At 40.9% G+C, this 72089-nt stretch overlaps 2 protein-coding genes across 2 annotated transcripts; one reads left to right on the top strand and one right to left on the bottom strand.

Moving 5' to 3' along the window:
• Positions 1-28174: 28174 nt before the first annotated feature.
• On the bottom strand, positions 28175-28636 carry LOC145821492 (uncharacterized). Its single transcript, XM_082918013.1, has one exon. It carries the CDS (start codon positions 28634-28636, stop codon positions 28175-28177), a length of 462 nt encoding a protein of 153 aa, XP_082774139.1.
• Positions 28637-46329: 17693 nt separating this feature from the next.
• Positions 46330-49058, top strand: LOC145822520 (uncharacterized). The gene is made up of 3 exons (XM_082919722.1): positions 46330-46601; positions 46689-47271; positions 47381-49058. The coding sequence occupies exons 1-3, from the start codon at positions 46398-46400 to the stop codon at positions 48403-48405; spliced, it is 1812 nt and encodes a 603-aa protein (XP_082775848.1). The 5' UTR covers positions 46330-46397; the 3' UTR covers positions 48406-49058.
• The last annotated feature ends 23031 nt before the right edge of the window (positions 49059-72089 follow it).

Here is a 72089-nt window from a genome sequence, read left to right as displayed (position 1 = left end):
TGCTGCTATCGGCACTTTTGTTTGCCGGTCGGCACATTTTATTGCCGGTCGGCATAGTTTGTTGCCGGTCGGCACTGTTTTTTGCCGAAATGGCATTTTTGGGCAGCCGACCACTGTTCATCCACTTTATGGAGATATTTTGTGCCAGCTGTGATAGCTGGCACCAACTCTTCCCCCCTCCATACACATGGAGGGATCTCCCTCTAAGCAAGCTTGTTGTATAAGCTTTGCAAGAGGGAGTCTTATAAGAGGAGGGCCTTCCTCTTTGATCTAGGTTAGACTCTTGCAACCAAAAACCAGACCTTAGAGATATAGATACATATTATCTCTATACCTCCCTCTCTCTCCTCCTTTGTGTGTGTTTCTTAGCTCAAAAGGTGGTTTTTACCTTACTTTTGCACCATTACACACACCATTACACCTTACTCCGAGATTGAGGGACTTGGGGGGTTGTTTCTTGAGTTTTTGGACTGGTTTTGATCAAAAGAAGGAGGCTAGACCATTTGTTCTTCAAAGGTTCTTCAAGGGTGAGCATCTTGATTTACATTCCCCAAACTTGCAATAGTTTTTTGCCTATCTTGCTTGCTGTTTTAGCTCTTGTGTATAACATAAAAAGGGCTTGTATTTTCCTGCTTTAGCACTTTCATTAAGGTCATTTTATGGTTTGAGTGTAAGCTCACCCTTCTAGGCCTTGTTTGGTCCGTTTTGGTGCCTCTTTCATAAGGTTTTGTTCACTTCAGTGTTTTGGTCCTTTGACCATTGAAAATCAGTGTATTTTTAGTGTCAAAAAAGTTGGTTTGAAGTCTTGCATAGGGGAGGGACACCCCTCTCCCTTTATGGTTTTGTTTCCTTGAGTTGTGGCCCAAAAGGGTGACATGCATGCTTGCTTGGTTTTTGCTTCATTTCAGAACTTTTTGGGTGTTTTTAGGTCATGTGGGATCTCTATTTTTGGCTGGATTTGTACCTCCTTGTATGCTTGTAGTACTTGCTTTGTATTGCTCCATTTTGCTTAGAAGTGCATCTCATGATTAGGCCATGATTTTTGTGTGTGTTGGCTTAGTTCCATGAAGTTTTTAATGTTGTTTTTCCATACTACAAATCTGTTGGTTATCCATTTGTTCATGCTTGACATATTTGTTAGAGTTGCTATGCATTTTGGCTTAAAAGCTTTAAGTATGTTGACCTCTAGCATGCATGGTTGTGATTACCCTCATGATTTAACACCATCTAGGACCACATTTTAGTCCAAGAATCACGTTTGTATGTGTGCATGCATGACCTCTTTTATGCCTTAAGGGTGTACCCTCTTGTGCCTAGGAATGAGCCTTAGTGCATATGCCTCTTGGGGGTCATTTTGGCTACCATTTTAGGAGTTTTTTTTGGAGTCCCATTTTGCATGTAAAAATTCTGTTTTTACTTGTTTTAATCATGCCATGAGAGGTCATGTTGGTGGGAGTAATTTGTCTCCTTTCTGTGCCTTAACCTTGGGACCATGAGTTTGCTTGTTAACATGAGATGTTGTCCATCATTTTGGGCACTTTTTGGTGCTGTCTTGGGGTGGACTAAGGACTGTCCCTTTATGGTCCAAAGACTCCATTGCATGCTTGTTTCATGTAAGTTGCATGATTGCTTCATTAAGCCTCATAGCATGCTAATCCCATTACCAAATTGGTCTATGTTTGCACCACATTTGCACCTTGCATGCTTGGCATTACACATTTGTCATGTTGGTTGCATAGTGCTTGTTGTGCTTTACATTTTGGTACCATGTTGCATTTTGAGCCTTGTGAGCATAACATGCATTGCATCATTTGGCTTGGGGTGTCAAGCCAAATATGAGGGTCAAGGGACATTCATACTCCAAGTGATGCAATGTACCTTGATTCTCGGTCACCGGGGCCTTTGACTTCGACATGATAAGGCTTCGGATCTCATTTTGTTTGTTGCATGCATCCTTACATTGAGTGGCGAATTTGATCCCTTGGGTCATCATGCTCCATTGATGGCTCAAAGATCAAGGGTCGTGCTTCTTTGAGTTCAAAACATGATAAGAAGCACAACCATGCCTACATGTACCTGAGAAGCCCATGCCATGCACTGTCTATTCTCTGTTTGCTGTCAAATTGTCTTCTGCAGGGAGTTTCTGCCGACCGGCAGAATTTAGTGCCGACCGGCAATATATGGAGTGCCGAGGAATCCAAAAAGTGCCGATGGGAATTGTGAAGTGCCGGTGGGAATTCTGTCCGGCCGGTGATGCCCTGCAGGATGCAAGGAACATGCTCCAGTACTTTGGCAATTTTCAGAAAGACAAGGCAGTACAAACAGAGGCGGCAGAAGTACAGTACGGGTTTTCCAGGCGAGACGGATTCGAGCATGCATCATTCGCGCATCCCGAGGCAGAGGCTGCGGCTGCCCTCTTCTTTCCTTTGCCATCTTTTCTTTTAAATTAAATTAGAAATCTTGTAATAATTTTATTTGTTTTATTATTTTGGGACTGTAATATTTATTTGGGCCCTCCGAGTGAGGGCAAATCTGTAATAAGTGTGTGTGGGTGGTGTGTATGTCTTCCAATCCCCATTTCTTTCTTCCCTTTTATTTACCCGCTTATGATGGTAGATTAGGGCATTTTTTGAAATTAGCATACCTTATGCTATGCATGTGTGCATCCATGCATTTGTATTGCATACATTAGGCTCCGTACATCACGCTAACCGCATTTGTATTTCAAATTCTAAACCGAATATGTGATAATTGTGTATTTTCACATACCATGTTTAGGGCTAGCCGAGCCTGCCTAGATCGCATTTTGCATGTGATGCATTAGCCACTTTTAACATGAACTAGGACATGCATGTTTGCTAACCAGTTTACTGTTTTGGCACGGAGTACGATGTAAGTATTTTTGCTTTAGCATCCAGCATGCGTGTGAGTGTTGCCATGACAGTATGCTTGCCATGCGGCTAAGTGCTTACATGAGATAAACTGCTTGAATGCCTGTGGGTGGAGGTCAAATTGCTTAAATTGGGATAATGCTTTAAAACTGCGATTTTTTTTAAGCCCACTAGATAGTGGCAAAACCATCTTTTCCAAAAGCCCACTTGAAGGTGGCAAAACCTGCATTTTAGCCTACTTACGAGTAGCAAACCATTTTCAAAACGAACATAAAATGTTTTATTTCCAATTTGGGCAATTCGGTCTATACTTGTTTGCCGCGTGCATAACATAGTAATGCTAGGCTAATAACCGGAATAAGAACACATAACGTTTTCAAAACTGGATATCACGGTTAGTAGAGGCCAGTCTTCGGACCGGGCGAGAGGGGGTGCTCATAGCTGACCTTCCCCGATCGTACCCAAGCTCCCGAGCCGAGACAACTCCGGTGATGACGAACATGTGGCCTTCGGCACCGAGTCAGGGTTTCCTAAATTTCCCCATTTTAAAAATATTTAGGTGGCGACTCTGTATCTGGCAAAGCAGTCCATGTTTGGCACTACTTTTTCAAAAATCTGTTTCTCAAAACGATTTGCCAGATTTGGACTCTTTGGTTCAGATTAAGAACCGTGACACAAATCGAGTCCGAACTGTAGCATGAGGCCCCCCGCGGGCTTGTTACAGGAATATGAACTTATAATAAAACTCATATCATGGTTAGCAGAAGCCGATCTTCTGATCGAGTGAGTGGGAGTACTCAATTAATGACCTTTCTTCCTCAGACCTAAGGTTTCGAACCGAGACATCTTTAGTTATGACGAATAGTGGCCTTAGCACAAGTCATGGGTTTCCTAGTTTTTCCAAAAGATTAGGTGGCGGCTTTGAAATTTGGTGAGGTAGTTCATTTTTGGCAAACGTTTTGCAATAAAATGAATTTTCTATAAAAGTTGTCAGATTTAGACTCTCATATATGTTTCACATTGCACTCGTGAAACTAGATCACAGAAATCGAGGGTCCGAACAGTTTATCGTGCTCGGATACCCTTGAACATGTGACACATGGGTAGCAATAGGAAAGGGACTGAAGAGGTTAGAGAGGGGTTGAGGATGGCAAATGAGATGATGACAAAAGGGATTGAGGAGGTGGATGGATTAGGGATGGCAATGGAAACATTGAGGATAGTGAGAAAGGTGATGGAGGAGGGGAGGTGGGTTGAGAGAGGATCGAAGGGGAATAAGAGGAGGGGAAGGCAAGGCAAGGCTAGGAAAGGTGGATGAGGGGTGGTTGTCTGATGGGAAGGAGTGAAAAGAAAAGAGAGGAAAGGAAGAAATTAGGACAAAAAATAGGAAGGGCAACAAAGTAATTTTCACCATGTATTTATAAGTTTTTTTTAAACTTCTATATCATAAATTACTTTAGAATCCCTTTATTTTTCAACTATTCATTCTTCAAACCATTTTTCGGCAATTTTCTTAAAATTTAACATACTTCTAATGTTTTTGTTACAAAAAAAGACATTCATTGCATGGGGTTGCAACCCTTTGAATAGTGAGGAGTTATTGAGTGGTCCAAAATCAAGACTAGCGGGGATAGCATTAAGATTGGTTGATGAACTGATGAATTGTTAATATTATTTAAATACGACCCTCTAACAAGACCTAGCTAATGGGGAATGGTATAGGTGTGTTATCTCTGGACCATTTGATAATGTTTCCTGAATCGTTGTGACTGTACGGAAGGTACACAGAACATCCATTAATAAATAGGTGTTGGCAAAAATTATTCATTGCCCCATGGGCAAATCTAGATGGTGTCTCAAATTAAGTATTATTGGTTGAAACAATGGATTTCACTACTTACTTGTCAGCTTTGAAGAGACAATTGAATACTTATCCAAATATGAATGGTGTGGAGTAATACTTCTGAGATAATGAATAATTTCTCATTGGTAAAACGACATCAAGATAATGAAATCCATTATATTTATTCTTTAACTGACAACTAAATTTTTCATGCTTTATAAAAGCGAGTTTTTCTTTTGGAATATTCTTTAAAAAAAAAACCAAATTAGAGAATTGATCTACTTTTCAAATTATTTGAGAAACTAACTTATTTTTGAAATCGCATTTTAAACATGCTATTTCAATTTGAAATCGTATTTTAAATATGCAATTTCAAGTCGACATGGATAACGATGCGCTAATGTAGCAAGTAGAAATCGCATGTTGAAAATGCGATTTCAAATTGACATGGCTTTTGTTGCGATAATGTGGCAAGTTGAAATTGCATTTTCAACATGCAATTTTAACATGAACTCGCATTTTGAAAATGCGATTTTAAGTTATGCAATTACAAAACCCATTCTGAAAATAACATTTGAAATTGAAATTCAGCAATTCTTTGGCAGATTGAAATTCCTTTCACTTCAACATTTTTTAACATGTATGGCCAAACTATTCGTATTATTTTACTATATATAAATTTTTATTCATGTCAAATCATCACTACTTATATGTCTTTTTTTGCCTCACCCCCCCCCCTCCCCCTCCATATATGTTAAAGTGAATTTTGAGAAAAGATAAGGACTCCTTTAACGGAATATAGTAAATGCTATAATTTTAACCTAATTACATTTAGTTTCCTTATTTTAATTTGTATAATATTTAATTTTCATCAATAATTTTTTTAGTTATATGGATGAAAAAATAATATTGTTATCCTTTATAAACAAAATTGTATACTTTACGTTATTTATTTTGTACTTATACAATATCTTTCACTTTACTAAAAGAGAGATTAGAGTAATTATATGAAAAACGTGAAGCTTAATGTATTATTTTTTTTTTTTAAAATTTCAGAGGAGGTCTGTGTAATTTACCCTAAAAGATAATAAGTGTAAAAAATAATATTTTTATTAAAGAACAACATAGTGGTATGGAACAAATTATAATTCTAATGCATCGTTAGTTAATTCTACAAGTTCATACATGTGGGGACATATTTTTTGGGTAGTCCACGTGGCCGAGGTTGTTAGCCGAGGTGCTACGTGGGCAGATCATGTTTGCCGAGATATTTGGGGCACTGCCGAGGTATTCTGCGGCAATACCGGAATCCAAGATAAGCGGATAAGGAACAAGAGTCCTAGAATGGGAGAAGACTTCAGTTTGGGTAAAAATGAGACTCTTAGAGAGTTTATCCTAATCCTACTCGGAGTCCAAGATTAGCAGTAATTCTAAGTCCATTAGAACTAGGCTTCTATTGGGACTAGGATTGAGGTTGCTATAAGAGGGAGGCACCCCCATGGGTCTAAGGTATGCCTTTGACATTCTGTCTAGTGAGTTAAGCACTATTGGTTATCTTTGAGAGATATTGAGTACTGACTTGATCGTCGGAGTGCCCCCGGGTGGATGAGCCACTGTCGAAAACTCTTCTTTCTGTTGCAGGTCGTTCTGGCTTAATCTATTCTGCCGGTGTTCTCCAGTTGAGTACTAAGTTGGCAGTGTGGTTGGAAATTGACACACACAATTTGGCGCCGTCTGTGGGAACGAAAGGAGAATAGATGGCCAACGACGGACAGAAAGAGAAGGTTGGGGACGACACCCCTACTGAGAGTGGGAAACATATTGACCCTGACGTCGAAGAAGACAATTGCAACAAAAAGACTCGTGATAAGAATCACGGAGGAAATTACATCTGTAACGCCCTCAAAATAATAACATTAAAACCCATCAACTTAGACATGCATTGGTATAAAAGATAAATATTCTTCTATTCATCAGAGTAGTTCCTTACAAAAGTATTACATGTTAACAACAAAAGCAAATACCTTACGGGCGTACAGCTTTCCAAGTTAACATTTAGTTACAAAAAGAAGAGTGTTAACTCAATACATATTAAACCCTTGGCTTGAATTTACATCTAATACATCAAAAGAAAGCAAATAACAACGCAATCTGTCTGCCTCTAGCCTCCCACACTATGTCCTTGGAGGTGGCATGCTACCTGTACCTGAAAATGATGTCCCATAAAGGGTGAGCCACAGCCCAGTAGAAATACACTAAACCAGCCATGAACAATGACTAAAAGATTAGCAGTTGATAGATGGTCAACACAAATACATCCACTTATATCACATTTCGATTTCATGACATTAAGTTCACGTTACATTTCATTCCCTATGTCCTTTCCAACTTTGAGTTTGAAAACAAGGCTCAACACCTAGCCAAATAACTTAATGAGGTTTAGACTCATCTTTAAAACATTTTCAAAATTCATGAGGGATACACATTTTAATGCTATATCAATAACACATAAACCATTCCCACACTTTGCGAAAGATACACATTTCGGTGTTGTATCAATCATAGCATAGAATCACTTCTATACCTTATAATTGATAACGATATACATTTTAGTGCTATATCAAATCAATTCAAACACTTCCATAATCAACACTTGATAGACATTGTAGTGCTGTATCAATGTCACACAAAATCCGATTTAGAGGTCCATCCCCTATCTTCCACTAAACCGTGGAGTACATCCCCCATCTCCTACCACACAACACAGGTATATAAACATAGATCATATACAATCAATCAATACATAGAATTAATGTATTATTCCAACTGCTATATTCAATAGCATACTCAATCAATTAGTTTTAGTTTGCCTAATCATCATGCAGTGTCTACAACAATCAAGACTATCCTCCACCGATAGCCCAAAGCAGTTATTTCTATACTGCAAATAGATGCACCAAATGGATGTATAATCAACATTTCAACTAGGTGAGCGATGAATGAATCTAACTACACCCTTTAATCTCATCCACATCCAATTCTAACATTCTCAATTTAATTTCTCTTTTCTTCAAATTAATTATACCAATTAATTTATCAATGTAATTAGAGCATTTCCCATAATTAACATCACAACCCTAAGGTTCCATTTTCACCAATAAACCAATATTGATCTCATTTCTCTATGCCAAACATGCATATAAGTTTATATAAACAAAACCCCAACTTTTGTAAAATTACACAAAGGCCCAAACTTTCTCAAAATTACCCAACAACCCCCAACTCATCAAAATACTAAAATTCAAAGACAAAACTCATGAGAAGGAGTAGGATATCCCTACCTCGAAGTTAGAGCTCAAACGGGGAAGTTGAAGAAAACCAAAATGCTCCAAACTCAAAGATCCACGGATCAAAATGGAGCCCTCGACGATCCACACACTTTTTACAAAGGCCGGAGGATAGTGAGACACTCTAACTAGATCAAACCCTAGAGAGAATGGAGTTTCTAGAGAGAGGAGCTCTCAAAATATCTTTGTAGAAAGTAAGAGAGAGAGAGAGAGAGAAAATGTAAAAAGTGATTTTAAAATGCCCAGCTGCCAACTGATATACGACATTCCCGCTCGAGCGGAGAACACAACGCTCGAGCGTCAAGAACAAAAAACTCGGTACGCTCGAGCACGAGAAGGCCCGCTCGAGCGCCAAGACACAAGAATAAAGTACATCTGCTCGAGCGCGACAACCAGTCCGCTCGAGCATGGATTTCCCCCTCCCAGAACTTACACCAAAAAGTACTACCCGTTCGAGCGCCAGAGTACCCGCTCGAGCGCGACCTCTCGAGCATAAAGAAACCCGCTCGAGCGTAAAAATCACACCTGCAGAAGTTTTGCAGGGACACGAAATACTGAGAGTGTGCAGTCTCCGCTCGAGCACAACAAGGCCCGCTCGAGCGGAACGACCAAAAACCTGGCAACAAGATTTTAGGCCAAGGTTCAACCCACCTGTTCAAAACATGCCCAACACATCCTAAAACTCAAACAAATGGAATTAAAGGACGACAACAAGATAGATACAACTACCAACTCCACGGAACCGAGTCCGGAATACAACAGAACAGTAAAGGGACAACCGGGATCGCTATAACCTCCCACTCGTAAAGAATTTCGTCCCCAAAATTAAATACAAGTTGTTCAAAAACAAGATTTTCTCAATTCCCAACATTATCACAATGCGAATTTTTACAACTCGACCCATTACCGGTCATCTCATCTCTTTTCAAGAGGCAGTTTACAACATTTTCCACAACATGCATTATAATTATGCATTCCCTGAAATTCCACAAATTTCAATACTACATTCCACAATTCTATATCATATTCAGTATTCATGATATATTTCCATCTCTACAATACATCCAACATATGTAATGTTACATTAAACTTCCATTTTGAGGCAAGTTTCAAAATACTTCCATTAAATCAAAACATAAATCATGTTTTACAACCTAAGGTATATTCAATACTCTTAACGTTCAACAATACAACAAAATATACAATACATGCTCAAACATCCATAAATAGATCCGGATATCTCTCTCGGACCTCCAACTCACGTTCCCAAGTGGCTTCCTCCACTCCGTGATGTTTCCACAAGACTTTTACCAAGGGAATGGTCTTGCCTCGCAAGACTAGATCCCGCCTATCCAAGACCCGAACCAGTCTCTCCTCATACGAGGCATCCTCATCAACCTCTATGTAGCAACCCACATTTTATGTCCTAGTCGTGTTTGCATACATTTGTATGTTTTGCCATGTTAAGATGCTGTAACGACCCATATTCATGTCATGGTCATATTCATGTTCATTAACATAACTTTGTCTTGATAAGTTTACATTCATGAATCTTGTCTTGTTTTGTATTCATGTGATTTGCCTAAGTGTTGCTCGCATGCTTTGCTCCTTCCTTGATGTGAAGCCTAGGTCACGCCAAGCCTAAGTTATGTTAGTCGAAGTTATGCCAAGCCTAGGTTACTTTATGCCTAGATCATTCCAAGCCGAGGTCATCCTCAATCTAGAAGTATCTTGGAACCCCTTCGTTTGACCTCCACCTTCACCCTGACATATTGGCCGAGATGTCATTATCTAGGCCGAGGTGTGAATCACCAAGGACGAGATGTGTATCATCTAGGCCGAGATGTTACCTTTGCACCTGAGTGACCTTGTCCTGGAGTGGTATGACCTAGACCGAGGTGTGGCACATCTAGGCCAAGGTGTGGCACAGCTTAGTCAAGTGTCGTCCTTCCTAGCCGAGGTCATTGTCACCTTAGTTGCCGAAGCCTTGTCCTTAGCCGATGTCATCACTTGCCGGAGTACCATTCCGAGTAGCTTGTTAGATACGCTTTGTCATAGCCTTGTCTTGTCAATCTATCACCTTTTTGAGGAGAACCAACCAGCCGTTGCCACGTGTCCGAGCTAAGAGTTAAGTCAGCCGATAGAGAGAGAGAACCCATCATTTTGTTGTATACTTGTTTTGAAGAGGAGAGAGAAGCTCTAGGAGAGGAAGAAGAGTTCTTGAGAGAGAGTGGATTTCTAAGCTTGATTCCTAGAGATCGAACCGTTAGATCCGCGTTCTAAGGTTAGATTCTTGATGTGCTCTTGTTGTTCTTTATGTTTATGTTATTGCATTGCATGATTGAATATGATTTGTGAGCCATGCATTGCTTTGAAGTTCGGTTTTAGAAAGAGAAAATAGCATTCATGTGTTCTTCAAGAAAAGTCATGTTTTGATCCGAAGGCTCCTGCCTAGATCCATGTTTTTGTGTTTGTTTTCGTATGATTTTCAAGTATGGGTACCCAGGTCCATGTTTTCGAACTCATAGCATGAAACCCCAGTTTTTGTAAATAAAGAAGTTATGATTTTAGCATTCATGTTCTTCATGATCTTCATGTTCATGTTCTTCCTGTCCTTCACAGGTGGAAACCCTGATCTCCAAACCTCACTTTCCGAAGTGTAGTCGCCGAGATCACTCTCACCTAGACCTTACACTTAGGCCAAGCATCGTATCTCACCTTGGCCTACCTTGCATGATCACTTACACCTTTAGTTGTCTTGTGCGCACCTCGGCATGCAGCCGCATGCCGAAGCCTAGGTAGCCACACCTCGGCCAGGAGGTGTGGGACCTCGGCAAAGACCTGGTTGGTACCCAGCATGTCTTCCTGACATGTAAAACAGTGTTTTGACTTCCAGTATATTTTCCCGAGATTAATTGCATGCATGTAAGACTTGTTTTGAGAAGTATGTTCAGTATGCTTTGCCATGTGTTGTAGGACTTGGACCTTTGCCTTGATTCCGACATCCCAAGAGCTAAGTGAGTGGTATTTTTAATAAAGTTATGTTCTTAAGGTTTTGATAAAGCTTTGTCTTGTTTGATAAAAGTATTTGTTAAGCATGAATGATATCCCTATTTTATGTATCAAGTATAAGCTTTGTTTTGGATGACATTCTTGGAACCGTCCTTTCGTGTTAGGGGACGTTAAGCCAATGTAACATAGTCCTTCCGTGCTAGGGGACTTTTAGCCTAGGTAGCACCGTCCTTTCGTGCTAGGGGACGTTAAGCCTAAATAGCACCCTTGTTAAGATATCGGCCGCCGACGGACTATGAACGGGTGTGCTCGATGCCAAGGTCATGCTTTTGTTTTGCCGAGATGTCATCACCCCATGTTTTAAGATTGACGTATGTTAAGTAAGCAAGTAAGTTTTGAAAGGCCAAGATTGAATGATGTTTTGTTTTAAGCTAAGCTAAGCTATGTTATGTATGGTTTTGACAAAATATACTATGTATTGTTTTGAAAGGATCTTGGGTATCATTCATTTAACCCCTTTATTACTTATACCATTCACTGAGTATCCAAGCTCACCCTCCCTATATATATATGTAGGTAACAAGCAAGAAGTCGGCTTCGCCGAGATGTGTGTTTTGTATGCATGTTATGTCGGCTTTGAGGATGTCGGCAATTCCGAAGATTATGTTCCATGTTTTGTAACTCAAGTGCTTTTGTTTATGTCGGCTCGAGAAGCCTTTTTCCAAGATGTAATATGTATTTTGTACTCTATTTTATTGTATTCAAGTTGTACAGCTATGTAAAGATGTATGCCATTCCATTTGACTTATGCACTGCTCTTATGGACCACTTGTATTTTAGATTATTGCTTCCGCATTTGTGAGCCCCCTATATCTATACTCTGATTGTGTGTGAATTTTGAAAGTTGGCCTTCGGTAATCTCAGATTACTGGCCATCACGGCACCAAACTACTAGGGGCGGTTTGGGGTCGTGACACTCTAAGTCGGCCCAATCCAATACATGCTATGGATCTGGCTTATACTTCCGAAGCATGCTCACATGAAACACGTCATGCACTCCGGACAACTGTGGCGGCAAAGCTAAACGATGGGCAACCTCGCCAATCCTCTCAAGGATCTCAAAAGGGCCAATAAACCAAGGGGACAACTTCTCACTCTTCCCAAACCTCATCAATCCCTGCCTAGGTGATATCTTCAGAAAGACATGATCACCCACCTCAAATACCAAAGGTCGCCTCCTACGGTCAGCGTAAGATTTCTGACGACTCTGGGCTGTAACAAGCCTCCTACGGATAAGCTCAACTTTCTCTGTCGTCTCCCTAACCAACTTCGGACCCAACAAAGGTGCATCACCCACCTCGGCCCAACACACTGGACACCTACACGGTCGGCCATACAAGGCCTCAAACGGTGCCATACCGATGCTAGACTAAAAAATGTTGTTGTAGGAAACTCCACCAAGGGCAAGTGCCTCTCCCACGTCCCACTAAAGTCAAGGACACAACCTCGAAGCATATCCTCAAGGATCTGAATAGTACGCTCGGACTGCCCGTCAGTCTGAGGATGATAAGCCATACTAAAGGTCAACTTAGTGCCCAAGGCACTCTGCAAACTCTGCCACAACCTAGCAGTAAAACGAGGATCTCTATCTGAGACGATCGTCACTGGGACCCCGTACAATCTCACTGTGTCTCGAATATACAAGTTGGCGAGATGATCTACTGAATCTCTCACGCGCATAGGAATGAGGTGCGCCGACTTAGTCAACCGGTCTACAACCACCCAAATGGCATCACTACCCCGCTGAGTCCTCAGAAGACCTACAACGAAGTCCATAGTGACATGCTCCCACTTCTACTCGGCAATAGGCAAGGGTTGCAACAAACCCGCTGGCCTCTGATGCTCGGCCTTCATTTGCTGGCAAGTAAGGCACTTCGATAAGAAAACAGCCATATCTCTCTTCATACCCCACCACCAAAACTGGCGACCCAAATCCCGATACATCTTAGTGTCTCCTGAATGCACCGCAAGGCGTGAATGATGAAACTCTCGGAGTACTTTCTCTCGGCAAGACTCCGGCACAAACAAACGGTCTCGGTATCTCACACTCAGGTTGGGATACACCGTCAAACCCTTCTCAACTTTCCCACTAGAGATCTTCTCTCGGAAGGACTCTACCTCAAGGTCACCTCTCTGTGCCTCCAATACTCGGGTCACAAGTGTAGGCTGCGCAACAACAGAAAACAAGGCCGCAGCCTCAACAGATTCACCCAGAAGTAAATCAAACCCGACAAGTGCACCCAACATATCCCACTCCCAGATGGCTATACAAGCTACATCACTAATGGATTTCCTACTAAGGGCATCGGCCACAACATTGGCCATTCCCGGGTGATAGTGCAACTCAAAATCATAGTCCTCAATGAACTCCATCCACATCCTCTGCCTCAAGTTCAAGTCTTTCTCTGTAAATAGATATTTCAAACTCTTATGATCTGAGCATACCTCGAATCTCTCACCAAAAAGGTAGTGCCTCCAGATTTTCAAGGCAAAGATCACTGCTGCCAGCTCTAGATCATGTGTAGGGTAATTCTTCTCGTGTATTTTCAACTAACGTGAGCCATAAGCTATCACTTTCCCCTCTTGCATCAACACACAACACAAACCCTCTCGTGAGGCATCACAATAAACCGCGTAACCCAACCCTCTCTCCGGAATAATCAAAACCGGAGCGGTGGTCAATCTAACCTTCAACTCTTGGAATGACTTTTCGCAAGGCTCACTCCACATAAACTTGACCCCTTTTCGCGTCAATCTAGTCAACGGTGAAGCTAGCCCGGAAAAATCTTTCACAAATCGACGGTAATACCTAGCTAATCCCAGAAAACTGCGGATCTCAAAAACACTCTTATGATGTGCCCAATCTTGCACTGCCTCTACCTTGGATGTATCAACTGACACCCCTTCCCCGGATACCACATGGCCTAAGAATTTGACCTCTCCTAGCCAGAACTCACACTTCCCAAACTTGGCATACAGCCTATGGGCTCTAAGCAACTCAAGCACCACTCTCAAGTGTTCCTCGTGCTCCTCCTCAGAAGGCGAATAGATAAGAATGTCGTCCACGAAAACGACTACAAATCGATCCAAGAATTCCCGGAAGATCCGGTTCATCAAGTCCATAAAGACTGCCGGTGCATTGGTGAGCCCAAACGGCATCACCAGAAACTCATAGTGGCCATACCGCGTACGGAATGCCATCTTCGAAATATCCTCCTCCCTGACCCTCAACTGGTGGTAACCCGATCTCAAGTCTATCTTAGAGAAACAATGGGAACCCTTCAACTGGTCAAACAGATCATCTATACGGGGCATAGGGTACTTATTCTTTACCGTAGTCTGATTCAATTTTCGGTAGTCTATACACAATCTCAAGGCACCATCTTTCTTCTTAGCGAAGAGGGCCGGTGCTCCCCACGGCGAAACACTAGGGCGAACAAAATCCTTATCTAGCAATTCCTGGAGCTGAATCTTCAACTCACTCAACTCGACTGGAGCAAAACAATAAGGTGCCATAGAAATCGGCGCTGTGCTGGGCACTAAATCAATAGAGAACTCTATCTCTCGGTGAGGTGGCAAACTAACGAGATCCTCGGGAAAAACATCTGAATACTCACAAACCACCCTCGGCAATACAATCTGGGTCTTATCACACTCACCACTCATAAAGCTAGCAAGTAGACCACTAAGCTTATTCCGCCCTCGCGGATCATACATCGGTGGCAACACACTACCAACCCAATCCCCAAAGAAATGGAAACACTCCCCGCTCAAGGTACAAACTGTGACCCTCTAGCGGTAGCAATCAATAACAGCCCAGTATGATGATAGCCAGTCTATACCCGAAATAACATCAAAACCCTTCATGGGCATGACAACAAAAGGAAAAGGAAGCCTATGGTCAGCGACCTCTATATCACAACCTCTAACACCTTGTTTCAAGATCAACTTACCACCAACAGGTGATACTACACATATAGGAGATGCTAACTGTGCCAACTCCAATTCCAAAACAGATGCAAATGCAGCAGATACAAAAGAATGAGATGCACCCGTATCAATCAATACACTAGCAACCGAGTTGCAAAACAGAAAGGTACCTCTCACTACTGATGGAGCCGGTACTAGGTCCTGCGCGATAACAGCATACACGCGCCCTGTAGGCCCCTAATCCAACTGCTCACCCCTCGGAGCAAACGACTGTTGCACTGACTGGGACAACGAAGCTCCCAGATTGGCCCTCGAGGCCTACACAGACTGAGCTAGCTGAAAACCCTACGTCTACCTAGAACCAGACGCGCCCGAAGTGGCACTCAACTGTGGGCAAAACCTCTTCAGGTGCCCAGACTGACCACACTGATAACAAGACAAGGGCTGACCCCTGCCCTGACTCTGGCTCTGCGGTCTAGCTGAAGATGAAGCAGCTCTCTGACCTCCTCCCCTTTGTGGGCAAACTAAAGCCTTGTGGCCCAACTGACCACACTTGTAACAGGTGAACTCCCCCTAATTACCTCTCCCCGAGCCTGCACTCGGCACTGGAAAGGTCGACCTAGCAACACCACCCTGAGACTGTTGAGGGTTAGCACCCCTCTGTCTCCTGCCATCACCCTGACCATCTTGGCTCCTCTTGGAGCCTCTCTGTCCCTCCTCTTCCTGCATCATCATCTCCATATGGGCTGCAGCATCAACCAAGCGCCCATAATCTCGGATCATCGAACCTCCAACTCTCATCTTGAGGCCGCGCCTCAACCTCTTCTTGAACTCAATACAGCGGCGTTCCTCAGACGCCACAAGTTCAGGTGCGAACCTGGACAAGCTAGTGAAAGCAGCCTCATACTCGGCTACTGAAGAACTCAACTGCAAAAGCTGACAGAGCTGGTCTCTCAGCTTCTCCCTGACTGCTGGAGATAAATACTTCTCCTGAAAAGCCTCCACAAAAGCCTCCCACGTGCCAGCAATACGGCCCCTCATGTATTTCCACCACTGACCCGCATCCCCTTTAAGCTGGAAGGATGCTAAGGTCACTTTCAATGCTCCGTCCTCGATGCCAAGCATCTCGAACGTCTTACCCATTTGCTCTAACCACTCGTCAGCCTTCAGTGGCTCCTTCGGATCCCCAATAAACTCGTCTGGGTTGGACCAGAAGAACTCCCTTTTCAAGAAGGACGGCCCTGCCTCAACAACCTGGGCCTAAACTGGAGCCTGAACCGGATTCTCAGCTCGGAAAATACCCACAGACTCCCTCAAAGCATCGGCTATCCCTCGGGCTAAAGCGCCCATAGCCTCCTGACCTGTTGGCTCGGCCACATTGGCCTGGCCAACCCCCTCCTGCTATGCCGGAATATCATCCAGTAAAGGCATCTCCTACCTACCACGTCTGCCACGTCTACCACGTCCTCATCCTGACATCCTAATAAAGGTAACGAAGAACGTTAGCACATTCATAAATGTGCCAAAATTGAACACTCGCGTCCTAATACATGGACAACTGTAATTCACTCCACGCAAGCACATAAACACATAAGCACTTACGAATTTCATTTCTGGATAATGATAGTCCCGAGGCGTTACTAGAGTTCCGGTTAGAAACGGCATTGATCAAGTGCTTTTCCAACAAGACTCACAGAAACCCAAGGATCCAATCAACATCCTAGAAACTAAATCCCATACCCAAGTAGTCACATAAACATGTTATCAAATAAACACATAATGTCACACATAAGTCTCTAACAAGCGAGACAAATCCACTGCGATACTAATCACTTCCCACGTACCCAAAGTATTCGAACCCGGTACGCTCTGATACCAAGTTGTAACGCCCTCAAAATAATAACATTAAAGCCCATCAACTTAGACATGCATTGGTATAAAAGATAAATATTCTTATATTCATCAGAGTAGTTCCTTACAAAAGTATTACATGTTAACAACAAAAGCAAATGCCCTACGGGCTTACAGCTTTCCAAGTTAACACTTGGTTACAAAAAGAAGAGTGTTAACTCAATACATATTAAGCCCTTGGCTTAAATTTACATGTAATACATCAAAAGAAAGCAAATAACAAAGCAGTCTGTCTGCCTCTAGCCTCCCAAGCTATGTCCTTGGAGGTGGCATGCTACATGTACCTGAAAATGATGTCCCATAAAGGGTGAGCCATAGCCCAGTAGAAATACACTAAACCAGCCATGAACAATGACTAAAAGATTAGCAGTTGATAGATGGTCAACACAAATACATCCACTTATATCACATTTCGATTTCATGACATTAAGTCCACGTTACATTTCATTTCCCATGTCCTTTCCAACTTTGAGTTTGAAAACAAGGCTCAATACCTAGCCAAATAACTTAATGAGGTTTAGACTCATCTTTAAAACATTTTCAAAATTCATGAGGGATACACATTTTAATGCTGTATCAATAACACATAAACCATTCCCACACTTTGCGAAAGATACACATTTCGGTGCTGTATCAATCATAGCATAGAATCACTTCTATACCTTACAATTGATAACGATATACATTTTAATGCTATATCAAATCAATTCAAATACTTCCATAATCAACACTTGATACACATTGTAGTGCTGTATCAATGTCACACAAAATCTGGTTTAGAGGTCCATCCCCTATCTTCCCCTAAACCGTGGAGTACATCCCCCATCTCCTCCCACACAACACATGTATATAAACATAGATCATATACAATCAATCAATACATAGAATTAATGTATTATTCCAACTGCTATATTCAATAGCATACTCAATTGATTAGTTTTAGTTTGCCTAATCATCATGCAGTGTCTACAACAATCAAGACTATCCTCTACCGATAGCCCAAAGCAGTTATTTCTATACTGCAAATAAATGCACCAAATGGATGTATAATCAACATTTCAACTAGGTGAGCGATGAACGAATCTAACTACACCCTTTTATCTCATCCACATCCAATTCTAACATTCTCAATTTAATTTCTCTTTTCTTCAAATTAATTATACCAATTAATTTATCAATGTAATTAGAGCATTTCCCGTAATTAACATCACAATCCTAAGGTTCCATTTTCACCAATAAACCAATATTGATCTCATTTCTCTATGCCAAACATGCATATAAGTTTATATAAACAAAACCCCAACTTTTGTAAAATTACACAAAGGCCCAAACTTTCTCAAAATTACCCAACAACCCCCAACTCATCAAAATACTAAAATTCAAAGACAAAACTCATGAGAAGGAGTAAGATATCCCTACCTCGAAGTTAGAGCTCAAACGGAGAAGTTGAAGAAAACCAAAATGCTCCAAACTCAAAGATCCACGGATCAAAATGGAGCCCTCGACAATACACACACTTTTTACAAAGGCCGGAGGATAGTGAGACACTCTAACTAGATCAAACCCTAGAGAGAAGGGAGTTTCTAGAGAGAGGAGCTTTCAAAATATCTTTTTAGAAAGTAAGAGTGAGAGAGAGAGAAAATGTAAAAAGTGATTTTAAAATGCCCAGCTGCCAACTGATATACGACATTCCCGCTCGAGCGGAGAACACAATGCTCGAGCGTCAAGAACAAAAAACTCGGTACGCTCGAGCACGAGAAGGCCCGCTCGAGCGCCAAGACACAAGAATAAAGTACATCCGCTCGAGCACGAAAACCAGTCCGCTCGAGCGTGGATTTCTCCCTCCCAGAACTTACACCAAAAAGTACTACCCGTTCGAGCGCCTGAGTACCCGCTCGAGCGGGACCGCTCGAGCGTAAAGAAACCCGCTCGAGCGTAAAAATCACACCTACAGAAGTTTTACAGGGACACGAAATACTGGGAGTGTGCAATCTCCGCTCGAGCGCAACAAGGCCCGCTCGAGCGGAACGGCCAAAAACCTGGCAACAAGATTTTAGACCAAGGTTCAACCCACCTGTCCAAAACATGCCCAACACATCCTAAAACTCAAACAAATGGAATTAAAGGACGACAACAAGATAGATACAACTACCAACTCCACGGAACCGAGTCCGGAATACAACAGAACAGTAAAGGGACAACCGGGATCGTTATAACGTCGGCCAGGAGGGCGGCGTATGGGCGGCGTACCAAAGAAATCAGACTGGAGTGGGTATTATAACAAGGACGACCTCCAGGTATGGAAATATAGATGCCTACGGAAGGACGACAAGATGAAGGGAATGGCGGACAAATTGGCGGAACTATAAACGGTCGTCAATCTCCTGATGCAGAACAACGTTGGGCAGCCACTGTTCTCGCTACAAGATGTACCGATTCTAGCGGCCAAGAAAGACGCCCAAAAAAGGGGGTAGAAAACGGTTCCTGCAATCCCTCAACATGGCGAGACCAAGGGACAATCTCACCGGCCTTCACGGGAGGTCGGCTATGGAGAATCCCAGAAGACACGATCTTGACCTAGATGATTAGGTCCAAGAAAAGAAGAGCTCAGTCTAAAGTGAGCAGATCCCAGATTTCAGAAGGCAAGATCTTGGCCTAGATGATTAAATCCGAGAAGAAAAAAGCACAGCCTGAGTTAAAGACTTCTTTCCCAAAAGGAGTAGGTGGAAGCCATGTAGAGGGCTGGAGAATGATGCTTAGTTTCAAGCCCAGATCGATTTAACACTTGTTGAAATTTTGAGAAAAGTTTACAAGTTGAAGTTGAAGTTAAAGCAAGATGATGTTTAACACTTGTTGAAACTTGAGAAAAGTTTACAAGTTGAAGTTAAACCGAGATGATGTTTAACACTTGTTGAAATTCTGAGAGAGAATTTACAAGTTGAAGTTAAACCGAGATTATGTTTAAACACTTGTTAAAATTCTGAGAGAATTTACAAGTTGAAATTAAACCGAGAAAGAATATTGATTTAACACTTGTTGAAATTTTGAGAAAATTTACAAGTTGAAGTTAAATCCAAGGTTATAGAAGTATCTATACACGTGCCGAGGTGACTATGTTACCAAGACTTGGAAAATAATGGAAGACAGAAGGCTTAAGAAGTAAAAGCAACACTTGTGAAAATATTTGTTACATATGTTTTCAAGTGTTAAACCGAGACCGAGATAAGCAAGGTTAGAAGTTTTGTCTGAGGTATGTTAACCTGGGGAGATTGCACAGTTAAGGTGTATGTTGAAGACATGCAAATTGTATTCTAAGTATGGAATATGCAAATTGTATTCTAAGTATGGAATCATACAAGGCATTAAGAAGAGGGCAAACATTCAAAACACTCGAAAAAAGAAGTTAAAAAATGCATTCAGATAAGGAAAGAAGGCACCTCGGCCTGACATTGAAGAATAAATTGTTTAAGTAACAAAAAAGTACAAAGGTACAAAGAAAAACACCAAAAGCAGTCTACTCGGCGTTAGTGGCGGATTGTGTCTCAGAAGACAATTGGGAAGATTTCTCGGCAGCTCAGCCTCGAGCTTAGCATTGATTTTCCAAAGAATTTGATCGAGGCTCTTATTGGCGATTGGCACCTCGAAGTTTGAAGACAAGCATTGAAGTGGCAGAAAATCAGCGAATTTGTGAGCAAGTTTGAAGCTGAAGTAAACTTCGCCGGGATCAGACGGTGGCCGTAAGCAAAGAAGCTCAACAGAAGCCTCGCCAGAGGGGAGAGTGAAACTGGTTGCAGAAAGTTTCGCAAAAGCAGTAATGGAGGATTTGAAAGAGAAAGTTTATACAAGAACGAAGATGTAGAAGACGGAGAGAGTGAAGAGATTTTGATCAAATACGCAGATACAAGGTGACTTAATGACGCATATCAAACACGGCTCAGTAGAGGAAAGATGCGTGGCAGAAACGGTTGAAAAATTGTACGTACCAGCTCATACGCATGAAGAAAACTCTTGAAGTTCTTGATTTAATGAAACAAATACCTTGGCTAGAAGGACAGTTTTGGCTGAGAAACTTGAACGAATTTGGTTCCAAAGCCTAGGTGAAAGTAGACTATAGGTCTGGGTCATATTGAGCCGACGAGTTCGGACTTCAGCAATAAATGATGAAGCAAGCTTAGCCGATGTGCTAGATGAAAGAGATAATATAGGTTCCATCACCTCAGTTTGCCGAGGTAATAGAACCTAGGGGCAGTTGTGGGGACATATTTTTTGGATAGTCCACGTGGCCGAGGTTGTTAGCCGAGGTGCTACGTGGGCAGATCATGTTTGTCGAGATATTTGGGGCACTGCCGAGGTATTCTGCGGTAATACCGGAATCCGAGATAAGCGGATAAGGGACAAGAGTCTAGAATGGGAGAAGACTTCAGTTTTGGTAAAGATGAGACTCTTAGAGAGTTTATCCTAATCCTATTGGGAGTCCAAGATTAGCAGTAATTCTAAGTCCATTAGAACTAGGCTTCTATTGAGACTAGGATTGAGGTTGCTATAAAAGGGAGGCACCCCCATGTGTCTAAGGTATGCCTTTGATATTCTGTCTAGTGAGTTAAGCACTATTGGTTATCTTTGAGAGATATTGAGTACTGACTTGATCGTCGGAGTGCCCCCGGGTGGACGAGCCACCGTCAGAAACTCTTCTTTCTATTGCAGGTCGTTCGGGCTTAATCTATTCTGCCGGTGTTCTCCAGTTGAGTACTAAGTTGGCAGTGTGGTCGGAAATTGACACACACAATACATATCTTAATAAGTAATCACTAATGCCACATGCATTATTATCCTTACAACAGATATAGTCAATTTGAAAATGTGATAAATTTATGAATTAACTATTTATATAAAATTACAACTATATCAATTATAATGTTTATCATTTATCTTATTTTACTCATAAAAATATAAATATTATAATACATTTTTATATTACATTTGGAAATGTAGGTAGTTGATTCATTTTTATATTTGTTCTTTCCGTCTTTCTTCTTCGCTGACTTGTGTCAGCAACTCAAACCCATCCCTTCTCTCTCTCTCTCTCTCTCTCTCTCTCTCTCTCTCTCTCCATGCTAGCTAGCTAGAATGTTTTTGGTATTTAAGAGCATCTCCAATGATATTTATTAAAACAATAATGACCCGGACCCCCTTTTCCCCCCACCCCCTTGACTCTCTCTTAACATGATTGGCTAGTTTTATTTTTATTTTTTTTTCATTCTCCTCCAATCACCACCCACCACATGTGTGTGGGGTGGTGGGGGTAGTGATTGGAGGGAGTCTCAATCATGACTCAATAGTCACTTGCAAAATTGGCAAATCTCAACAAACTTTTCCTCTGAATTTGTAAGTGTTGTTTGGATATAAGTTTTTTAGTGATTTTTTTTTTTGTTTGTTTATTTTTGTCTTTTGTGACCTTTTGTTTAACTTTTTTTAAAAAAAAAATTATATATTTATATTATTCCTGACTAGACAAATATAAAGAATGAAAAAAAATCAAAAAATTGAAAAAAAAATTTAAATATAATTCACCCCACCAAAAAACATATCACTATAAAAAAAAATATAATTTTTTTTTAATTACATATACAAAATAGCTTGTGTTTGTACTTTTTTTTTTTTTTTTTTTGAGCCAAACAGAGCACAACGGATCTTTCTAATTCCAAGTCAAATCAGAACCATCCACATACCCATTCACCAACAGTTGAGATGATTTATCTAGAATCATCCAACCCATTCCAAGACATACAACGACTCTGTCTTCACCCTTCCTTTCACTCTGACTCTCACTCTCATCTTCCCTTATTTTTCCCCCATCATCGAAACTTCTCTCTCCCTCTCTCTCTATGTCTTTGTCTTTTCCTTTCGCACTCTCCCTCTCCTCTTCCCCTTTCCCTCCTCTCTATCATGGAAACGTCTCTCTCTCTCTCTCTCTCTTTCTCTCTCTCTCTCTTCCTCTCTCTCTTTGTATCTTTGTCTTTGAACTTAAGAGCAATCAACACTACCGATCTGTCTCTGATCTGTCTGCGGTCGCCGATTTGTCTACGGTCGCTGATCTGTCTCTCTCTCTCTCCCTCTCTCTCTCTCTCTCTTTATCTATCCTCAAACCTCTCCGATCTGTCTCTATCTCTCTCTGCCTCAAACCTGTCCGATCTGTGTCTCTCTCTCTCTGCCATCAAATTCTCCATCTATCTCTTTGTCTTTGAGTTGAAGAGCAGTCTACTATCTGATCTGTCTACTGTCCGATCTGTCTCTCTTTCTCAGTCGATCCAGGTATTTGTCATCTAAATTCGTTTATGAAATTTATATAAATTTGTGAAATTGTTTCTAAAATTTATTGTGTGATTTGTTTGTGTGATTCTGAAATTTAGAAATTTATTTTAAAATTTGTGAAATTTATTCTGAAATTGTGAGATTTATTCTGAATTTGTGAAATTTGTGAATTTGGCAACTCGTTTGAAATTTGGGTTTGATTATGAAATTTGGATTTGATTATGAAATTTGAGAGGTTTTGTACTGTTTCAAATATGTTTTTTCAATTGAATTTGGAGCAAAAAAATCTGTTGATATTTGCTGATATAACATATTTGACAGTTGCTATTCAACTTGCCAAATTTGATAACAGAAATGGAATCTTCTATCTTTGACAAGTAGAATAACAGGCCATTGCAGACCCTCTTTTTATCACTCTTACCAAATTATAGCTTTGGCTGGTAGTTTGACAAGTCCATTGGAGATACTCGAACAAACAACCAAGTTACTGACAAGTTAACTGTCACGCCCCAAGCTCCATGACAACGCCGCACACTCATATAAGTGAGCATGCAAGGCTAAGAATCCAATCACATAACCCACAATGTAAAATACTCAAATTAAATCCTTAATAGTCATAATGCCAAAATCCATAAAAATAAATAGTTCTTATATGAAAATGTCCACCAAGTCCACTAATTTAATCTACTAACAAAACAATAATCCAAGTACTTAAATCATAGTCGTCCTCTCGGCACTCCCACATGTAAAAAAATCTCGCGCAACTCTACTCCTCAGAATCTAAAACAAAATAAGGGTAAGCTAGATAGCCCAGTAAATAACCAACCATCACTGCTAGCTGGATCAAGTATACAAAAATAAATAAATAAATCAATAACCAATAAATATAATTTTTTTACAGTTCAATAAACGAGCAATTATTTGTAAGGTGGTTTCATAGCTAAAAATAAACAATGTACAATACATTTTAAATGAAAAGCCAATGTGATAATTCAAAGTAATTCGTTGTTCAAATCGATGGTTTGATATTCAGATAATTCAATGATTTGATTCACAAAACCCAAGTCTTAATGACTACGGCCACTTAGCTCGTGACAAGGCCCAGAACCACACATAGGCCGGTGGTAAAGCCCCAAAAGAAACTAGTTTCTGTGCCAATAAATAACCCCCATTGGCTAGGGTCCAAATCATAGTCAGACTAGAGTGATGTTCAAAATTCAAACAAGACACAACTTTTAAATAAAATATTCGATATTTTTGAAATAAACATTTGGTACAATTTTCAGAATAGTTTCACAAAATATTCAAATAACTTTCATAATAATATTCGATGTTGTTTTATACTTGACCCATATTTTATTTTAAGAGAACATGAAGGCTATAAATAAATATTTATGATTTTAAACGATTCGATAGGAATAAAAATGAACCAACAGTGATAGAGGGTTACTTACCTCAAACAGCTAAAATAATATTTCCCAAGCTAATCTCAAATTACCAAGATCCACCTCAATCTCACAGACCTAATAAAATATTACACCGCATAAACAATTATTATGTGCACCCATCTTTCTCTTCTTGTAACAACAATAGAATAAATTAACCCAATTGCCTATTAGGAACTCCCACAATTTGGCATCAAAACAAAGCCATCATGGCTTCGGAAATTCTCAACACATATTATTCTATTGTTGTTTATATACATGTAAAAATTTGTAATTGCTTGAAGTCAATCTTGTATCCCACAAACACACCACCATTAAACCTAACCTATCACATATCAATCTCAAAATATGAGCCACCTAAACGGAAAGCAAAATATACTCTAAAATTGAGTGAAACTGAGACCCCCAACATAGACTACATCAATATATCTATTTAATCATATATGCCCATAAAATCATCTATTGATATATTAACACCAAAATCATAGATAAGATTACAATAAAATAAATCTTACCTAAGTGATGAATAAAACAAAACCACCACTCTTATGAATCCTCCCTCTTCCTTTTGGTTTAGGTCTCTCTCTTTTTTTCTTTTTCTTTTTTTTTTCTTTTTTTTTTTTTTCTACTCTTCAAACCGTTGAGCAGCAGCAGCCTCCAAATACCTAGCAGCACTTTCACAAGGCTCTATTTTCTTTCCTTTTTTCTTTCTTTTTTTAAAAGGGTTGAAAACCTAATTCTTAAGATTACTAAATTACCCATACAATTTATTTTAATTATTAATCTATCCAAAATGATTCTATAAATAACTTGGGTTTTACATTCTTCCCCCCTTAAAAGAAATTCCGTCCTCGAAATTTGACATACCTGGAGTCTCAAAAAGTTGTGGATACTTTCGTTTCATTTCATCCTCGAGTTCCCAAGTTGCTTCTCTTTCTGAGTGATTATGTCATGACCCGAACCCGTCCCTATGGGTTAAGGACATGACCGGCCAGTAATCCTGAGATTACCTATGGCCTTAAACCAAAACAGACGTAACTCAACCGAGTAAAGGGGCCAAACAGAAGCAATAATTAAAAACTTTGTCCATAGAGCCGTGCTTATATGCACTTCAAAACAAACCATACACATACGTTAATAACCCACAACAAAGTACAGTACCATGAAATCCTTTACAGACAGGATCAGTTAAACTAAGTCAACCCATAACAAAACTATATACAGATATACACAAAGTCCTCGCCAACAAGACAAAATATAAATACATAACAAAAGTGGCGAAGACTGGTCTCGTGCGTGAGACGCAAGGCTGATTATCCAAAACTCATGTTGTTCCTAGCAGACTTCACTGTGGCTGGGTTTGGACTTCTCTTGGCTCACCTAGAAACACATGAATGAGCGTGAGCAATAGCCCAGTGAATAATATCAAATACAGAAATAACATAACAATGTAGAACAACATGTTCCAAACGGCCTTGGGCCCAATTCATATTTCTATTTAATAGGTATATAACTACACGAAAAGAAAATTAAGTGGCTGTAGTTCCAAACATTCTGTCCCTTGGCCACTTCAGATTTCCATTCATGTCAAAACGGCCTTCGGCCTAATCATTTATGTCAAAACGGCCTTCGGCTCATACATTCGTGTCAAACGGCCTTCAGCCCACTCATTCATGTCGAAACGACCTTAGGTCCATTCATATATATCAAAACGACCTTCGGTCCACTCATTTCTATCAGAATGACCTTCGGTCCATTCATTTCTGTCAAAACGACCTTTGGTCCATTCATTTGTATCAAAACGACCTTAGGTCCATTAATTTCTGTCAAAACGACCTTAGGTCCATTTATTTATATCAAAATGACCTTAGGTCCATTTATTCGTTCATGTCAGACTTTTGTCCATAATCCCAATTAGCAACTCATAAAGCTTATAAGGGAATAACCAATTAGACATTGACAAGCCATCAATTATCGATATTACTCACAGTGATCGGCTTGTGGATTTGCCATGGAGCTTAACCCTACACATTTCATGAACACAAAAGGGTCACTAATAGTTCAATCCGTTCTTCAATTCACATATTCCTCTTTAGGCTTTATTCTTATCTCATTAATTCATTTACAATGTTTAACACATGCCTAAGAGTGATTACAAGTGAAAGAGAACGGAAAACGAAACACAGAACGCATGAACAAAATTTCAGAAAATAGGGTCCCCGCTCGAGCGTGGACTTACCCGTTCGAGTGGACCCAAGAGGCCTGCAAAAGTACTGGTTACTTCAAAATTACGCTCGAGCGAAAGGCCTATCTACAAAAGCTCCCCGCTCGAGCGTGAAATGTCCTGCTCAAGCGGACATCCAACTCTGCAAAAAGTGCTAGGAGCACGATTTTCCCGCTCGAGCGGCAGTCACCCCGCTCGAGCGGACATCGAAAATCTGGGTTTTCCAGATTAAGTTCTTGAGCTCCAATTCGATTTTTAACCAACAAATCATGCATGTTATGGCCCAATTCTCAAATATAATCATACTAACATGATGTAAACCCCAAATCACAACCTAATGGAGCTCAATTCACAAATAATTCACATGCATGCCCCAATCTCCCATCAAACTCATCACTAATACATCTCATTCAAGCATACAAAGCTCACCCTTTCATGATCTATTTTTGCATGTAAGAAATACACATTATTCACAACTTATTTGGTGAAGAAATGGTCATGCACATGGATTTCATTCAAACTTCTACATAGATTACACAATCAAGCTCAAACATGGAAATCTATAGCAATTCTTTACATGCATGCTTCTATTAACTTGAAATCCAACATATACAACTCAATTCCATTACTTTCAAACTAATTCATGCTCTTGACCATCTATTAAACTTGAATTCACAAGATGATGACTATAAATGCATGAATCACTCACCAAGGAGCTTTAATCTCCAAAAGGTCCAAGTCTTGAACCACAAATGCACAATTATCTCCTCCCTCTCTCCAACAGCCGGCTCTCTCTCCCTTTCTCAAGGTTTGATCAGCCAAAATGAGGTCATATGAGGGAATGGAAAGTGTAGTGCTCAAATACAACAAACCCCACTAGCCACAATTAAAAATATCAAATAGTTTGAGCACAATGCCATTAAATAAATCAATTTAATCTGACCCGAATCAATTTTCAATTAAATTTCACCGTAGGCTCTAAAAATTACGCTAATTACAATGGCGTAATCAATTTCGTGTTCTGTGGCCGATAAGGCCCTCAATTTAATTTCCAAAGCAGATTATTCAAACAGATATTCCTACGGTGAACAGATAGAACTTCAAAATCACATATATTCACATAATGGCACATAAAATCATGCTAAACAAATAATCATACTCAATTTAAGGACCAATTAACATACTACAGAACAGGGCTATCACAGATTGCCCCATTGAACCTTAACATAGTGGATGACTCGACGCCTCAAAACTTGTTCTTTTCTATCAACAATTCGTATAGGGTGTTCCTCATAAGTCAAATCCTCCTTAAACTGCAACGGTGTATGATCAATCACATGACTAGGGTCCGGTATATACTTCCTTAACATTGAGACATGAAAAACATTATGAACTCCAGCTAGTGAAGATGGTAGGGCAAGTCTGTAAGCTACCTCACTAATTCGATCTAAAATCTCAAATGGCCTAACAAATCTAAGACTCAATTTACCACGAACACCGAATCTCATTACTCCTTTCATAGGAGACACCTTAAGGAACACATGGTCTCCAACCCCAAACACCAAATTGTGTCTCCTGTTATCTGCATAACTTTTATGTCTACTCTGTGCCGTGCAAAGTCGCTCTCTAATAAGATTGATCTTGTCCACTGTTTGTTGCATAATCTCAGGCCCTAACAACTTCCTTTCACCCACATCATCCCAACAAATAGGTGATCTACACTTTCATCCATATTATAGCGACCCCGGTCTTTTCCCTCTAGATTATTGTATCCGGACTTAGGTTATGTGGATCCTGTCATTATATATTGGTTGTTGCCGTCCTTTAATCTCTTTGTATTTGAGTTATAGGATGTGTTGGGCAGGTTTGTTACAGGTCGGTTGAGTTTAGATGCCAAAACTAGTTGCCCAGATTTTGACCTGTCCGCTCGAGCGGGAGTTTGACGCTCGAGCGGGGATTCTTTTGTTGCTTGTTCGCTCGAGCGGGGGTTTTGGTGCTCGAGCGGGATTATCACCCATCTAGTATTTCCTGTGCAGTGTTGGACGCTCGAGCGTGGGATTGGACGCTCGAGCGGAAATGTGTGAGTTCCGCTCGAGCGGGGAGTTGGTCGCTCGAGTGGGGACCTGGTTCTGCAAAAGTACTGGGAGTGCGTATTCGACGCTCGAGCGGGAGTTTGGACGCTCGAGCGGGGAGTCGACTACATCAGTCCGAGATTTCACTTTTTGGATCACTTTTTGACCTACTTTTCTTTCTTAACTTTTAGAAACGGCCCCTTGAGAGTCTCTCTCTCTCTCTCTCTCTCTCTCTCTCTCTAAACCTGTCTTCTCTCTAAGAATTGATCTACCTAGGGTGAGTATCTAACTTTAGTCCTTTATTAAAAAGATAGAGTAAGTCAAGGGCTTCCATTTAATCTGAACGTTTGGTGGTTTGGAGCACTTTGGAATTTGGGTCTTCATCTCCGTCTTCTCCATTTGGGTTATTTTCTTCAAGGTAGGGATTTCCTACTCCATCTTATAAGTTTTGTTCTAAGTTTTGGTATTTTGATATGTTGGGAGTACTTTGGTAATTTTGGGAAAAACCCTAGTTGTATTAATAAATTAATTTGTATAATTAATTTAAGGAAATTGGGGAATTTGGTTAAATTCATGAAAATTGAGGAATTCATTGATTAAATGGTGTAGTTGGAGAATTTAAATCACTCGCCTATTGAATTGTTGATATATTTATTTCCAGTCTAGAAATAACTGTTTTGGGCTATCGGTGGAGGATGGTCGTGTTTGTTGTAGACATTGCATGTGGATTAAGGGAAATTGAAACTAATCAATTTGTTTAAGTCATAAATTTAGACTATTGAATTAATATAGAAAATACATGTATTGATTGAGCATTGCATATGCATATTGTTTGGGAGGAGATAGGGGATGTACTCCACGGTTTAGGGGAAGATAGGGGATGGACCTCTAAACCGGATTTTGTTTGGGAGGAGATAGGGGATGGACTCCATTAGCATCACTATTATGTGTGCTTATTATATTGAAGTGTTTTTTTTTACATGTTATTGATACAGCACTACAATGTGTATCAAACGGGAAGTATGAAGTGTTTTGATATGAGCCTGAGTCTCATCTGTGTTGTTGACATTGGAAGTAATGTGATATTGGAAGTAATGTGAATATGATATATAGTTCACTGTTGTAAGTTTGGCCGGGTTCTGAGCCATATTGATAATAATGGGAATTGAAACATGTCATAGACATTAGTGTCATGAGACTGTATTAAGTTATAGTTGATTATCTTGGTTAACCATCTATTGAATGATATAGCTTTATTCAATGCTTATATTTGGTTTAGTATTTTTCTACTGGGCTGTGGCTCACCCTATATGGGAACATCATTTTCAGGTCCAGGTGATAAGCTACCTCCAAGGACTTAGCTTGGAAGGATTTGACTCTTGGATTTTGAAGACTATCTTCAGCTAGTTGTTTTTATTTGATAGTACATGTAAACATTCAAGCCTAGGGCTTTACTTGTATTTGAGTTAGAACTCATCTTTTAGTGTCCAAGTGTTGGCTTGGAAAGATGTAAGCCCGTAGGGCATTTAATTTGATGTTACATGTAATGTTTTTATTTAGTAATACTCTGATGAATGAGAAAATGAAGTGTTTTCTTTAAATATTGCATGTCAATGATAAATATATAATGGGTTTATTTTGAGGGCGTTACAACTTGGTATCAGAGCGTACCGGGTTTGAATACTTTGGGTACGTGGGAAGTGATTAGTATCACAATGGGTTCGTCTCGTTTGATAGAGACTTAGTGAAACGTTATATGCTTATATGATAACATGCTTATGTGATTATGTGGGTATGGAACGTAGTTTCTAGGATGTTAATTGGACCCTTGAGTTTCTAGTAGTCTTGTTGGAAAGGCACTTGATCAATGCTACTTCCAACCGGAACTATAGTAACGCTTTGGGACTATTATCATCCAGGAATGAAATTCGTAGGTGCTTATGTGATTATGTGCTTACGTGGAATGAATTATAGTTGTCCAATGCATTAGGACGCAAGTGTTTAGCTTCGGCACATTTATTAATGTGCTAACGTCTTTGCTTCTTTTATTAGGATGTCAGGACGAGGACGAGGACGCGGTAGGCGTGGTAGGCCGGGTAGGCAGGAGGTGCCTGTGCCAGAGGGGATTCCGGCAGTTCAGGAGGGAATTGGCCAGGCCAATATGGCCGAGCCAGTAGGCCAGCAGGCTATGGGCGCTCTAGCCTGAGAGATAGCAGGGGCATTCAGGGAGTCAGTAGGCATTCTCAGAGCTGAGAATCAAGCGCGGGTTGTTGTTGCGGATGCAGGACCTTCCTTTCTGAAGAGGGAGTTCTTCCGGTCTAACCCGGATGAATTTGTGGGTGATCCTAAAGAGCCACTTAAGGCAGATGAATGGCTCGAACAGACAACGAAGACGTTTGAGATGCTTGGCATCGAAGACGAGGGGTTGAAAGTGACCTTCGCATCTTTCCAGCTAAAGGGGGATGCGGGTCAGTGGTGGAAGTTCACTAAGGGTCGTATAGGAGGTACGTGGGAGGCTTTTGTGAATGCTTTCCAGGAGAGGTTCTTATCTCCAGCAGTTAGGGAGAAGCTGAGAGACCAGTTCTGCCAGCTTAAGCAGTCGAGTTCTTCAGTGGCCGAGTTTGAGGCTGCATTTACTAGCTTGTCCAGGTTTGCACCTGAGTTGGTGGCGTCAGAGGAACGACGTTGTATCGAGTTTGAGAAGAAGTTGAGGCGTGGCCTCAAGCTATGAGTTGGGGGAACTATGATTCGGGATTATGGGCGTATGGTTGATGCTGCAGCCCACATGGAAATCATGATGCAGGAGGAGGAGGAAGGACAGAAGGGCTCCAAGAGGAGTCAGGATGGTCAGAGTGATGGTAGGAGACAGAAGGGTTTTAATCCTCAGCAGTCTCAGGGTAGCTTTTCTAGATCGACTTTTCCTGTGCCGAGTGCAAGTTCGGGGAAAGGCAGTTAGGGAGACATTACCTGTTTCAAGTGTGGCCAGGTGGGCCACAAGTCTCCAGTTTGTCCTCAGAGGGGAGGAGTGCAGAGAGCAGCATCATCTTCGGCTCGATCTCAGAGCCAAAGTCAGGGTAGAGGCCAGCCACTCTCGTGTTATCAGTGTGGTCAGCCAGGGCATATGAAAAGGTATTGCCCGCAGTTGGGTGGCACACCTGGTGCATCTGGTTTGAGGCAGATTCAGGGTCAGTAGCCAGCTCAGTCGGGTCAGGCCTCGAGGGCCAATCAGGGGGCTTCATCGTCCCAGTCGGTACAGCAATCTTATGCTCCTAGGGGTGAGCAAGTTGATCAGAGGTCTTCTGGGCGCGTGTACGCTGTTACCGCGCAGGATCTTGTGCCGGCACCATCAGTTGTGAGAGGTACCTTCTTGTTTTGTAACTCGGTTGCTAGTGTTTTGATTGATACGGGTGCATCTCATTCCTTTGTGTCTGCTGCACTTGCATCTGTTTTGGAGTTGGAGTTAGCGCAGTTAGCATCCCCTATTTGTGTAGTGTCACCTCTTGGGGGTGAATTAATCTTGAAGCTAGGTGTCAGGGGTTGTGATATAGAGGTCGCCGATCATAGACTTCCGTTTCCTTTTGTAGTTATGCCCATGAAGGGCTTTGATGTTATCTTGGGTATGGACTGGTTATCGTCATACCGGGCAGTAATTGATTGCTACCGCCAGAGGGTCACTTGTTGTACCGTGAGCGAGGAGTGTTTTCATTTTCTGGGGGACCGGGTTGGTAGTGTTTTGCCACCGGGGTATGATTCGCGAGGGCGAAGTGAGCTTAGTGGTCTACTTGCTAGCTTTGAAAGTGGTGAGTGTAATGACACTCAGACTGTGTTGCCAAGTGTGGTTTGTGAGTACTCGGACGTCTTTCCTGAGGACCTTGTTGGTTTGCCACCTCACAGAGAGATTGAGTTCTCTATTGACTTAGTACCCGGCACGACGCCGGTTTCTATGGCACCTTATCGTTTTGCCCCAGCTGAGTTAGTTGAGTTGAAGATCCAACTCCAGGAGTTGCTAGATAAGGGCTTTATACGTCCTAGTGTTTCACCATGGGGAGCACCGGCCCTCTTTGTTAAAAAGAAAGGTGATGCTTTGAGACTTTGTATAGATTACCGGAAATTGAATCAGGCTACGGTTAAGAATAAGTACCCTATGCCTCGTATAGATGATCTGTTCGATCAGTTGAAGGGTTCCCGTTGTTTCTCGAAGATAGACTTGAGATCGGGTTATCATCAGTTGAGAGTCAGGGAGGAGGATATTCCGAAGACGGCATTCCGTACGCGGTATGGCCACTATGAGTTTTTGGTGATGCCATTTGGGCTCACCAATGCACCGGCAGTATTTATGGATTTGATGAACCGGATATTTCGGGAATTTTTAGATCGTTTTGTAGTCGTCTTCGTGGACGACATTCTAATCTATTCACCTTCTGAGGAGAAGCACAAGGAACACTTGAGAGTGGTGCTTGAGTTACTTAGAGCCCATAAGCTTTATGCTAAGTTTGGGAAGTGTGAGTTCTGGCTAGAAGAGGTCAAGTTCTTAGGCCATGTAGTTTCTGGGGAAGGAGTGTCTGTTGATACATCCAAGACTAAGGCAGTGCAAGATTGGGCACAGCCTAAGAGTGTGTTTGAGATCCGCAGTTTTCTGGGGTTAGCTTGGTATTATCGCCGGTTTGTGAAGGATTTCTCCAGGTTAGCTTCACCTTTGACTAGTTTGACTCGGAAGGGAGTCAAGTTTATTTGGAGTGAGACTTATGAAAAGTCGTTCCAGGAGTTGAAAGTTAGACTGACCACCGCACCAGTCTTGATTATTCCGGAGAGGGGGTTGGATTATGCAGTCTATTGTGACGCCTCACGAGAGGGTCTGGGTTGTGTGTTGATGCAAGAAGGGAAAGTAGTTGCCTATGGCTCACGTCAGTTGAAAATTCACGAGAAGAATTACCCTACGCATGATTTAGAGTTAGCAGCTGTGATATTTGCCTTGAAGATTTGGAGGCATTATCATTATGGTGAGAGGTTCGAGGTATTCTCGGATCATAAGAGTCTGAAATATCTGTTTACACAGAAAGACTTGAACTTGAGGCAGAGGAGGTGGATGGAGTTTATTGAGGATTATGACTTCGAGTTGCATTATCATCCGGGGAAGGCCAATGTGGTGGTCGATGCCCTTAGCAGGAAATCTGTTGGTGACATAGCTAGTATAGCCATCTGGGAATGGGAGATGTTGGGTGCACTTGGGGAGTTCGATTTACTTCTGGGCGAATCCGTTGAGGCTGCGGCCTTGTTTTCTGTTGTTGCACAGCCTACACTTGTGACTCGAGTGTTAGAGGCTCAGGGGGGTGACCTTGAGGTAGAATCCCTCCGTGAGAAGATTTCCGGTGGGAAGGTTGAGAAGGGTTTGACGGTGTATCCCGACCTGAGTGTGAGATACCGAGACCGTCTGTTTGTGCCGGAGTCTTGTCGAGAGGAGGTACTCCGAGAGTTTCATCATTCACGCCTTGCGGTGCATCCGGGAGGCACTAAGATGTATCGGGATTTGGGTCGCCAGTTTTGGTGGCGGGGTATGAAGAGAGATGTGGCAGCTTTCGTGTCTAAGTGCCTTACTTGTCAGCAAGTGAAGGCCGAGCATCAGTGGCCAGCGAGTTTGTTACAACCCTTGCCTATTGCCGAGTGGAAGTGGGAGCATGTCACTATGGACTTCGTTGTAGGCCTTCCGAGGACTCAGCGGGGTAGTGACGCCATTTGGGTGGTTGTGGACCGGTTGACTAAGTCGGCGCACTTCATTCCTATGCGCGTGAGAGATTCGGTAGACCATCTTGCCGACTTGTATATTCGAGACATAGTGAGATTGCATGGGGTCCCAGTGACGATCGTCTCGGATAGAGATCCTCATTTTACTGTTAGGTTGTGGCAGAGTTTGCAGAGTGCCTTGGGCACCAAGTTGACCTTTAGTACGGCTTATCACCCGCAGACTGACGGGCAGTCCGAGCGTACTATTCAGATCCTTGAGGATATGCTTCGGGGTGTGTTCTTGACTTTAGTGGGTCGTGGGAGAGGCACTTGCCTTTGGTGGAGTTTGCCTACAACAATAGTTTCCAGTCTAGTATCAGTATGGCACCGTTTGAGGCCTTGTACGGCCGACCGTGTAGGTCTCCAGTTTGTTGGGCCGAGGTGGGTGATGCACCTTTGTTGGGTCCAGAGTTGGTGAGGGAAACGACGGAGAAAGTTGAACTTATCCGTAGGAGGCTTGTTACAGCCCAGAGTCGTCAGAGATCTTATGCTGACCGTAGAAGGAGACCTTTGGTGTTTGAAGTGGGTGATCATGTCTTTCTGAAAATATCACCTAGGCGGGGGTTAATGAGGTTTGGGAAGAGTGGGAAGTTATCCCCTCGGTTTATTGGTCCTTTTGAGATCCTTGAGAGGATTGGCGAGGTTGCTTATCGGTTAGCTTTACTGCCGCAGTTGTCCGGAGTTCATGACGTGTTTCATGTGAGTATGCTTCGGAAGTATGAGCCAGATCCATCACATGTATTGGATTGGACCGATTTAGAGGTAGATGAGGATGCCTCGTATGAGGAGAGACCGGTCCGGGTCTTGGATAGGCGGGATCAAGTCTTGCGAGGCAAGACCATTCCTTTGGTAAAAGTTTTGTGGAAATATCACGGGGTGGAGGAAGCCACTTGGGAACGTAAGTTGGAAGTCCGCGAGAAATATCCGGACATGTTTATCGATTTGTAATTTTGTATTTAGATTTTGTCATATTGTTAAACTTTAGAGCTTTATATATGTCTTAAGCTGTAAAACATTGAGAATGTTTTGGTTAATGGAAATATGTTGGAACTTGTCTCGAAATGGAAGTTTAATGGAACATTGCATATGTTGAATATATTGAAAATTGTTGAAATTGAAAGAAAATTGCATAGTGTTAATGCAGGTGAAAATATATGTTATTTTACATATTGTGAAATGCCTCTTGATAAGAGATGAAATGGCCGGTGTTGGGTCAAGTTGCTTATTTTGAGTTATCATATTGTTGGAATTTGAGAAAAACTTGTTTTCAACACCTTATGCTTAATTTCGGGGACGAAATTCTTTTAAGGAGGGGAGGTTATAGCGACCCCGGTCTTTTCCCTCTAGATTATTGTATCCGGACTTAGGTTCTGTGGATCCTGTCATTATATATTGGTTGTTGTCGTCCTTTAATCTCTTTGTATTTGAGTTATAGGATGTTTTGGGCAGGTTTGTTACAGGTCGGTTGAGTTTAGATGCCAAAACTAGTTGCCCAGATTTTGACCTGTCCGCTCGAGCGGGAGTTTGACGCTCGAGCGGGGATTCTTTTGTTGCTTGTCCGCTCGAGCGGGGGTTTTGGTGCTCGAGCGGGATTATCACCCATCCAGTATTTCCTGTGCAGTGTTGGACGCTCGAGCGTGGGATTGGACGCTCGAGCGGAAATGTGTGAGTTCCGCTCGAGCGGGGACCTGGTTCTGCAAAAGTACTGGGAGTGCGTATTCGACGCTCGAGCGGGAGTTTGGACGCTCGAGCGGGGAGTCGACTACATCAGTCCGAGATTTCACTTTTTGGATCACTTTTTGACCTACTTTTCTTTCTTAACTTTTAGAAACGGCCCCTTGAGAGTCTCTCTCTCTCTCTCTCTCTCTCTCTCTAAACCTGTCTTCTCTCTAAGAATTGATCTACCTAGGGTGAGTATCTAACCTTAGTCCTTTATTAAAAAGATAGAGTGAGTCAAGGGCTTCCATTTAATCTGAACGTTTGGTGGTTTGGAGCACTTTGGAATTTGGGTCTTCATCTCCATCTTCTCCATTTGGGTTATTTTCTTCGACGTAGGGATTTCCTACTCCATCTTATAAGTTTTGTTCTAAGTTTTGGTATTTTGATATGTTGGGAGTACTTTGGTAATTTTGGGAAAAACCCTAGTTGTATTAATAAATTAATTTGTATAATTAATTTAAGGAAATTGGAGAATTTGGTTAAATTCATGAAAATTGAGGAATTCATTGATTAAATGGTGTAGTTGGAGAATTTAAATCACTCGCCTATTGAATTGTTGATATATTTATTTCCAGTCTAGAAATAACTGTTTTGGGCTATCGGTGGAGGATGGTCGTGTTTGTTGTAGACATTGCATGTGGATTAAGGGAAATTGAAACTAATCAATTTGTTTAAGTCATAAATTTAGACTATTGAATTAATATAGAAAATACATGTATTGATTGAGCATTGCATATGCATATTGTTTGGGAGGAGATAGGGGATGTACTCCACGGTTTAGGGGAAGATAGGGGATGGACCTCTAAACCGGATTTTGTTTGAGAGGAGATAGGGGACGGACTCCATTGGCATCACTATTATGTGTGCTTATTATATTGAAGTGTTTTTTTTTACATGTTATTGATACGGCACTACAATGTGTATCAAACGGGAAGTATGAAGTGTTTTGATATGAGCCTGAGTCTCATCTGTGTTGTTGACATTGGAAGTAATGTGATATTGGAAGTAATGTGAATATGATATATAGTTCACTGTTGTAAGTTTGGCCGGGTTCTGAGCCATATTGATAATAATGGGAATTGAAACATGTCATAGACATTAGTGTCATGAGACTGTATTAAGTTATAGTTGATTATCTTGGTTAACCATCCATTGAATGCTATAGCTTTATTCAATGCTTATATTTGGTTTAGTATTTTTCTACTAGGCTGTGGCTCACCCTATATGGGAACATCATTTTCAGGTCCAGGTGATAAGCTACCTCCAAGGACTTAGCTTGGAAGGATTTGACTCTTGGATTTTGAAGACTATCTTCAGCTAGTTGTTTTTATTTGATAGTACATGTAAACATTCAAGCCTAGGGCTTTACTTGTATTTGAGTTAGAACTCATCTTTTAGTGTCCAAGTGTTGGCTTGGAAAGATGTAAGCCCGTAGGGCATTTAATTTGATGTTACATGTAATGCTTTTATTTAGTAATACTTTGATGAATGAGATAATGAATTGTTTTCTTTAAATATTGCATGTCAATGATAAATATATAATGGGTTTATTTGAGGGCGTTACACATATAAAGCCTCATATGGTGCCATCTGAATGCTCGCATGATAACTGTTATTGTAAGAGAATTCCACTAAGACCAAATGCTCATCCCAAGAACCTCCAAGACCAATAACACAAGCCCTCAACATGTCTTCCAAGATTTGAATAGTTCTCTCTGACTGTCCATCAGTTTAAGGATGAAAGGCAATGCTAAAATTTAAACTAGTGCCCAAAGCTGTATGCAAACTCCTCCAAAACATAGATACAAATCTGCTATCTCCATCAAACACTATGGTCACCGGAATACCATGCAACTTCACAATCTCCTTGATATACAATTTTGCAAACTTCTCTAAGGAGAACCCTACCTTAAAAGCTAGAAAGTGAGCGAATTTGGTCAATCGATCAACGATAACCCAAATAGCATTGTTACCACCTTGGGTCCTAGGCAACCCTGTCACAAAAATCCATGGTAATATGTTCACACTTCCACTCGGGAATAGGAAGAGGTTGTAACTTACCTGCAGGTCTCTGATGTTCAACTTTCACTTGTTGACATACCAAACATTGAGCAACATATTGAGCAATTTCCCTCTTCATATTATTCCACCAAAAGTTCCTTTTCAAGTCTTTATACATTTTAGTGCTCCCTGGATGTACAGTACATCCTGAACTATGAGCTTCTCTCAGGATTTCTCTCTTGAGCTCTAAATCATTAGGCACACACAACCTCTCTCCAGATCTCAAGGTTCCATCTTTATGCGTACAAAATTCCATCTATAGCCCTATTTCCATTTCAGCTTTAAGTTTTTCCAACTGAGGATCTCTTCCCTAAGCATCTTTAATTCTATCAATCAATGTAGGTTGAACTCTAAGGTTTGCCAACTGCACTCCATGGCTATGCCATCTAATCTCAATATTCAACCTCTGCAAGTCCTCCGAGATATTCTTTTGGTTAGTGATCAAGGTAGCCAAATTACTCGGGGTCTTTCTACTCAAGGCATCCGCCACTGCATTGGCTTTTCCCGGATGATAATTGATAGTCAAATCGTAGTCCTTTAATAGCTCCAACCATCGCCTTTGCCTCGTATTCAATTCTTTTAGAGTGAAAATATACTTCAGACTTTTATGATTAGTGAATATCTCACATTTCACCCCATACAGGTAGTGCCTCCAGATTTTCAATGCAAGCACCACTGCAGCCAACTCCAAATCATGCGTAGGATAATTCCGCTCATATGGCTTCAATTGCCTAGACGCATATGCCACTGCCTTATCATTCTGCATCAGGACACAACCCAAACCCATCTTCGATGCATCACTATAGATGGTAAAACCTTCATCTCCCGACGGAACTATAAGTATTGGAGCACACACTAATCGACTCTTTAGATCCTGGAAACTCTTCTTACAATCATCAGACCACTCAAATTTACCTAGTTTTATGTTAAACGAGTCAAAGGCATAGAAATTCGGAAAAATCCCTCAACAAACCTTCTATAATATCCTGCTAAACCCAAGAAGCTACGAATTTCAGTGACACTAGTAGGCCTATTCCACTCTACCACTGCCTCCACTTTCTTGGGGTCAACAGACACCCCATCTCTAGATATCACATGACCCAAAAATGATACACTCTCCAGCCAAAATTCACACTTCTTTAATTTAGCAAATAATTTCTTCTTCCTTAATATCTGCAACACTATTCTCAGATGTTCTTCGTGCTGCTCTTTACTCTTTGAGTACACAAGAATGTCATCAATAAAAACTACCACAGACTGATCTAAGAAGGGTTTAAATACTCTGTTCATTAAATCCATAAAAGCTGCAGGCGCATTGGTCAACCCAAACGGCATCACTAAAAATTCATAATGCCCATACCTAGTTCGGAAGGCTGTCCTAGGTATATCTTCTGCCTTAACCTTAAACTAATGATATCCAGAACGAAGGTCAATTTTAGAAAAGACTTGTACTCCTTGCAATTGATTAAATAGGTCATTTATCCTAGGCAAAGGATATTTATTTCGAATTGTCACCTTGTTTAACTCTCGATAATCAATGCAAAGGTGAAAACTACCATCCTTCTTTGTCACAAATAAAACGGGCGCAACCCAAGGAGAAACACTATGCCTAATAAAGCCCTTATCTAGTAACTCTTGTAATTGTTCCTTTAACTCTTTCAACTCTGCTGGGGCCATCCGATATGGAGCCTTGGAGATAGGACCCGTGCCGAGTATCAATTCGATGGCAAACTCAGTCTCTCTATCTGGTGGCAACCCTGGTAAGTCGTCAGGAAAAACATCGGGAAATTCCTTTACAACTAGAATATCCTCTAACTTCAATTCAGTCTCACGAATATCTCTTACAGAAGCTAAATAACCCACGCAACCATTCCTCAACAATTGTCTAGCTTGCAAAGCTGAGATTACCAAAGGAGGAGTGTTAGCTCTATTACCCACAAAACAAAATTCTGGTTGATCAGGAATCTAAAATGCTACCCTTTTGCCTTAACAATCAACAGAAGCATAATTGGTTGTCAATTAATCCATTCTAAGAATTATGTCAAAGTCCCGCATATCTAAAACAGTCAAGTCTACAAGCAATCTCCTGCCATCTATACTAACCACACGAGATTTGCCAATGTCTCCTCATGTTCCATTGCAACCTATATGCATCAATAATAAAACCTCATCTTATTCTATTCTCAAGTCCCTATAACATAAAAAATAAAATTGGCATTGTACCAATTTATAAGCATTCCCAGTCCTACATCTACCCAATCTCACCACTATTCTATACTAGCCTTTAAAATTACAACCTGGCTCTGATACCACAAAATTGTCACGCCCCAAGCTCCGTGACAACGCCGCACACTCATATAAGTGAGCATGCAAGGCTAAGAATCCAATCACATAACCCACAATGTAAAATACTCAAATTAAATCCTTAATTGTCATAATGCCAAAATCCATAAAAATAAATAGTTCTTATATGAAAATGTCCACCAAGTCCACTAATTTAATACACTAACAAAACAATAATCCAAGTACTTGAATCATGGTCCTACTCTCGGCACTCCCACATGTAAAAAAATCCCGCGCAGCTCTACTCTTCAGAATCTGAAAAAAAAAAATAAGGGTAAGCTAGATAGCCCAGTAAATAACCAACCATCACTGCTAGCTGGATCAAGTATACAAAAATAAATAAATAAATCAATAACCAATAAATATAATTTTTTTACAGTTCAATAAACGAACAATTATTTGTAAGGTGGTTTCATAGCTAAAAATAAACAATGTACAATACATTTTAAATGAAAAGCCAATGTGATAATTCAAAGTAATTCGTTGTTCAAATCGATGGTTCGATATTCAGATAATTCAATGATTTGATTCACAAAACCCAAGTCTTAATGACTACGGCCACTTAGCTCGTGACAAGGCCCAGAACCACACATAGGCCGGTGGTAAAGCCCCAAAAGAAACTAGTTTCTGTGCCAATAAATAACCCCCATTGGCTAGGGTCCAAATCATAGTCAGACTAGAGTGATGTTCAAAATTCAAACAAGACACAACTTTTAAATAAAATATTCGATATTTTTGAAATAAACATTTGGTACAATTTTCAGAATAGTTTCACAAAATATTCAAATAACTTTCATAATAATATTCGATGTTGTTTTATACTTGACCCATATTTTATTTTAAGAGAACATGAAGGCTATAAATAAATATTTATGATTTTAAACGATTCGATAGGAATAAAAATGAACCAACAGTGATAGAGGGTTACTTACCTCAAACAGCTAAAATAATATTTCCCAAACTAATCTCAAATTACCAAGATCCACCTCAATCTCACAGACCTAATAAAATATTACACCGCATAAACAATTATTATGTGCACCCATCTTTCTCTTCTTGTAACAACAATAGAATAAATTAACCCAATTGCCTATTAGGAACTCCCACAATTTGGCATCAAAACAAAGCCATCATGGCTTCGGAAATTCTCAACACATATTATTCTATTGTTGTTTATATACATGTAAAAATTTGTAATTGCTTGAAGTCAATCTTGTATCCCACAAACACACCACCATTAAACCTAACCTATCACATATCAATCTCAAAATATGAGCCACCTAAACGGAAAGCAAAATATACTCTAAAATTGAGTGAAACCGAGACCCCCAACATAGACTACATCAATATATCTATTTAATCATATATGCCCATAAAATCATCTATTGATATATTAACACCAAAATCATAGATAAGATTACAATAAAATAAATCTTACCTAAGTGATGAATAAAACAAAACCACCACTCTTATGAATCCTCCCTCTTCCTTTTGGTTTAGGTCTCTCTCTCTTCTTTTTTTTTTTTTTTTTTTTTTTCTACTCTTCAAACCGTTGGGCAGCAGCAGCCTCCAAATACCTAGCAGCACTTTCGCACTTTCACAAGGCTCTATTTTCTTTCCTTTTTTCTTTCTTTTTTTAAAAGGGTTTAAAACCTAATTCTTAAGATTACTAAATTACCCATACAATTTATTTTAATTATTAATCTATCCAAATAATTCTATAAATAACTTGGGTTTTACATTAACAACACTTCAAATTAAAAGACACTTACTAACTGTAGGAGAGGGTTCAAGAAAGGAGTTGGAAAATTCGAAGATCTTCGAAGATCCTTGAAGAATAACTTCGAATTCTCTAGAATATAATGAGAGGCTTAGATTCTTCAATAATCTCAACTTAGGAACACAACAACAAAGGAGATGATGGAGATAAGAGATTGGGTGAAAAAGAAGGCAAAATGGCTAGAGAATAGAATAATGGCAAGGCTCTCCCAGGGATCTCCCACTTTCACTCTCAAGGTTGATAATGGAGAAGGGAAATTAGTTCTTTCCCAAGAGTTAAAAATCTCCAAAATCCATCCCTTGTAAAGCTATGGGTGGGTGCTATTTATAGGCACCTCATGATGTAGGATGGAGCCCATGTGCAAGGCACATGGGGGATATTCTCTCTAACCACCTTGTCCGAGGAGGTGACCTCTCCGAGGAGGTGACTTCTCCGAGGAGGTGACTTCTCCGAGGATGAGAAAACCCCGAAGAGGAGATCACTCCCTCGGCGAACCCTTCTTCTTAGCCACACCTAACCAATGATCCCCAATCATCCCAAAGGGTCAGGGGTAGTCCCAGAGGACGTCCTGCCGCAAAATATTGCCGAGTCTCATGGACCCCCCGGGGTCGTGCCACCTCGACCCGGGTATAGGCTAGTTTAACCGAAGAGTGAATTTATCTCCACTCACCGTCCTCGGGATCGGGTCCTTTGTTCGGACTCCATTACGCCCATGGTTCTGGTACGTAGACCCCGGCAAGCTCCGAGCCCGCAAGTGTTCTGGGACTCATTAACGGAGCGACTTCTAGATTGCGTCTGAATCCGTTCGAAGCCAAGTACTTCGGATCTCTAGATTCGTGGATCCGAATCCTTTCGAGTCCGAGTGCCTCGGATCTCTAGGCTTGTTTAATACCCTTTCGAGTCCGGGCCCGAGTAAGTCTCTAGGTTCGTGGATCCGAACCCTTTCGAGGCTTAGAGCGATTCAATCCGTTTGATGGCGATAAATCTGGGCCCACCGATTCTTGGACTTGCGATAAATTCGGGCCCACTAATCTTGGGCTATTGGGCTTAGATAATTTAGTGGGCTCAAATTAGCCCCTCTTACATTTGCCCCTTGCATGTATGAGAAATTTTAAAATTTCTCAGACATGCATACTGTCACTTCTTCGACCCTGTTTCGCATCACGTTCCCCAAAAAAAAAAAACATTTTGTCACGACAGAGCCTATGGATAAAGTTGATGACGCACTTCAATTTACAAAAAAAATTGACAAGCAAAAATTTAATTTTTTTTAGCTCAAACACCGTGATTTTGGCCATATGGAAACATGCACTAGCACTTGAAACCTTATTGAGGTGCTTGGCTTGAACATAATTTGTTGAACTTTATCACCGAGGAAAGGCCGAATATAACTTGTTGACTAGTATTTGAGCTCCATTTTTGACATGGAGAGGGAAAACCCTGGACTTATGAATATGGACTTTGGAAAGGACATTCTTGTAATTTGCATAATGATCCATTGAATCTTGCTACTGATAAGCAATGTAATATACTTCGGATCTCGGGCCTGAAATTTACTATTGAACTTCACTCTGTCCAAATTTTGAACCCCGTATAAATTGGACCTTTAATATAGAACATAGTGACTTTAAGAAATTGACCCAATTGAACTTCATCATGAAGCGACCTATGACATTGCACCTCTTATTGATGATAGAAGACGAAAATCTATATGTTGATGATGCACCCATTGGTATTAAAATTTGTTGAGCTTGAAGAATATCCAAGAAAATGAATTGTTGATGACGTCCGAAGTTGAATTTGTTGATAAACCCATCATGTTGCATGTAACAATATTCTGAATTTTAATACGGTCAACTCTTTAATATTTATACAGGTTATTTCAGCCATATGTCTTCTCGAAAGAAACCCGTTGTCCCGGGGTCATCGGAACCGGCTCTCATGAAAGAGAGGGATGTACCTCCGGTATCTGAGTGGAGGAAATCTCCTTATTTTGGTCGGAAGGACCCCTTCTGGCGGGCGGCTACCTCTACCACTTCTCTTCTATCTCCGAAGGGGGCTCCATTATGTCTCACTGAGGACACTAACTCTGGCCAGGAGGCCCTCATTTCTCCTTCCTCGGTGCTACGCTTTCGGATTGAGCGGGGGGACTTTCCATACTGTTATCCTCAGTTCAAGGCCTTCTCAAACCCTCCTTTCGGTTGGCAAGAGTGGGTCGATGATGTCCTCTCGGACAAGAGCCTCTGTCAACGGCTTCAGGAGGCTCGGCTATTGATCCCGGTGAAAATATCTAGATCTCTATCCATCCGTCGCAACAATGCTAGCCTGGAAGCCATGGCTCTACGGTGGAGCACCGAGACACACACCTTTATACTTGGCCAGCACGAGATGGGGCCCACCCTTGAGGATGTGTTCATGTTGCTGCGTCTGGAAGTGACCGGCCCTGATGCCTTCGACCCTGAGCAGACACCCCCCGAAGATGATTCTTTGATCCAATCTCTGAAGCTAAATCTTCAAACTTGTGGTCGGTGGAGTTCTGTTTTTGATGGTTCAGCGAGGAGGACTAGTCGAGTAAGGACGGACCGTGCCTCCTATACTGCATGGATCCGTCACTTCTTCAAGGATCTTCAGCCCTTGGCCAGAGATGCTGACCCTGACTCTCGGGAGTATGAAGCCGGTCCGATGTATGGCTCCAGGCTCTATTTCTTGGGATTTCTGGCTTGCTTCCTTTCATTCTTCATTCTTCCGAGCACACCTCCGGATTCCCTCAATCCTTTCGTCTTCCCCTTGGCAGTCCGGCTCTTTAGAGGAGATCGGATCCCTTTGGCTCCCCTATTTCTTGGGAATCTCTACTATCGGCTGGATCTACTACATCGAGATATGGTTCGCTCCGTGGGTCGATATGAGCCTGTCTCCTTTATTCACAGCCAGTTCCTGCTATGTTTCTTCTTCGAGAGGTTCCCAAAATTTGCCCCTGCTCCGACTGTATTTGAGGCGGAAGTTCTTCGGGAGATAGTGGATAAAGATGGCATCCCCGTGCTCAATACTGATGGGTCTCGGACATTTGAGAAAGCGAAGTCTTGCCAGCCGTTGATTACACGGTGGTCACGTACCATTTCCACCTTATCCTTGAATACTCTGGTGGATGATCCCCGACGCTTTGTGGCACAGCCGTATGTATGCCCACCTGTGGGTGTGGCCACACCGCTTATCTATCATGGTTCCTCCCGCTCGGTGTCCTTTCCTTTGCCGAAGAACATCCCTGCACCCTTTGTTGATATGCTGATTATGATCCGTCCGAGTTCATTACCGGTGTGGCATGAGGAAGGCGTTGATAGTGCCGTTTATAGGCCTGACCATGTAGCATGTCAATTCGGGTTTGATCAATGTGCCCCGGGGCCAGCACCTCATTTATTATCATTTTCAGAGAGCTACGGGCGCTTCAGTCGCCGGCTTATACACACCGTGCTTCCCATATCCGGCTCTTTGACGATGCCAGGCTTGAGCCGAGTAGGGGGTTTCACCCCCTCTTTCAGGCGGTATTGGCAGAAGAATATCGATGCGTTTATTGCATTTGTCCAGAGCAGACTGACCGTATGTTTGCCTCCGCCGATTTATAAGAAGGATTCTTCTCTTCGGCTACCCGAGAGCCGAAAATCTGACCACATGTACGAGGGTTTCTTCACTTCATCTGCTCCAACTGACCCTTCTGCTCGGGCATCTGCTTCTAGCTTGGCAATTACTTCTCCAGAGCCAGTCCCTTTGAATAAGGCCTCTGGTCCTCGGACGACCCGCCTTAAGAAGATGGCTCACAAGAGGACTTCTGATGCCAGTCCTTCCGCTCCTCGCCTTTCCAAAAGGCTTCGTGAGGTACCCGAAATTCTTGATTTGAAGCTACTTTCCTTCTTGCGACTATACCTTCTAAAATGAAAACTTTTATTTGCCCATGTTATGTAGGATCCTGCGGTTGTTGACGTTCTCGGTACCGTGGCTCCTGGCCATGCTGCCTCCCCCAGGCCGGACTCAGACTTGGACGACACCCTCCCTTTGTCTGCAAGACTTGTGAAGATGTGCACCCCTCGTATAGCAGTTATAGATGACGATGATGATGAGGCTGAGTCCTCCGATCATTTTTGTGACCTTATTCCACGCACGCGTCGTCATCGCCCTACCGTAGCTGAGGAGGAGCACTACCTTGGTGACGAGTTTGTTGGGGCTCACCGTTCTGATGTTGAGATTGCTGGAGGGACTGATGCCACAGAAATTGATGTCGCGGGCCATGCTTCTAGAGGCGATGTAGAGATGAGGTGCGCCTCTGGGAATGGTGTGGAGGTGGATGTGCTAGAGATCTCTGAGACTCGCTCTGGCACTTATGGTGATTCTCATCCTCCGGCCCTCCTTCCTTCTTCAGGGATGACTACTACTGTTCAGGCTTCATCAGACATTGAGATCGATCAGGTGGTCTCTACACGACCAAGTGACTTTGTTGATGCTAGGAGTCCTTCAGTTGCCCCTGCTTTGCATATTGATTCTCCCTCTGGTAATCTTTCTTTCTGAAGTTTGTCATTTACTTATATCTGTGAGAAATCTTTACTTAAATGACTTTCCTGTTCCCTACCTCTAATAAGGCCTTCTTATCTTTTCTTCAGTGTTAGCTGCTAACGGGGTCTTGCCTTCACCTACCTCAGACTCTGCTCCAGTGTTAGCTGCTACCGGGGTCCTGCCTTCACCTGCCTCGGACTCTGCTCCAGTGTTAGCTGCTACCGGGGTCCTGCCTTCACCTGCCTCGGACTCTGCTCCAGTGTTAGCTGCTACCGGGGTCCTGCCTTCACCTGCCTCGGACTCTGCTCCAGTGTTAGCTGCTACCGGGGTCCCGTCTTCACCTGCCCCGGACTCTACTCCGACTCTCTTTGTAACTCCTCACGGTTCTCCTTCTCAAGGGGGAACACCTGCCTTTGAGACGACTGCTAGAGGTTCTTCATCGCCAGTGCCTTCAAATATTTTGGATTTGAATCTCAGTGATTTCCACATTGATAGTGATGCTTTTGGTCTTTCCCCTTATCGTTCGGCATTCTCAGGCTCGGGACCTCTGCCGGGAGTTACCCCTCCGGGTGGTTCATCTAACCCGATAGACATTGGGGAGATTCCTGAGACTAGCAGCTTTCCGACCCCAATTCCTCCTTCAGCTTCTGGCAAAGTATCATTTCTCCATTATTGGGTAGCTCCTGAGTTTGCTTCAGTTCTACAGCTTGTGCATTCAAGTTACCCGGAGACCTTTGCTTCATTTGCTTGCCAGTGTCCACTCATTCAGACTGCTCTTCTCGAGTCTTTTGCCACTATCTTATATAGCTTGGACACGCAACGGTTGTGTGACCTTAATGGAAAAGTAGTCGAGACGGCGTATCAGGGGATCTCTGACATGGACCGTCACCAAGTGGACTTATCATGGCTTCGGAAGCGCCTGGATATAGCTTCGAACGCCAGTCATCGGCTGGAACTTATGTCTGTGCTTGCCTCTTATCGCACCTCTATAGATGAGACAAAGGTAACTCTTCGTGAACTTGAGTCGGGTTATGCTCGGGCCTTGGAGACTTTAGAGGCACACTCTACTGTTTGTCCTCCAGATGTAGATGTGACGGGCAGCTTCTTCGAAGGTGTCTTTAGGAAAGATTGAGTTTTTTTTTATCATTACTTTCTTGCCCCTTTCGATAAAAATGTTTTATCTAGGACAATGCAATGAAATGACAAAATTTTTGTTGTTTGGATATTTTCGCATTGTTTTCTCATTCTACTTGATAAAATATTTATTTCGAATGATAGAACAATCATATGCACATGTTTATAAAAGCTGAAATATTCTCATTAGTTCTTCAACTTTCTTGACAAAAGCATAATAGATTCACTGTAAGTGATGGGATAAAACATACACCATAGAGAAAACCAGCTTCTTCATAACGCAAGGGAAATACAACCTTTAGACAAAGTAAGAAAGTGAAAATGAATTTCAACATAGATGAGTCCAACTATGGGTAGTAATGCTTGATAAACTTTGCATTGAGCGGGCCAGTTCGGAAGCCGTCTTCAACCCTTACAAGTTTGTAGTACCCGCTTGAGCTTGCCTGAACCACCTTGTAGGGCCCTTCCCATTTTGGAGAAAACTTGGGTAAAGGCTGTCCTCGCATGATTGGGTCTACAATCTTCCATACTAGATCACCTTCTTCAAACTTCCTTGGTACCACAGTCTGGTTATAGGCTCGGGCGATGGACTCATGATACCTTTCCATGACTTTTGCAGCTCTGTCATGCTTTTCCTCTAATGCTTCCAATCTGGTGGTTCGAGGCTCCAATACCATTCCCGAGGCGAGAGCCATTCGAGCAGATGGCGTTTCCAACTCTATAGGTAACACTGCCTCGGACCCATACACAAGGGAGTAAGGAGTTGCTTGAGTTGGCTTTCTCTTCGAAGTGCGATACGCCCATAGGGCTACTATCAACTGTTCGGACCAAGTCCCCCCAAACTCATCCATCATCTTGCTCAGAATCCTTATCAGTGTCTTGTTTGTGGCTTCCGCCTGCCCGTTCCCTTTTGGATAGTAGGGTGTGGATTTGTGATGCTTCACTTGGTAAGTCTCTAGGAGGCTCTTCACATCTTTGTTTATGAAGGGAGTGCCGTTATCCGAGAGGATGGTGTTTGGTACTCCAAATCGGCAAATGATATTCTCCTTGATGAAGTTCGCAACTGCAGGCCCTGTAGCGTTCTTCAGAGGAATTGCTTCGACCCACTTTGTACTCAATTCTGTGGCTGCGAGAATCCACTTGTACCCCTTAGAAGATGTGGAGATGGGCCCTATCAGATCAAAAGCCCAGGTATGGAACGGCCATGGCGTTCGGATACTATGCAGGTCTACAGCTGGAGCATGGATCAAATTTCCGTGTTTCTGACAAGTCTGGCACCTCTTCACGTGATGGGATGCATCTGACTCCATGGTCGGCCAGTAATACCCAAGGTGTATAAGTTGCTCGAACAGCCGAGCCCCTCCTTGATGTTCAATCTCGTGGGCTCTTCTGAGGACTAGATCTGACTCCTCCTTGGAGAGACATCTCAGGGGAGTGCCCTCAATACTTCTTCTATACAGCTTGTCCTGGTCAAGAAAGTACCGCCTCGCTCTCCTCTTGAGGTGTGCAATGTCCCTCGGGCTCTCAGGTAGTGTTCCCTCTTTGAGATAGTCAATGTAGACTTGCCTCCAGTCAGGGGTATCAATTTCAAAGCAACTCTCATCCTCCCGGATGTATGACTGACACTTGGGGCATTCCCTCTGTAATTGATTTGAGTCCTTTTCCATCTCGGGCCAATAATAACCTTGTCTTTGGATTCTTCTATACAGACTGATATCCCCATCCCCGCAAGACTTTTCATGGATCTGTTGTAGCCGGAAGCTTGCTTCTTGTTGGCCAATACACCGGGCTAGGAATCCGGTACCTCCTCGGAAGTAAAGTTCACCTTGAATAATTGTGAATTGGGCGAGCTTGGCCATAGTCAGTTTTCCAACTTTGCTTCTGAGTTGCTCGAGGACTTCTCCTCTCCAGTCCTCCGGAAGGCCTTTGTCTTCGGGTATTATTGAAGGTTCTGTTCTCTTCTTGATAACAATTGTTGCCTCTTCCTCTGGAATGTCAACTCTTGCCCCTAATGTTGCGAGGGCATCTGAAAACTTGTTGTCGGAGCGAGGCACATGCTCTATTTCGACCTTCTGAAATTTGTCAAGAAGCCTTTGGACTGTTGTTCGATATGTGGCCAAGGCAGGCTCCTTTAAGACGAACTGTCCTGAAACTTGCTTCACTATCAGCTTTGAGTCCCCCCGGATCCGAATCTTCTTGATACTGTGCTTCTCAGCTGCTATCAAGCCTAAAATAAGAGCCTCATACTCGGCTTCGTTATTCGAACAATGGAAATCCAGTTTATAAGACAAATATAACTTTTCCCCACTTTTGCTTGTAAGGACTATCCCGGTTCCTCCCTTCCCTCCGGCTGCTGCTCCGTCAAAGCTCAATGTCCAGAAGCTTTCCTCGGAAGCCATAGCTGCGTGCACCTCTCCTCTTAATTCTTCATTCACTGGTTCATAGTCACCACTTGGAAATTGGGCAAGGAGATCAGCTAAGGCTTGGCTTTTGATCGCCTTGGGGGCTACACATGTGATCTCGAATTCACCCAATGCTAACAACCATCTTGCCACCTTCCCGGTTAGAGCAGGCTTGCTGAGGAGGTATCGGATTGGATCACTTCTAGTAACAATCTGAATCTGATGTGCTAGGAAGTAATGTCTGAGCTTTTGGGCAGTGAATACCAAAGCTAAACAATGTCTCTCTACTGGAGTATATCGGACTTCTGCTCCTCGAATCTTCCGACTGATGTAATACACCGGGCGTTCTACTCCATCTACATCTTGGACCAATAATGCCCCTATGGACTTGGGGGTTGAAGTTAGGTACAACATTAGAGGCACCCCGGGCTGCGGGGCTATCATGGTCTGAGGCGAGGTCAAGGCCGCCTTGATTCTCTCAAAGGCCTTTTGGTGCTCTTGGTTCCACTCGAACTTGGCATCTCCTTTTAACAAAGAGCCGAAAGGCGCAGAGATCTCTGCCAGTGCTGGGATAAACCTCCGAATATAAGACACCTTCCCGAGGAACTTCTTTAACTCCTTCTGAGAATGCGGGGGAGGCATTGCTCTGATAGATTTGACCTTGTCTTCATCTGCCTCGATACCATGCCTATGTACAAGAAACCCGAGGAACTTCCCGGCCGTCACCCCGAAAGCACATTTGAGAGGATTCATTCTCATTTTGAATTTCTGGCACCTCTTGAATACCTTCTCAAGGTCTCGGAGATGGTCTTCTTCTTTCTTGGATTTCACCACTAGATCATCAACATAATCTTCCACCTCATGATGGATCATGTCATGAAAGATTGCAGTCATAGCCCTTTGGTAAGTTGCACCGGCATTTTTGAGTCCGAAAGGCATGACTGTATAGAAGAAGTTTCCGAGAGGTGTTCTAAAAGCGGTCTTTTCTGCATCCTCTTCAGCCATCTTAATCTGATTGTATCCACTGAATCCATCCATGAATGAGAACATCTGGTGTCCCGAGGTAGTATCCACGAGGGTGTCGATGTGAGGAAGAGGGAATTCATCCTTCGGGCAAGATTTGTTCAAATCTCGAAAGTCTACACATACTCTGATTTGGCCATTCTTCTTCTTTACTGGCACGATGTTTGCTAACCACGTGGGGTACTGTATTGGCCGGATGAAACCAGCCTGTTGAAGTTTTTCAATCTCCTTCTTAATCTTCTCTTCGAGATCTGGATGATATTTTCGAGCAGCTTGCTTAATTGGCTTGGAGTTTGGGAACACATCAAGATAGTGGGAGACTAGGTCAGGATCTAGTCCGGGCATTTCCTTATATGACCAAGCAAACACATCTGAGTATCGGCTTATCAACTTTAACAACTGTTCCCGCTTCTCTGGGCTAAGGCTCGAACTTACGAATACCGGCCTCGGTGCATCTTGTCCATCACTCAGATCTATTTCGATAAGTTGTTCAGGCTGAGGCTTCGGCCCATCTTGCATACATTCTGGAGCCACTTCAGGCTTTATTACTATATCATTGTCAGGAGGCTCTTCTTTTGACTCGGAGTCGGTGACTGAAGAAACCGACTCCCCGCGCCTTCATAAATAATACACCATCTTGCCTCCTTCTCGAACTTTCATCACCTTCCGAGGAATAGGCGGACTTTCTGGTCTAGACATCGCCCGCTTACTTGATTCTGTCATCGGCTCCTTGTCATCTTTGATATCCTCCCAACGAGGAATTTTGACCCCTCGAGGCTTAGAGGTGGTGGGAACTTCTTCGACAGCCAGTTCGGTGAAGTAGATGGCATCAGAATAATGAGCTTCATGGATCTCGAAAGGCCTTTCTGTAGCCTGAATTGTCACCGTCTTCTTTCCCCATTTAGCCTTAACACACTGATGATAACTCGATGGTACAGCCCCATATCTATGCATCCAGGTCCTCCCTAGAATGATGTGATAATTTGCCTCAGAATCGATAATATGGAACTTGGTGGCCGAGCGAATCTCTCCAACGGCTAAATCAACAGTTACGCATCCGATAGTAACTCTCCTTTCTCCACCGAAGCCAGTGATGACTATCGGCTGCTTCACAATGCGTTCTTCAGAGATTCCGGCTTTTTCTAGAGTAGCGCGAGTCATAATGTTGATAGAGGCTCCACTATCTAGAAAGGCCCTTTTGAACTCAACCCCGTTAATAAAAACAGTCACATAAAGCGGGCGATTGTGAGAAAAAGGATACTTCCGATCAGCCTCGGAGAAAGTAATGGCACTAGATTGCTCTTTTGCCTTCCTCGGGATAGACCCTTCAGTCGACATGCATTCCTCATGGTGTGCCTCGGCTATATTAATGATAGACTTGGTGATTTCCGTTCTTGCCTCCCTGGAAAGTCCAAGCTGGTCAAAGAACTGCTTGAACTTTACACAGTCTTGCAGGGTTTTGGCATAGTGATCCGGATCTTTTTCCACTCTTGGAGGCTCGTAGTTAACCATCTCCTCGGTCTCCTCAAAATAAGATGCCACATAAACATGGTGTCCTCCTCTTCCATAGCATTCTTCTCCTCCTTCTGGATCAAAGGGATCTTCGCCATGAGTCATAAATGTTCTGCCCTCTGGATCGAGAGCACTTCCATAGTAAACTTGTTCACCCTCTGGCTCGAGGATGTCGTCCAGATAACAGTCATCGTCATCGAGATTAGCGATAGCCTCGATCATTGGGCCTTCATAAGCTATCATAGAAACATTCTTGCCCTTGTCTCGGTGTTGAGGATATGGTTGTTCTCGGATGTCTTGAGTCCCTCGCTTTTTGAACCTCAATTCGTCTGCCTCGACTTTATCTCTGAAGATTTTCCTGAGAGTCCAACACTTCTCTGTCGGATGTTTCAATGTACGATGGTAGACACAAAATTCAGGGCTCTCACGGTCCTTTTTTGATGGCATTTCTTCAACATAAGGCAATTTTAGCTCTCCGTCAGCCACCCATTCCTTAACTAGAGCTTTCACTTCTTCGATTCCACATGGATAAGAAACATTCCCCTTTTCACCATTATATTGCTTTCTTTTCTGGCCCCTATGACCTCCTCCTTGTGAATTTCGGGTATCCGGGGCAGAGGCAGCAGCAACGATAGGTCCACGAGATGACTTGAAACTAGTCTTGTAACTGGCTTTAAATCCGGACTCCTGAGCCTGAGGGATGCTAATGTTCCGAGCTGCTTCTATTAATGCCGAGAAGGTGGGTAGCTTGTGGTTAACTAGAAACATTTTGTACCTGCTCAATGCCCCTTCTAGACAAATTTGAACCAGATAACTCTCCTCAACTGCTTCATGACAATCCACGGCCTTGTCCTGAAACCTTTTGACGTAGTCAAGGATGTCTTCACTTTCTTGTTGCTTCTCTTTACACAATGTAAGTGTGGTCACCTTCTCCGCCACTTGAAAGAACTTGGAGTGGAATTTGTTAACCATTTCCTCCCAACTTCGGACAGAGTTTGGGGCCAAATTAACATACCAACTATATGCTCGGTCGGTGAGGGACTTAGAGAATTCTCTCAGTCGGAGGACGTGGTTTGAACCATGAATACCTAGAGTCTCGATGAACCGCACAACATGTTCTCGGGCATTTCCTTGTTTGCCGTCGAACTTGATGAACTTCGGCACTGTATACCCCTCAGGGTATGGATAGCTCAGCATCTCAATGGGGTAAGGCGGCTTGACGTCTGGATCAGGCAAAGAGGGTAAGGTCCTCTTGCCCCGTTCGAGATCGAACATGGCCTGCACATCGGCGAGAGTGAGAAACTGTTGAGGGAGAGAGTTTGATGGTGGTATTCTCGGGACTTGGCTTATGTACCCGAAGACTGAGCTAGGGGCGTCTTGGCCATTCTGGTGCTGCGAATTCATCATTGGTGAGGACATTTGACGATACTGGCCATCAGCGCCTATAGACAAGCCAGTCGGTGATGGGATATTGAATTGAGGCCCATAGAGTCCACCGCACGGCGCCGCTATACCGGGTTGTGCTTGCAGATTTGTTGTTGGCACCAAAGGAGGCCCGCTTGGTGCTTGGGTAACATTCACTGGTGGCGTAACAAGATTAGGTACGGGCATAGCTCCCTTTTGCGCCATCATGCTCCTTATGTTTTCCTGGACACCAGCAGTCGTTGGAGTGCCGTTCATTACACCAGAAACTCCCCTAGTCACCATTGGATCTTGGCTTGGCACGCCATGGAGACCGGGTGTGGGCAAACTGCTGCCGCCTACTGTGGTTTGAGCATGTGTTACTGTGGCCGTGTTGCCATGAGCCACAGGCTGATTGGGGCCTACTTCTCCTTGGATTTGATTTTGCGTTCCGGCGGGAATAACTCCACCAACAGTTTGATTTCCGTTTGGTGCCGGTGCAAAGTTAGAACTCATCACCATCATGGTGTGAGTGAGATTCTGAAGAGTGGTAAGAATCTCTTGTTGAGCATTTTGAAGTCCTTGAATGGCTTCAAGCAAAAGTGGTTGATCTGGAGCCGTGGTCCTGTCATCACCACCATTAGAGGATCCTTGTTGGTGAACTTCATCTTCTCCCGCCATCCTTGTTGGAGTTGTGTGGATTCCAGATCTCGTTGAGACCATTAACCAATCCGCCTCCCCAGCAGAGTCGCCAAAATGTAGGAGAGGGTTCAAGAAAGGAGTTGGAAAATTCGAAGATCTTCGAAGATCCTTGAAGAATAACTTCGAATTCTCTAGAATATAATGAGAGGCTTAGATTCTTCAATAATCTCAACTTAGGAACACAACAACAAAGGAGATGATGGAGATAAGAGATTGGGTGAAAAAGAAGGCAAAATGGCTAGAGAATAGAATAATGGCAAGGCTCTCCCAGGGATCTCCCACTTTCACTCTCAAGGTTGATAATGGAGAAGGGAAATTAGTTCTTTCCCAAGAGTTAAAAATCTCCAAAATCCATCCCTTGTAAAGCTATGGGTGGGTGCTATTTATAGGCACCTCATGATGTAGGATGGAGCCCATGTGCAAGGCACATGGGGGATATTCTCTCTAACCACCTTGTCCGAGGAGGTGACCTCTCCGAGGAGGTGACTTCTCCGAGGAGGTGACTTCTCCGAGGATGAGAAAACCCCGAAGAGGAGATCACTCCCTCGGCGAACCCTTCTTCTTAGCCACACCTAACCAATGATCCCCAATCATCCCAAAGGGTCAGGGGTAGTCCCAGAGGACGTCCTGCCGCAAAATATTGCCGAGTCTCATGGACCCCCCGGGGTCGTGCCACCTCGACCCGGGTATAGGCTAGTTTAACCGAAGAGTGAATTTATCTCCACTCACCGTCCTCGGGATCGGGTCCTTTGTTCGGACTCCATTACGCCCATGGTTCTGGTACGTAGACCCCGGCAAGCTCCGAGCCCGCAAGTGTTCTGGGACTCATTAACGGAGCGACTTCTAGATTGCGTCTGAATCCGTTCGAAGCCAAGTACTTCGGATCTCTAGATTCGTGGATCCGAATCCTTTCGAGTCCGAGTGCCTCGGATCTCTAGGCTTGTTTAATACCCTTTCGAGTCCGGGCCCGAGTAAGTCTCTAGGTTCGTGGATCCGAACCCTTTCGAGGCTTAGAGCGATTCAATCCGTTTGATGGCGATAAATCTGGGCCCACCGATTCTTGGACTTGCGATAAATTCGGGCCCACTAATCTTGGGCTATTGGGCTTAGATAATTTAGTGGGCTCAAATTAGCCCCTCTTACACTAACTATTGTTGTAAATTAATGTATGACACTAGCCACCATGTCCGTTGTTAATCGAAGAAAAATACCACACAGGTGACATTTGAGGATGTTAATTTATTTATTCTCTTCGTCTTAAAATTGAAAAGTTAATTGGCGGTTTTAAAATATTGCTATACACTTTTTGAATAAGATACTTGTCATGTTGTCTTTTTAGAAGAAACACAAAAGTAGTGGAGTCTATTATTTTAGCCAATCAAATTAAAATTTGAATACTACATGGATTTGCTCATGGAGCAAAATATAATTTTTCCTTAAAATTGTTTTTCATCATTGATATTTGGGTCATGTAATTGAATTTATAAGTAGAGTAACGTTACAAAAACTATTTCTTTTGGTCACATTTCAAATATCTTTTCTGATACAATCATAAGCATAAATGCAATAGATCCCACGGGAATTTATTAATATTCAATGGTCGTGATTGTTCCACTTGTAAGACGGTATTTGTCTTCTTCTTCTCTTTTTTTTTTTTTCTTCTTTTTTTATAAATAAAATATATGTAACTTCCTATATCATCACTATCGTATATCAATTGCTTTGCTCTAACAATTCCTTTTCCTAATCAATTAATCTATGTGGGTGTTTGGGAAACAGATTTTTTTGTAAGTTTTTTTAGTTGTAGGATATTATTGGAGAAATTTTTTTGTGTTTGGAAAGATAGTTGAATTTTTTTGTGGTTAGATGTATGTTTGTGAGAGAAAAAGTGAAATGATTATAGGGTTTTATGTGATATTTTGTTTGGATTTATTTTTTAATTTTGTAACTAATTTGTCTTTTAGTGAAAATAAAAAAATAAAAAAAAATCCTTCCCAAACACCGTGTATATCTACCAATTGTTATGCATGGTCAACTGCCTCTGGCAATGAGCCTACTCTCAGTCGGGAGATCTCCACAGCTAAACATCCAATCACAAAAGAGGTTGCATTTCTCAGGTATTCTGGAAGCAAACCAAAGATGTTGCAAGCAGGTACTAAAATATAACAAATTTTGTTAATCACCCTTTCCGGAGTACCAAAAAAACAAAAAACAAAAAATTTGGTAATCACCATGCTGTTAGATTCATATTGCAGAATCATTATCCCCTTCATAGGCCATCAATTTTTTCACATTTCATCTACACTACGTATTTTCTTTACTTTTTCTTTCTGCATTTAATAACTAATGCATATGAGTTTTTGATCAGTTGTTGGCAGTATGATTATAATGAACAAGAGGAGGACGATGGAGTCGATTCCTCCAAGTTTGAGGAAACTGTGGAAGGAATGGGAATTGCGAGGAATGATTCTACTTAGCCTCACTACCCAAATAGTTCTTGTCATTCTGGGCAATCGTAGAAAGTGTATTGCCACCGTGCGAGCAGCACATTCAGAATAATTGAGATTGAACTAGGGCTTATATATGATTTGCGCTACACAAAGGCGAAGGTAGTCTACTCTTCTTGGGGCATTGCTGGACGATTCATCGGAATATTTCTGACCCTCATTGTATTGCTGATGGTATCTTTGCATGAGATAATACTAGTCACAGAGAAACATCGCCACCACTCCAAGATTGACCGTACCATAATTTTGGTATTGTTGGCGGCCGCTCTTCTCGTGGAGTTATGGGCATTTCTGCTCTCCGACCAAACTGCTTATTGGTTAATTAAGCGTAAGAAAATCACCATCTTACGAGTAATCAAGTGCATTTCACATTCACCACTAACTAATTGGGCGATTCCAAAACGGAGGTGGTCGAATTCCATTGCTCAGTTTAGTCTGCTAAAATTTGCCTTGAGAGAAAACCCCCTCCCCTGCCTTAGCGTCCAAAAAATGTTAGGCATTGAAGAATTTCTAGATACTATCCAATACAAGAGTGCACCTATATCACTCAGCAAAGTTGATTTAAGAGGCAGAGTCTTCAAAGAGATCCATGACAGTGTTAGGCAATGGACGGAAAGGTATGGCTACGACACAGATCTTAAAACTTTATACGGGCAGAGGGGAGGCCGCACAATGGAAAGGTACAATGATCAAGATCTTGCGTGGAGTGTCGAATTGGAGTTCGACCAGAGTATTCTTACTTGGCACCTTGCTACAGAAATCATGTACTACCGAGGCGGCGAACCTAATGAAATAGGCAATTATTTGTCACGATGCTTTACCTTCTAGTCGAGCATCCTTATATGTTGCCACTTGGGATGGCACACATCAAGTTCCGGGACATTTCTGCCGGGCTAGGGGACTTCCTTGACAAGGAGGGGGACATCTGGGGCATCAGTGATATCTGGGACAATTTTCTCAGGCCAAGAGAGTAAATTGAGGAGGGAGATTCGGAGGACGAGGATGAAGACGAAGATGAAGATGAAGACAAGGATGATGATGATGATGAGGAGGAGGACGAGGAGGAAGAGGATGGGGATGAGAACGAGGACGAGGACGAGGAGGATCCATCCAATAGCGATGCCAGTGGCGGCGGCCGCAGCCAGCAGCCAGCATCAGAAGCCGGAAGAAGCAGCCGCTGGTGGTGGTGGTTGAAACTGCCACCACCAGCCGCCAGCAGAAGTATCCAGAAGCAACAGAAGAACAAAGACCTTGGAAGAGTAGTTGATATGCTGCTTCAAAAGTATGCACAGAAGAAACTGGAGAGGAGCAATTCTGTGATACTGCATGGGTGTAAGCTAGCATCACAACTTAGTAACAGAGGAAATAGATGGGAAATAAATGGTGAAGTATGGGTGGAAATGTTGTGTCATGCAGCTAGCCAATGCAGTGGAAGATTTCATGCTCAACAATTGAGACGAGGAGGGGAGTTTCTTACTCATGTCTGGCTTCTCATGGCACATTTTGGCTTGAATGATCACTTTCAGGTCATACCGCGTAGCCGCGCAATAGCTGATGCAGTTCGGAAGTCATAGCATTATTATATTTTCTTTAAAAATCAAGATAACTGAGTGTAATTTAGCCAAATATTTAATTTAAAAATTTGGCCAACGACTGAAAGGCCATTTGTATAGACGTGTTGCTAGACCAAATTTATAAACTGATTTACTTGGCTGCCCTGCACTTGTTGTGTCCATTGGTTTGTTGGTATTGGCATATGCATAGTTTGAGCTTAGGCTTTTCTTGGCTGAATTTGAAGTTTTTGCATGTCAGCTATTTGTGGGAACATGATTTGAATTAATGGTTTTGTTCTGTGTATTGTGGAAATGAATTTGTCAGGATGTGTGAAAATAATACCTACTTTTTCATTGGTTTATTGGACTAAAACCGTACACTCATCTAAAGAGTATGTTCATCCATTTAAATTTGGAGAAAGTTATTTGGTAATTTTAGAATAATACTCTGCACTATTTATTTTATGATATATGTTATGTTGTCTCTCAAAAATGACTACAAAAGTATTTACTATTCATTCATGTCCTAATACAAAATTATCAGTTGTATCTCTTTAATCAATCACAACATTCTTAGGATATAGCTAATAGCCATGTTCATGACCACTTCAAAACTTTTCGTGAAAATGTGTGTATTTTGTGCAACAACTCCAGTCAATTGTCACAAGAGAAATTATTTAATGCTGTTGAAACATTACTCTATTTCATTTACTTATACCAACTTAACTTTTTATTTCTTAAAAATTTAAAACAAATGTAATAAATTCCATAATTTAAAACCAATAATAACACCCCATTGGATGAAGTATACGAGAAATTATATTTTGCTTTAGGAACGACTCTATGTGATGCTCCAATTTAAATTTGAATAGTAAAAACAATTACCCACTACTTTTACGTCTCATTTGTGAAGGCATCAGAACATGTATCTATTGAGTGGCGTGAAGCAATGCGACAGTGTATTGGCAATGGTTCTAATGTATCCATATGGTTTGATTGGTGGTGCAGGGAGTGCAGTCTGGTCTCTTTATTTCCTAATTCTCCCCTCATTAGCTCGGAGAAGGTGGATACTCTCTTGGATGATGAGGGTAGATGGGATGTGGGTGTTATATCTGTCAAGTTGCCTAGGGAAGCTTGGGATCTTGTTGTGAAGGTTCAGCTTCCTAGGTTTGTAACTTTCCTAGATATGCCACATTACAAGGGCTCGAGATGTGGTGCTTTCACTACTGCTTCAGCCTTTGAGTTGGTGACTGACCAGGGAGTTGATTCTGGGAATTGGCTCTGGTTATGGAAATTGAAAATCCCACAAAAACTCAAAGGCTTTGTTTGGCTGGCACTGCATCAGAAGTTGCTAACCAACAGCCTAAGAGTTACTAGAGGATTGTCAAATTCGGCTTTATGTAATAATTGTGGTGAACAAATTGAAAACTTAAATCATATCTTCAGGAATTTGTCATTTAAAATCTGGGTGGAGTCCACTTTAAAGTCTAGATCTTATCCTTTTATTGAGCCTACTCTTTTTGTTACTTCATTGTGGCAGATTTGAAAAAATAGGAACCTTAAGATTTTTGATAATGTTGATTTGCCTTGGCAGCATAATATCTTCTTTATACATAGATATTCAACTGATATTAAAGATGCTTTTAATTTGTCTATTGTGAACAACTTGGTTGATGAGCTGATTAGCTGGACTCTTCCTTTTCCAGGTAAATTGAAGATGAACACGGATGGAAGCTCAAAGGGAGATCCAGGTGATGGTGGCTTTGGGGGGCTAATCCGAGATGAGAAAGGCATCTGGCTTTGTGGGTATTTCGGAAAGCTCACAAATTGCACCTGCATTGAGGCGGAGGTCAGGGCACTTTATAGGGGTTTGACAATAGTTTTCGAAAAAGGCTATAAGGATCTCCTCATCGAAACAGACTGCCAATATGCTATTGATATGCTACAGGAGAATATTGAGGTTACTTCCCCACTAAGAAGTCTAGTGGAGGATTCCAAGTTTCTCATCCAAAGATGTGGGTTTTCGATTCAACATGTCAAAAGGGAGGGCAACAAGAGTGCTGATGGTCTTGCAAAAATGAGGGCTAATCAAAATGAGATGCTGGTTGTTATGGATGATCCTCCGGAAGAAATTCGTGGTCAACTAGTGGCGGATACGGTTGGTCAGAGTTATCTCAGACATCGTTCTGGGGGTTCTTTTTTTTTTCTTTCTCTTTGTTTTCTAGTTTTTTGTTTGTATTTCCTTTTCCGTCGTACTTAAAAAAAAAAAAAAACAAAACAAAACAAAAAAGTGAAGCAATGCGACGGTTGATTGGCTAAAACAATTGATCCCAAGACTTTTATGTCTCATTTGTGAAGGCAACAGAACAAGTATTTACTCTAACATTTTGTTTGGGTGGAAAACGTTTTTATTTATTTATTTTTTTTAATTTGGTATAATAAAAAATAAAAATTAATTGAAAATATTTTTATAATTAACAGAAAATAAGTTTATATTGTCAGAAAATATCTTCTATTTTTAAAAAGTAAAAAATATTTTATGAACTAAAATTTTACTAATATCACTACACTATCATCGTCACTTTCACCTCCATCAACACACCATTATCACTGTCACCATCACTATCGCTATTACTTCACACCACTCTCGCTCGTTATTTTAAAAATGTTATCCACTCAAACAAACGAGCGAGAGTGGTGTGAAGTAATGCACCAAAAACTACCAAATAATGAGAAGTTATTGGTAGGTTCAGGGGCAGCGTCACATGATGTTCTACATATATTGTGATTGATAAAAGAGATGAGACTCATGATTTTGTATTGAATAATTAAGAAAGATGACAAAACATAGTAATTTTTGATTAACTAAGTGTACAGTCACATAATATTCTTGAACTAACTAATAATATTTTTTCAAAAAACACCTCATTCGTTTTTTTATCAGAAAATAACACCTCATTAGATATAGCTTTTTTTCAAATAACACCTTATGGGATCCAGCTAGTTGGGCTGGTTGGGTTACATCTACATTTAGTAATTTATGATTAGAGCATAGTGGATAGTTAAAAAAGTGGGTTAAGATGTGTTATATGATAAAAAATAATAAAAGTAAGGCCTACAAATATGTGTTAAGATGTGTTAAGAGTTTGTTAATTTTAGAGAGTAAGTAGTAGTGCAATAGATGTGTTAAGGCGTGTGTTAAATATATATATATATATATAATAAATAAAGTAATTAAATAATATAATTTAATCAAAAATTTCAAGCTCAAAAAAAATTTCCGAACAAGTAAAAAAAAAAATTGTAGTTGATTGGCCGATCAACCGGTCAAACCTTTTTTTTTTTTGAAGTGTCTGGACGTCGGGGTGGACTTTTGGAGGGACGTCCAGGGGGACTTCCGGCCGAACGTCCGGAAGGACTTCCACACAATACTTTCCCCTCTCTCTCCTTCGCTAGCTAAAATGCTTGTTGCAATTAACACACAATCTAACGTCTGACATTAACAAAGTGTACTAATGTTGCCCTTAGCAGCTCCACTGCAGCATCAAATAATAAACTTTGCTAGCTAAAAATTAACAGTTGATACTAACAAATGCATTAAGGGTTTGTTTGGGAAGTGAGTTGGCTTTTTAAATTTTTGGTTATTTTTTACTATTTTAGCATGGGGTTAAAAAGCCTAATTTGGGAAGGACTTTTAACTTTTTAAATTTTTTTATAAAAGAAAAAATATAATAATTATGAATTAGATGTGATATTTTACCTTATTGAACTAAAAAGTTTATTTTATTTTTTATGACTATTTTAACTAAAAAAATCCTCAAATCCAACTTTCCAAACATAGGCTAACACATTCACGATGGATGCTGTAAGCTAGGCGTATAGTGCCGTGGAGTTATTCAACCAGCCAATCAGTGTTCTTGATTTGAGTTTTTTGGATTAAGTCTTTTAAAAATTGAATTTTTTGATTTTCGTATTTTTTTGTTTTTAATGAATATTTTTAAAATTTTAAACATTTTTTTTACTTTTTTAAATGCATCTTACTTAGATGAATCTAAAAAGTAAAAAATTTTTGAAAAAATATTTTTAAAAATTAATAAATATATAAAAATATAAAAAATGTACTGAATTCTTGTATTTTTTTTTTTATATTTTTGGTATTTAGTGAATTTTTAAAAGATTTTTTTTATAACTTTTTTTTTTTTTACTTTTTATGTATATTTATATTAAGTGTGTTTAAAAAGTAAAAAAAAATTACTTAAAATATTAAAAAAAATTCAATAAAAATAAAAAAAATATATGAAAAATAAAAAAATAAAATTTTTTAAAAAGTGCTTTTGAAAAAATGAAACCAAGCAATAAATTTTTTTTTCAAATAACACCTCATTGGATACAGCTTACATGTGCGTTTAGCTAAGATCTGTCGCATCATGCATCAGAAGGATCACATGGTTTCGCCTATCCATTTCAGTAAAGTGAGGCTTGGTTTGGGGTACATTAAATAATATAAAAAGTTAAAAAATCATTATTCTATTTAAGTTATATCATCTTATTTAAATCACATTATCTCTTTAATATATCACATCAAACCTAACTCAAACTCAATCTATATAAGTCAATAATTCAAAAATACACTTTTTTAGAACATCTCAAACCAACCTTAAAAAGGACACAAATGGGGCATTCTCCTAGTCCTAAAGCACTTGATTGGTTTCTCAAGCCTTGCGTGGCAATGAATTTTCTATCTTTTTGCCCTTTTTTTGTTGCACCGAAAAACAGATAGCTCTGTATGTCGTCAATGCATCGGTAGGCTCTGGCCTTAAGCAAATTAGGCAGTGGCTTAGAATGATTTGAATAAGTGTATTTTTTAATTTTTTTTATAAAAGATATATAAAAAAATAAAGTAGTGTGATTTTAAAAAATAAAAAGATAAAAAATATATACTTATTAGTATACCCCATTTAACTTAATTTATACAAAGAGACTCACCACCAAGATATCAATGAAATTCAATCACATGTCACATGAAAATATAAGATCAATTAGAATATAATGTTAGATCTTTTTCTTTCTTTTTTTTTTGATGAATATAATGTGAGATTTCAAAGAGAACTAACTGAAAATCAGTTATTTTTTACACACCTAAGATTCAAACCTACGTCTCACCCATTTGGATTAAATTGTTTTCTCCATTGGGCTACTACCCCCCCGATGATTTTTTGGTAGTTTGTGTGGGTCATTTTGGTGACCCAGTTATTTTTTTTAGAAAAATTAGTCTAAGGTCTCTCTCTCATTTTTAGTAATGGAAAACATCCATAATATTATTTTTTTGAAAGTCCCTAAACCCACACTGTAGACCGCCACGAACTTCGCTCCGCGCGCCCCCTTTCGGAGAGGGCACGAAGTTGTGTTCTAGCTACTACAGTTCGGACTCCTGTCACGGTTCTGAATCTAATTTCACAAAGTGCAATGTAAGATTGATAAATCACCAAAGAGTCCAAATCCGATAATTGGTTTTCAAAAATTAATTTTGAATCAAAAAGCGCAAAACATGGACTGCTTTGCCAGATTTCAGAGTTGCCACATAAATATTTTGTTTTAGGGAATTTAGGAAACCCTGACTCGTGCCTAAGGTCACGTGTCCGTCATCACCAAAGTTGCCTCGGTTTGGGAACTTGGCTACGAGAGGGGAAGGTCCTAAAATGAGTACCCTCGCTCACCCGATCAAAGATCGGCCTCTACTGACATGATATGTTATTTTTGAAAACACATGTGTTCTTATTCCGGTTATTAATCTAGAATTACTATGTGATGCGCACAGCATACAAGTATAGACCAAATCGCTTAAGTTGGAATAAAACATCTCATGTTTGTTTTTTGAAAATGGTTTGAAAGTGTTACTCGCAAGTAGGCTAAGACGCGGATTTGCCACCCTCAAGTGGGCTTAAAACATGATTTTGCCACTTTAAGTGGGCTTAAAACTCACATTTTGATGAATTGTTCCAATTCAAACAATGAAGCCTTCATCCACAGGCATTCATGCAGTTTATCAACTAAGCAAATAGCCTCATGGCAAGCATGCTAACATGGCAATATACACATCTCATGCAGTATGCTAAAGCGTAAACACTCACAGTGTACTCCAAGCCAAAACAGGAAACTAGTTAGAAATCATGCATGATCCTAGCTATGTTCAAGATGCCTAATGCAACGCATGCAAAATGCAACCAAATAGGCTCAGCTATCTAAGATGGCATATGAATGCTACAATTTGATACATGTACTCAAATAGGAATTAAAATACAATGCAGTTTAAATGATGCGCCGAGCCCGGTGCATGCAATACGAATGAATGATGCACGCATGCAAAGCATAAGTATGCTAATTGAAACATGCCCTAAAACTAACCATCAAAAGCTGATAAGTAAAAGGGAAAAAGACGTGGGGTTGAAAGACATTCACACACACACGCACACTTATTACAATATTTGCCCTCTCGACGGAAGGTCTGAATAAATCAACTAACTAGCTACGCTAAGCTAATTAATTACAAACCGAATTGAAATTAGATATACTAAGCTAATTAGAATATTACAAAGATGAAATAAATTAGCTAAATACATTAACTAGTTAATTACAAAATCAGCAAATTAACTAGCTAAACAAAGCAGTTAAAATGGCCTCGAGGGGAGGGAGATACATGCTTGGTCGGCGTCACTACAAGAATTAACACTTTTGCCGACCAAAAAATTGGTCGCTAAAAGCCCATTTTTGGCCGGCAAAAGTTATCCGCGACCAATTTTTTTGGACGCTACTTTGGTCGCCAATTGAGGGTCGGCAAAAGTAATTCGCAACCAAAATTTTGGTTGGTCGGGAAAAGTTAGATTTGCCGACTAAATTTTTGGTCGCTAAATATATCATTACTGCGACTAATTCATTTAGTCGCTAAAATACTTTGGTCGCGAAAAGTGATATTTTTCCGACCAAATATCTTAGTCGCCAATTATCACATTCAACGACCAAAAAGTTTGGTCGCCAATTGTGACATTCCACGACAAAAAATTTTTGTTGTCAATTGTGACATTCCGCGACCAAAAAATTTTGGTCGCCAATTGTCACATTCCGCGACCAAATTGTTTAGTCGCTAATTGTCACATTCCGTGACCAAAAATGTTTTGCGCAACTAAAACTTTAGTTGGCAATAGACCTATTCGCGACCAAATCCTTTGGTTGCCAAAATTAATAATTTTAATGACTAATTATTTAGTCGCCAAATGTGCTTGGTGATACATCGGCTACTTTATTTAGTCGGCAAAAATATAACTTACTGGGCCACGAGTGCCCTTACTAGTTTTGGGGCTTTGATTAGCAAAAGCTATTGGGAATTTGGGACAAAAGTACAACATTTCACACTCAGTTGCCATGGAATGCAAAAGATCGGAACATTTCCCCATCAATCATAAACATTACAACACAACTTAATTTCTTTACAATCGTGTCAAGTACAAAGAGAGACAGATACAGAGAGAGAACATAATCAACTTAACCTTCCCCACCAAAAAAATAGCAAGACTGTCTGCAAGATAACAAAGTAAAAGCTACATACTAAACTTTACATTATATCTCAACTAATATCTCAACTCATCAGTCAAACCCAAGTAATATCTCAACTCATCTTACTATGCCCAGTCCTCCCAACAGTATCAGTGCTAATAGGACTTCTGACACTATTTTCAGCCACCACTGCCAGATTTTCATTATACCTCGTTTTGGTAACTTCACCAGACAAGCTGGAAACGTTTGGTTGTGAATTCGATTTCTCTTCTGCCAATTTAGCTGATGTGGTGACAGAAAAAACACCTTTTTCCTGTGAGCGCGTCAATTGTCTATCAGAAAAAGATGCTGTACTGGAATTTATGACAGAACTCTGTAACATTTTTCTGTTAGAACCTCTAATCAGAGGCTCCAATTTAGAATCAATACGTGAAATGCATTTTGTACAGTTTCCTCCACTAATAGGAAGTGATGGTGCAGTACATTCTGTGGTTCACTTGATAAAATCAAAGGCATCCATAGCTGTGCAAATAGGCTTTACAAGCTCATTATTGCGCCGCTTTTTACTGAAGCGTTCCCTCCTCAAGTTTAAGCTTGGAGTATTAAAGACGTTGCCAGTCTGCAAAAATTAGACAAGTAGTTAAGTAAATACCATGTGAAGAAACTTGTGTATGCTCTGGTTCAAGGAAGGAGAAAAAATAAAAAAGCATAAGATATCGAAATCTAATCACTTGCAAAGAATACAAAAAATAGGATGAATAAGTACTCAACACATAACTAAAGTATTTAAAGTTGAAACTATATATTCTCAGGTTGCAAAACTTGACTGACAATAGCTACATATGAATAGCATTATTTAGATTCTTCAACCAAATAACTATCTCCAAATATTTATTAAAATACATATACAAGCAAGTCCATGATGAATTATAAGAGCATAAGCCCTGATTGGATTACTCACCCATCAGATTAAAAGCTAAACAGCCATCAGTCAAATACCTATGTACTCAATTAACTTGCTTCTGAGTAAACTCAACCAAAATATTGTCCAATAACAAACACTAGAAACCTGTATGCTATAGACTATTATTGATAAATGACATCACTGTACCTATCAAATAATCAACAAAAATTTAATTCAAGTATGTTCAGATAGTTTAAATGAATAATAAGCAAAAGAGAAACCGACCTTTACCAGGTTATCACTACCTTCACCCCAATGTGAGAAGTAGTTATTTAGTACATCCAGGCGATGCGAAAATTGAACAAAACCCTGCCTTAAGCAACATAGTTCTTGTTGTAGTATATTATTACGATATATTTCGAACTCATAAACTTTTTTTGCATGCTTTACTTGCTTCTTTTTAAACTTCAGTTTTTTTCTCTGCAACTTCATTATAGCAATTTCACAATTCATATTTTTATCAGGCAGAACAGCAGGAGCCTCAACCAATGTTCTAGAGGACACAAGTTCCAATATCTCTTTCTATAGTTCCTCTATTCTTCGCTTATTATCCTCTAATTGCTGAGCTAACTGATTCGCACGATGTCTTTCTTCTATGGCCGCCTTCTTATTTGTTTCTGCAACCTTTCTCCGCTCTTCCATGAGCTAACTGAATCTTTTTGTTTGCCTCTTCAGACTTGAATGCCTCCAAAACCAAGTTTGATCTTGCTTCATCGGCTTCACTCTTTAACTTCTCCAACTGAATTCGATTTTCCTCAACCTTTTTTCGTTCAGTATCAGCAAGTCTCCTTTCTTTAGCAGCCTTACTTTTTTCTGCCTTCATAATTTTCCGTGCTTCATTAGCTTCCTTCCTCTCAACATCAGCTTTTCTCCTCTCTGAAGCTGTTTCCATTCTCTCTTTCTTGACAAGCTCCTCGAACCATTTTATTTCCATTTCCATTTCAGAAAGGCGTGTTCGAAGAAGAATCACTTCCCCATCCACATCTTGAGCTAGTGAGCCCCCTCTCTGATGCAATGAAAGTATCTCAGACTTCAGAAAGGATATCTCATTCTCCAATGAAACTCGAATAGCTGACTCGTTTGCTTTCTCCTGCCTTTCAGCATCAGCCTGCACCCTTTCCTCCTCATATGCTGGAAAAGAAATGACACAATAAAGAAAAGGAAAATGTTATTAATCTACTAGTATAAATTTCCTTCAATTTCTGTATCTGCAAAAATATGGTAAATTTACACATCACATGTAAACCCAAGCATAAAAATCAACATACATACGCTCACAGATTTCATTGCATCAAAATTGGCATTTCTTTTCCATATATATTGTACTTCTGAACTTTCCATGCAAAAACACAATGGGGATCAGTATTATGTCAACATGTCACAGCAAGACGTTATCTCAATTGTATAAGTTCATGCGACTTAAGAGGATAGATAACATTACAAACAGACAGGTGAGACGATGAATTTTATTTTATTATTAAAGATGAAACTGAAGACAGTAACTCATCAGAAAATAAGTTCAAAGTTTTTTAGACAATATCAAGTGGAAGTCAACGTCACTCACCAATTACTATGGATGAAGCTTTTTCTAGGGATGTGCATCCCTATATGCATTTGACCATCATAAACTCATTGACCTTACATCAAGAAAGATCACACACAAGTGCGTGCTCACAGATATATAAATATATATATATATATAGGCAGAACATTGGTTTTCCTATGGAACCATCACAAAGCTAGAAAAACAGAGGTTGTACAGATTTGCTGCAAGTAGCAGATTGACCAATAATGGTTGGAGCACGCGAAGGTTTACTTAAAGGATGAACATTGTATCTTATTGTAATGAACTAGTGAAATTCAAGGTCACCTTAACAGTAGGTGGAGGGTGCAAGAAAAATTAATATTTTGGCACCTCCAAATTTAGATTCTTGATTTCATATGGTATTTACAGGTCATAAGCTGGTGTGATAACAAGTGCTATCCACCCTAGAGCTATGGCGAATTAGCCTCTCCCTAAAAAAGTGGGGTAAGGCTACATACCTACTCTTGCCCAAATCTAACTGTAAGCAGAAGCCTCAGGTACCATATGACCTTAATTTCACGAGGCATTACCATAAAAAATTTAAGGGGATTGACAGAATTTAAGATGGATTGTTCCACTAAAGCTTTGTTCAGAGCTTGGAATTGCTAAGAGAAAAAGAAAACCCATTTACCATCATGTTTACATCCCAACTTTGTAAAACAACAGATTAAAACAAATTCTATGAAATCACGAAAAAGGGAATGAGAAATGATATCTAAAAAGAAATAAAAAATTTCCACATACTTCAATCATATTTTCCTATTCACCATCCGTTTTATGGTAACCAAACAAAAAATAAAGAGCATTCCTTTGTTAAAATTGAGGCTTTCCTTTTGAAGTTTATCAATGAGTTCATTTTGGATCTTTACACCTTGTCGAAGAGCATTCTGTGAGGCTTCCAGCTTTGAGTATTTCTCTTTCAACTGCATATACAAAACACATTAAAAAAAATAACTACAAAAATGGTATGACCAGAATTAAAAATAAATCAATACCACAACACAGCATGGATTCACAGCCTGAGGTTTCGCCACTATCTCTGCTTCCATCGCTGGAAAAAAGCACAGGAAAACAATTAGGTTAAGACACCAGTATATACATGAATACGGAGTGATTGAGAAGTAGAAAGAGGTAAAGGTACTGTTTAGTTCCTTGCAAAAGTGAGGGAGAAAGAGAAGAAAAAACTCACACTTCTAGGCATTTTGCCTAAGCACACAAAAAATTGCACTCTCTATTTTGCCAAACAACTCTAGCTAATGTGTACTCCAACAAGACTTTATTTTAGTTAGCCATTCAAACTATCTAAACTGATTTTCAAAACGAAAATGCTATGTAAATTTTTTTTTTTAAAAAAAAAAAAAAAAAGAGAGGCTATTTTTCATGGCATGCCACATAGGCACCTAGTGTTGGCATGGTTGCAAAGAAGCAACAACTACAAATTGATTTAGAACCAAATCAAACAAACATGTAGATAGCAATGCATTCTAAAAAAGTAGTCAAGAGTCAAGTCACTCTCCAAAGTTGTAAAAACTAAATAAAACTGCAATAAAACCAAAAGAATGCGTTTTTTCAGCTTACCCATCTGAACAACATAAATAAAAAAATCAATAGTAAGTTTTGAATGAAAACTAGAGACTATTGCAAAGTCTTCTAGATACAGCTACAACACATCACATATTCCATCTTGGACTATTTAAATTCTTCATCGCTGGTAGAAAGCTATCAATAGAACCTTTGGGTGCTCCCCACGGCCTCGAAACAACCCAGGCGGTTCGACTCAAAAGTTTCCAACCAGCAGTTTGAGATTTGATCAGACTCTATATGAATGCTTTGAGAATGATGAGAAAATGCATCCAAAGCAACTATACTATGTCAGTATGTCGTAGCTAGCAAATTGATATATTTCACAAGGATGAGGACGCCAATGTATCTTAGAATAGTCTTGGATGGCAGGAATTAAAGATAAGGAATTGGAATACCACTACGAAGAACCCCATCCCTAATAACAAAATGAAACTTTCCAATCAAATATATAAGTGATAATCAGAGCCGAGAGTTCTTATCCAAGTGCTATATACTAAGAAAAAGTTGCTCCATGTGAACAGCTCACTTGAGTAGTTCTTTCAAATTTCTTTTTGTACAATATCCAACTTTGGAAATGATAAAAGGAGGGAGAGAGAGAGAGAGAGAGTGGGGAGGGGGGTGGAAGGGGTGCCATTACAGAAAACAAGTTAGTTAGAATCCTCAAGTCTTCTCTATAAATGGAGTTGACTAAAAAGAATTGATGTTGGGGCAGAATATCTATTATAGCTTTTCTGTTTTTAACAGGTAAATAGTAAATTTCGTATTCACAAATCAGAGCAAGGCATGACACCCCAAATTCCAAAGCATGATACATAAATCAAAGCTAGCAGAAACCTTCTCTTTGACACCATCAAGGCTAACCCACATATACTTTTCCTCTTGTTTCAGTTTCTCTTCT

The sequence above is a fragment of the Camellia sinensis genome, chromosome 3 (genome assembly GCF_055761805.1).
Source record: "Camellia sinensis isolate YWXY chromosome 3, ASM5576180v1, whole genome shotgun sequence".
Lineage (NCBI taxonomy): Eukaryota > Viridiplantae > Streptophyta > Magnoliopsida > Ericales > Theaceae > Camellia > Camellia sinensis.
Note: the sequence above shows the minus strand (reverse complement) of the source record. Positions and strands in the feature narration are given on the sequence as shown.

Bases quoted from the DNA above. Each gene is read 5' to 3' on its own strand.
- LOC145822520 (XM_082919722.1), top strand. From the start codon at position 46,398: ATGTACGAGGGTTTCTTCACTTCATCTGCTCCAACTGACCCTTCTGCT. The intron at 46,602-46,688 runs GTACCCGAAATT...CATGTTATGTAG, and splicing joins TTTCCAAAAGGCTTCGTGAG to GATCCTGCGGTTGTTGACGT. The intron at 47,272-47,380 runs GTAATCTTTCTT...TCTTTTCTTCAG, and splicing joins GCATATTGATTCTCCCTCTG to TGTTAGCTGCTAACGGGGTC.
- LOC145821492 (XM_082918013.1), bottom strand. From the start codon at position 28,636: ATGCAACAAACAGTGGACAAGATCAATCTTATTAGAGAGCGACTTTGC.